Below are 65,002 nucleotides of genomic sequence, written 5' to 3'. Positions count from 1 at the left end.
GCGGTCGCTGTGGGTAGGCGATGAGGGGAAAGTGTTTGGCGAGGTCTAAGATCAAAGCCCCATTTGATTTGGTCTTGATAAATCTCAAGTGCCGGCGGAAAGGGAAAAAGGCAAAGGTATCTTTTGATCCCCCCACTTCTGGATACTAAACGCCTATTATGTGTGCATGCATTTCTATTGATTTTCAGGGAACATTCATTAGGACTACATGTTATGTCGCGTTCTTCATTAGGACTACATGTTATTCCAGATCTTCCAATGCCATCTTCTGCGTTCCAGGAGCATTCTAAGCTGCATCGAAACAGGACAGAAGCAGCGAGTGCCCAAGCCTAGGCATGTCGCCTCAGGATTAAGTCCCATTATATTCAATGGGGCTTACTCCCAGGTACGTGTGGATAGGCTTGCAGCTTTAGAGCCCAATCCTATGCATGTCTACTCAGAAGTAGGTTCCATTAGAATCAATGAAGCTTACTCCCAGGAAAGTGTAGATAGAAGTGTAGAGCTGTTACTCCGCACTGGAATATGTGGGAGTGGAATTTGTCTGGATGAATCCTTACTCACTTATTTCGGATGAAATGAATTTACTCATAATGAGTTTGGGGCACTTCAGATTAATTACTCCTGGTTCGATTCAGATTCCAGTCTTCCTTCCACTCACAAGAGAGCACTGAAATAACTCAAAGAAGCCTCGCGTTATCCTGCCAGGTTGTAGCAGATACACAAGCGGTAACTAATCCGCGGCTGAGATGTGTAATCCAGAATTCAGGTCGCTTACAGCCGGCTGTTTTGATTTCAATTTTCCCTCAATAAATGGGGTAGAAATCAGTCCAGCATTGGGTGTGCTGTTTGTTAACTGTGAAGACACGTGGCATTTTGGCCTGATCTCGCGAGGCAGTGCAGATGACTCCAGAACCGTCCTTCTCAGGTTCACCGAACCGTCCTCCACAGACTTGGAGGCTGTGTTATAATTATAACAGAAGAATCAAAAGAGATCGTGCCATACGACCACCACCACCCCCAGAACAGTTTCCCCTCCAAGCACCGCCCAGATACCTTTTGTACCGAATCTAGCCATGCTGTGTGGATCGACTAACGCGTGAACACTGAACCCAATCTAACATTTCTCGTTCAGCTGTTAGCGAGTGAGAACCCAAACCCAGGCACTTCTACTCGAAAGTAAGTCCTGCTAGAGTCAATGGGGCTTACTCCCAGGTAAGTGTGGAGAGGATGGCAACCTGACAGCCCAACCCTATCCACACTTTCCTGGGAGTAAGCCCCATTGACTCTAATGGGACTTACTTCCGAGTAGTCATGCCTGGGATTTGGCTCTGAGTCTCCGTTTTGCGTGTCATCCAACCTCCTTCTCGGCATTTACACAGCAGACGGCTGGTGATTTGCAAATTCCTGGGGTCGTCTTTTGCTGACTGAAAGCCCTGAGAAGAGGTAGACTCAAGAGAGAGGTCGTCTAGACTCTAGATCAGGTGTTTTCAAAGTTTTTGGCAGGAGGGCCACGTCATCTCTCTGACACTGTGTCGGGGGCGGGGGGGGGGAGAATTAATATACATTTAAAATTTGAATAAATTTACACATGTTTACATAAATGTATATATTAAAGATGAACTTATATGAATGAATGAAGGTTTTGCAATAGCTCAAGGCCTATAAAAGGCCTTGCACAAAGCAAGGCTGGCCTTTCCTTTGCTGTCGCTACTGCATCACAGATGTGAAACAGCAAGCAGTGGAGGGAGTCCTCATCCCACAGTTCATGCAAGAGGTCAAACAGTCGCCCTCATGTTAAGAGCAGTTATATCAGGCCATTGTGGGCTCCAGCAAATCGCTGGAGGGCCAGAGGCTCATCGGAGACTGGGGCCTCTCTGAGGGCTGCATTGGCAGTCCTCGAGGGCTGCAAGTGGCCCCAGGGCCGGGGTTTGGGCACCCCTGCTCTAGACTCAAGAGCTAGACTTGCAGATGAGGACATAGGACTTCAAGCACAATTAGGTTGGGACGACTGCAAGGACCCTCCACGATGATGAAGTCTGGTCTGCGCTGAAGCATAGGATTCAGAATCCCAAAGCCAAAGTGGAACCTATTAAAATGTCCCAAAGTACTCAGTGAGTTTTAGAACCCTCCAGAAGGACCAGTTACTCCGTGTTCCTGTCATTTAATCCGTTAACACGAAATAGAACCGTCACTGCCGCCCCCCCTCCGTGTGGGGGGAACCAGGGCCGCAACCTGATTCCCCCCACCCAACCCCACCCCACTCAATGCTTTGACTATTCTAAACTGCGGCCACCAATTGCCCTTCAGACCTCTGGAAGTCTTTAGGAAGAAGCATTATTTCACAGAATCGAGGTTACACTAGAGATTGTCTTAAGCAGCCCCTGCAAAGCCGCCCGTCAATGGGGGTCTTTCTCCGCAATGAAGGCTGTAATCCTGGAAGCAAGTCCCATCGACATCACTGAGCCTTACGTCTGAACAGACATGCATCGGATTGTGCTCTAAGCTGTTTATATTGCGACCCTGAGCTCTGATTGGTGAACACTTGGAATCAATGGGATTTACTTCCAAGCAAACGCAACTAGGAGCCCAATCCTAGGCATGTCTACTCAGAAGTAATTCCAATTATAGTCAGTGGGGCTTATTTAGGGTGACCAGAGGTCCTCTTTTTCCAGGACATGTCCTCTTTTGAGCATCGTGTCCTGGAAAAGAACTTAAATGTCCTCCTTTTCCATGTGAGCAGGCAGTACGTAGTCTTCTTGCAATTAATAAATTGCAATGAATTAATTAATGAATTAATTAATGAATTAATGGTTCCTTCAGATGCGCATCAATGGAGTTGGAGAGGAAGCTGCGACCCATCCAAGGTCCTCTGAGCTCACGATTTCCCTAATCGTTCAGGGGGGGGGGGAGCTAATATCTATGACTCAACTTTCCAAGAACATCCGTCTTTGCCCAGGTCCTGAGATCCAAAGAAGGGGCCGATGGGGGGGGGGGGAGTGCCAGAGACAGGGAATCATTGATCTTTCCCCAGGAGGAGACAGGAGTTTCTCACGACGTCGGTGGGAAGCTGGAAGCCCAGGCCGAGAGCAGTCACGACTGGTGCCCTCCCCTCTCGCTCGTGCTTGAAGTTACATCCAAGAAACACCAGCGCCACTTCCTTTAGGCAGAGCCTGCAGGAAACCGGAAAGACAGAAGCAGGCTGCCTGGGGGCGCTAGATAGGAGACCACGCAGGCCCCGGTGGGTGGAAGCTGAAGCTGATCTCAGAAGGGACAGTTTGGCCCGGGGGTTGTGCACTGCTCCCCACTGTATGGGACCTGGGAAGAAGCAAGCACCTTGGACCACGTGCAGAGTGCTTTGCTTTTGCCTCTGCCAGGTCCCACTTAGCTGCCATAAGGAGCAACAGGCTGTAGGGTCCAGGCTGACTTTAGACAGATCTGCGTTTGTTAGAGAAAAACCAAGCTCAGAGCAAGCAGCTCTTCCAAATTGCCTGGCACATAAGAGCATAAGAAGAGCCCCACTGGATCAGGCCAAAGGCCCATCTTGTCCAGCTTCTTGATTCCCAGTGGCCCACCAAATGCCTCAGGGAGCTCATAAGACAACAAGAGACCTTCATCCGAGTGCCACTCCCTTGCGGCTGGCATTCATGTATCCAACATGGCTTGTAACCTCTGGTGGGCTTTTCTTCCAGAAATCTGTCCAATCCCACTTTAGAGGCATCTAAGGCCTGATCCCGTCAGCACATCCTGTGGCAAGAAGTTCCACAGATATTCAGGTATAGTACCTGAAATTTTTGCCAAGTAATCAAGCTCCAATTCTCACTTCGCCTTATATCTGGGTCAATCAGAGGGCAGAGTCTTTCAACTTTGAACAGTTTCGACCTTGCTAAAGCAGGTCCATTTGTTTCTATAGCAGCGGTTTTCACAGGCTGTGCCTGGCTTGGGGCCAGAGGAGGCAGGCAGCAGGCAGCAGTCCCTGCCTCAAGGGAGGAGAGAAGGGAGAAGCTGCTGCTTTGGCTCTCAGGAGGTATTGGGGGGGGGGGAGGAGCAGCCGCTTTGCATCTCCTGCTGTGAGCAAGAGGAAGGCTGCAACCTGATCCTCCTTTACCTGGGAGTAAGCCCTGTTGACTATTATGGCTGCAACCTGATCTTCCTGATCCACACAGCATCAGGTACGAAGCCAGCTCGTCTGCTGAGGCTACCAGCCTAAGAATGGGCTGGCTGAAGTTCCTTTTTCTTGCCACAGTTGCCTGCAGCTCCCCAAATCGATCCTCCCTGTCTCGCATTTACTTTTCAGAGGAGGGGCGTTGGGCCACAATCCTATCCACACTTTCCTGGGAGTAAGTCCCATTGACTATAATGGAACTTACTTCTGAGTAGACAGGCCTACGATTGGGCGTTTTTCTGAACTACAGGAGCAGGCAATGGGGGAGAGAATGTGCATCTCCTGCTGTGAGCAAGAGGAAGGCTGCAACCCGATCCTCCTTTACCTGGGAGTAAGCCCTCTTGACTATTATAATAATAATAATATAATATACAGTATTTATATACCGCCTTTCTTGGTCTTTATTCAAGACTTTATTCAAGGCAGGCTTATTAAATCCACGCAGGGATTTTTACAAATTGAAAGAAGGTTCTTTCTTCCAAGAACCACTACATACAAGATGTTACACTCCGATCTGGTTTAACATACTGGCCTCCATCCTCCCACACTCCGAGCAGATGGAACAGCTCAGCTGCAGCTTGTCAGCTGCTTCAAGGTCGCACGGTGCCGGTGGCCTCGAACTGGCGACCTTGTGGATGTTAATCTTCAGGCAAATGGAGGCTCTACCCTCTAGACCAGACCTCCTGCCCTAATAGTAAGCTATTATGGGGCTTACTTCTGAGTAGACATACCTGGCTGTTGGCAACCTTCAGTCTCGAAAGACTATGGTATCGCACTCTGAAAGGTGGTTCTGGAACAGCGTCTAGTGTGGCTGAAAAGGCCGATTCGGGAGTGACAATCCCTTCCACACTGGGAGCAAGTGTAGTCTGTCCCTGGTCTGTCTCCCTGGCTATGGGCCTTCCTTCTTTGCCTCTTTGCCTCAGACTGTTGGCCAAGTGTCTCTTCAAACTGGGAAAGGCCATGCTGCACAGCCTGCCTCCAAGCGGGCCGCTCAGAGGCCAGGGTTTCCCACTTGTTGAGGTCCACTCCTAAGGCCTTCAGATCCCTCTTGCAGATGTCCTTGTATCGCAGCTGTGGTCTACCTGTAGGGTGCTTTCCTTGCATGAGTTCTCCATAGAGGAGATCCTTTGGGATCTGGCCATCATCCATTCTCACAACATGACCTAGCCAACGCAGGCGTCTCTGTTTCAGCAGTGCATACATGCTAGGGATTCCAGTATGTTCCAGGACTGTGTATTGGGATGGGTATACCCAATCCAATGTATTGTGGATTGGGTATACCCAATTGACTATAATGGAACTTACTTCTGAGTAGACATGCCTGAGCTGGGCTTTAGACATGCCTAGGATTGGGCTTTTTTTCTGAACTACAGGAGCAGGCAATGGGGGACAGAATGTGAGGCAAATGATTCTGGACCTTTGGAAGGAGTGGATCAGTGAGGGGAGGGACAGTAGGAGAGGTGCTAACTGCAATTATGAGATGGGGGGAATGTGCCTGAGGGAGGGAGGGGGTGGGGTGGGGGAGAGGAGGAGAGAGAAGTGCCAATTGCCTGCTCCTGTATTTGAGAAAAAAGAGTGCAACCAAAAGCCCAATCCTAGGCATGTCTACTCAGAAGTAAGTCCCACAGGCACATTCCCCCCCAGACTTTGGCTGCAATCCTAACCACACTTTCCTGAGAGTAAGCCCCATTGAACAAAATAGGACTTACTTCTGAGTACACCTGGTTAGGATTGTGCCCTTTGTCATGTAATGATTTAATTGTATTAATTATATTCATTAAAAAATAATTGTAATAGTAGTAATTAAATGTAAGTAAAAAACTGGGAGTGTGCCTTGACAATTTTAGTGACTTGACAGTGTGCTGTGAGCTGAAAAAGATTGAAAATGTCTGTTCTATAGTAACTTTCCTGGGAAATTCCAGTCAAGGTTAACCTTTTATTCTCCTCCATTCCCTTTCGCTACTGCAACCTGGTTCCTTTTTGCAAATGCATTTGGCAGAAGTCTTGTTTTTCAGCACCAGGATGGGATCTTCCTTTCAATCAGAAATTCAATTCAATGCATCCTTACTTAAGAATAACACCCATGAAAAGCAGAGGGTCTACTTCTGAGTAAAAAGGTTTGCAAATATATGCAGCTGCATCTCTCTGCTGTGAATTGAATTGCACACTCCCAGTTATGTGTTATGGGTTGTATGTTGTATGTAGAGCTTCTGGCTTAATACACCTGACATCGTAAAGGTGGATTTGATTCATGGTTTTCCTGCAGTGGTTCCCAACCTTTTCCACTTGCATATCCCTTGGCAGCCCTTTTCCATAAATTGTACCCTTCATATTAGCAAAATGTTTGTAATAATACAAGCCCTCCTCTATATGAAAGCCCAGACTTTATGTATTTCACAGTGTTTTCTCTTTTTATCTGTTTGAAGTACAGAAGACTCTGCCTTTGCACTGCTTTGCACCAGAAGTGTGCTGAGAAATTCTGGGTGATTGATCACTTTCCATACTGTTTCAGTTTTTTTACTGTGCTGGTTTTCAATCACTGGTTCATAGATGAATTGATGACCAAAAACTAGCTATTGGTGGGGCTTTCACAACCAACTAGCTACCTCCCTTCCTGCCTTGCTGGTCCTTGCAAGGCATTCTGGAGCATGACCTGCCATTTTCTGCCATTATGCCATTCTTTTTCAAGTACCCCTAAAGGTCCTGTTGAGTGTCCCTGGAGTACATGACTACCAGGTTGGGAACCACTGTTCTACTGGTATGTAGTTTACAGTGCACTTACTCTGATAGTGTTTACAAAAAGGTGGTGAAGACCAGAATTTAAAAAGAATAAAAATGTATCTTATAATCTTTTACTATGTTTTTAATAAATTAGAGACTACAGTTCTTAGGTAACAATTAGTGGTAGGCTGTTTTTCAGGATCTGCCCTCCAGTAAAATCAGACAAAACTACAGTCAGACACCCCCCTAAGTTTAACCATCGACTTAGCCAAGGGTCATAGAAAATTCCATGATTTTTGTCTCAAAACCTGCCCTCGACTTATCTGTGGGGTCGACTTATGGGCAGGTGTCTGCGGTGATTACGTGCTGGGTGAAGAAATATTTTGTCTGTCCTAACTCTCCCAACACTCAGTTTTAGTGGATGTCCCCTGGTTGTGTTGTATGAGAGAGAAAAAACATCTCTCTATCCTTTTCCTGCATAATTTTGTCCATCTCAATGATGTCCCCCCCCCCTCCCCAGCACCTTTTTTGTAGACTGGAGTTCCAAATGCTGTAGACTTCCCTCATAAGGGAGGTTCCCTAGCACAGTAATCATTTTGATCGCTTTCTTCTGCACCTTTTCTAAGTCCACTATATCCTTTTTGAGATCAGAACTGTACTCAATACTTCAGATGTGACCTTACCATTGGTTTGTACAATGGCTTTATGATATTGGCTGTTTTATTCTCAATCTCTTTTTTAATGATCCCAAGCACAGAATTGGTCTTTTTCACTGCCCCACATTGGGCTGACCCTTTCATCAACATGCAATGTTTTGTCCTTTAAAAAATCAAGTCAAACCATGGCATGGAGCCTTTTCACCCAACACACAGGATGACCTGCAAACACTTTCAAATTCTAGGCTAAATTTCTTAAAAACTGGTTAAAGACCAAAGGTCTAAATTAGACTTTGATTTAAAGCATTCAGGGGCATTTGGTTCTGACAGCACTTCTGCAAACAATCTCCATATTCTGACTTAATATATTTGGGATATATTAGCTATATGAGTAGCAGTCCAGGGAAATAACAAAAGCTGCACCCCAGCTGCTTTGGGCCTAGGTCCCTTCTCAAAACATTATGCTTACAAGCAGGGGCATCCTTTTCACATTCTCTCCCTCCTTGCACAGCAACAGCATCCTGAGAGCTAACTGGGTAACACTGGTGGCAACTTGGGAGAAGGGGAAGTAAGGCAAGTAAGCCCTTGGGTTGCCATAGAATCAAGAGTTTCTGTGTTAGGTGGAGGATCTGACATGGAGGCTCAGGCTCTGGTGGAGTGGAACTCCACCAGTCCCACCTCTCTTCTACCCTGCTTCCTCCCCCAGCATTCCACAACTGCTAATTTTTTGGTGCGTCTCCAGCATATTTGCATAATGGAGTAGGTCACTGTTTCTCAAACTGTGGGTTGGGACACACTAGGTGGGTCCCCATTTATTTCAATATCTTATTTTTAGTATATTAGACTTAATACCACTATGGTATGTGACTGCATTTGAAGAGATCTGTACTTTTAGCAGGCCTCAATGTATATGTTTTTAACAATGATAGTCAAGGAGGCTTACTCCTGGGTCAGTGTGGATAGGATTGCAGCCTAGGATGGTTAAAAAATTTTCCTGTTTGATTATAACTTCTGGCTATGACATCACTTACAGGTGAATGACATCACTTTGGGTCCCAACAGATTGTCATTCTAAAAAGTGGGTCCTGGGTTGAAGTTTGAGAACTACAGGAGTAGGTAAACCTCTGCTGTGGATCAGGTATGACTGGTACAGTGAGATGGCACTTCTTTCCGTGCCTTAAACACAAATTCTTCAGATAAAGTATTTGCCTATGAGGACCAGCTACTTCATTTTCCCCCAGAATGAAATACCCTACCACGTTTCTCCCATTCTCATACACCACTCCCTACCCTATACATATTTGGTGGTCCTTCACGCTACCCATGCATGACTCAATCTCTTCAGATCTGTGAGGAACACAGAATTAACCTTGAGGAGGAAGATAAGGTTGGTGTGGAGAACCACCTTGTCCTCCTGAAACAGACACAGGTTCTAGTTATAGAAAAATCTGCCAATTCAGACACCCATCTAGCTGATATTATTCCCACTAGAAAGGCAGTTTTCTGTGAAAAGAATCTGTAAAGGACAGGTAGCCATGGGCTTGAAAGAAGGTCATGTTAATGCCTTGAAAGCTTCCACCAAGAAGTAGGCAGCTTTAGGCACCAGGGAGTTAGTGGCAGCTGCCCCGCGAGCATAAGTAGTTCCAAAGCTCTCCCCACCTCTATCCCTTTGAACACAAGCATCCCTCAGTCCCCCTTCACTTGGTGACCTTCAGCCTGCTCCTAACTCCTGCTGGATGCAGTACAGGCCACTACAGCCTTGCTGTACCAGCACAGGTTAGGCTTGTGCCCATATAAGGAGCAAGAGACACAGCTAAGTTTATTACAATCACATAGGACTGCTGAATTTTCTTTTCAATATTTACAAGTTTTATAGTATGTTCTTTTCAGCTAAGAAAAGTAGAGCTAGGAAACAACTCTCCCTGATTAGTTTGTAGATAAAAATGAAGTAAAGCAAAAGGTAAGGTTTAATTTTTCTTAAAACCCTGAGTTTTACAATTTTGCATAGTACAAAAACAGACAAGCACATTTTATTTAGACACTCAAAGTGCTAGAGTTAAAATAAAAACAGTTTAACATAAATAAATATTGCATTGCTGACGATAGGTGAAATTTTCTGACCTTATTTTGTGTTTCATGATCACATTTGTTGACAAGTAATTTCATTTCATTTTTGCATAAAAATCTGGGTTGAAAAATGAAGTGCATTACACTAATGCTTGGACAGACTCAAGAAAGCTGCTTTAATTTTAAAAAAAATCTTGTCTTAATTGACAAAGTATTCCTATTTAATTCAGGAATCCAATTTCTGCCCAAAGCACACAGGTATATGTACAATTATGCCTAGATAGCAGTCACTGACCTTCTGAAATATAAACATGCCTGGAGGGAGATAAAGGTGCCAACAATTATTTAATTCAACAGCCAAACCATAATATTAAGCAACTGGATTGGCCCCTTCCCATTTGGGTTATTTCCAAAGCATGTTTTTTTGAGAACCTAAGCACTGGCTTCTCTCAATTTTATTGAGGGAAGCTCAAGCCCTACAAAGGGGTTACAGTTTTTTTTAAAAAACCACATAGGTAGGTTAGAATAATTTTGGTAATTGTCTGAGTTGATGTACATCAAGAAAAGTACCTACAGAATTTATGTTATCTGTTTGGTTTAAATGATCAAAAATTGGAGCTTCAGGTACAATGCGAACATCTAGATTCTCTTTGTCAGCATGCTGTGTGAACTCAGATTTGCCAGGAAGAAGTTTTATTTTTGCTTGCGAGTCTTTAAGAAATGGATGCGAACTTTCATTTGACGGCTGCAGGATTTTGAGGGGAAGGATTGCATTTGTAACATTTCTTAATAAAGCGTCCTCCGAATTTAATATATGATCTCTAGATAGTTTGGTTTCACACTGCACTAGATTACCAGAAAGTTGTCCCTCGCTAGTTCTTTCAGAAGGCCCTTTCCTGCAGGTAAAACCATCTAGAGTAGGGTTTAGATTCAGTTGTAGAACAGGTTCCAAGCCCTCTCCTTTCCTATGACTATCAGTCTGCTGCTCCTCTTCATCATCACCACTGCCATCACTGTTTTGTAAGAGTCCATATCGCTTCATGTACTTCTTGGTTGCAAAAGACATATTGCTTGGAGAAATTAAACCAAAGCCCACCAAACTCTTGTCTGTATTGGAGTGCAGGAGAGTCTGTATAGATGAATCCATGGAACTCTTTTGGCTTGAGCGACTCAGAGACAGCTGTGAGAGTTGGCTTTCACTGAGGTACTTGAGGGCAATAGCATTTGCCTCCATACTTAGGTCTGCAACATTTGGAGTTATGCCACTCATGCCAACATTAGCAAAAGAGATGTAGTTTAGCCCTGGAACTACTGCTTCAGGATTAATACAGGCTAGTATACTAGGAGAAAGCAAAAGAAAGCACAAGTTAAAACTTTATGTAAATATCAAGATAGTGTACAACTTATTCAACACACTTGGAGCCATCAGGTCACAAAATTGCCAAGTCTACACATACAGGGTGCTGTTTGGTGTCTGTGCTATGCCTCGGTGTTTCCTGGATCTAGAATTGCATGGAGAAATGAAATTATGAGCCACTTCCATCACATGTCCAGACTAGCTGTGAATTCAGTAATCAGCACATTGTAGCAAAGTAGTTTGTTCCCAGTGCACAAATGTCTATGTGATCCCAATGGAACAGGCTGTGCAGAGGACTGGTCTGTCTGTATGAACCAGCCCCATGTTCATGTTCTGCTCGAGACAACTAGAGGCTAGCAACACCCAAGGAGTTTGGTCGCTTCTGGAACAAAACAAAGGACTCACTAGAAGTTTTTTGTTGCTTAAAAAGGGTTTCCACAAAGTGAAAAATGTAATACAATACAAATGTATCATAACACCTTCATGGAGCTCCATTCATGAACTGGCAGAACTATGAGTCACATAAAAGGAAATACAAGAGTTTAGCCAGAATCACATGGCATGAAGTATTATATGACAGGTATAGTATTAGGCAACATTCTAACATACCATTCCGAACAATTGTTTACACCAGTGGTTCTCAAATTCTCCCAGAGGGTTTGAGAGCCAAGTCTTTGTGAGGGAGTGGGGAAGGTAGCAACGCAATCCCCAGGATCATGTTGCTCAGGGGGCTGTATGGACTTTCTGGAGGCTCCCCAGCCTCCAGAAAGTGAAAGCACAGTAATCATGCTCCACTTCTGGTTTTGCGGAGGTGAAGCCTGATTGCTGTGCTTTCACTTTTAGAAGGCTGGGGAGCCCTGCAGATGCTCACACAGGGCTCCCCGCACCCCCAGGACTCTGCTGCTGGGACCGGTAAGTATATGCAAGTCCCTGCAGCCCCTTGAGTGACACAATCCTGGGGATCGTGTCACTGCTTCTCCCTTCCCCCTACTTAACTGGTCAGAGTCCAGGGCCCTCAGGCTGGGGCATCGTGACACCTTAGTTTGAGAAGCCCAGTTTTACACAATCCTTTTAACAGGATTTATAGAAACTCCTCCTTGTTGGACAGCAAGGTACAAGTCTTACTAAGCATCTGCCTGCTATTAGTTGAATATTGTACATTAGAAAAGTTTGACATCCAATGTCAAGTGATAGGAAAAAAATTGCTTTGCTATGAGAATACAGCTGCAAAACGTGATCAGGCTTGAGCTAATGGATTTGCAAAGGGAATTTAAAAATGTTTTTCATTTATACACATCATCCTTCTGTATGGCATTTTACATAGAGCAAGAAGTCTGACATAACTTTCTGCTGTAATTTCCTGAGTGGCACGCTTTGCTGATGCCATTTGTTAGATGGGAGACAATTATGTACAGTCATAATCAAGACTAAGGAAATACCTGCAATTTGTAGCTAAAAGGAAATATTGCATGATATTATTACAGTTTATAATATCTGTACCCTATCTTACTATTCAAGTTCAGGGCAGCATATTTTTTAAAGACCTGTGTTGACAGATATGCTTTTGGAAGCCTCAAAATTCCACCCTACATATACAACAGCTACAACCAGATATGCCTTGCCATTCAGACAGTCCTCATCCATCCCTTTTGAGAGCTCTGGGCTATCTGAGGAACACAGGGGCTGCCTTGTGTGAAGTCAGGTCCATCAAGTTCAGTACTGTCTATGATTGGCATGGCTCTCCGTTTCAATCAGGTGTCTTTAACTGAAGGTAAGGAGTACTGAATCTGTGATTTTCTGCATGCAAAACATGTAGACCATTTTGAACTGGTCTGCACTTCACATTGAACGATCAACCATCTTATTTAGTACATGTGTTGGGGAAGACAGCAGACTTTCCCCTGAATTAACAACTCATTGGGTAAGAAAACTAGTAAAACAGCTCCAGAAGAACGTAATTGTCTTGGTGAAAACTTCAAAAATTATCTCTATTCACTTTCTTCATTATAAAATATAATAAAGCTCCCATTTACCTAACCCAACTACCATTCGTCTTTTCTCCTCCAGAATAAAGATTGCAAACCCTTCCTTCACAGGGAAGTTGCCCAATTCAGTCATTCCTCTTTGTTGCCCTTTTTGGAACCTTGGGGAGACCTGTACTCAGATCAAGCAAGTAACAACCTATGGGCTGTTCCTGATACTTTGGAAGTCTCTTTTCAAGACAGGTTCTTGCTCCTTAATTCAGACTCTAGGTTGCCTAAAGCCATTGCTTCAGTTACCTGGCATTCTCTACTTTGTGCGCATTATTCATTTTGCCAGAAGAGTCAAAATTCACTCCAAGGTTTCTTAACTGGTTCAAGGTTGCACTTAGAACACTATCTTCATCCCTCAGGCCCAAACTGGGTACAGAGTTCCTTTGCTTTGTCTTGATCACTTTTGAGGATGAGGCACATTCATTGCTGATCAGGTCCTCTTTCGTACAGTAACTGCTTTCTTCTGAAGATTCCTTCAAGAAGTGGTTTACTTGACCCTATAAAAACCCAGACATAAAACATAAAGATAATGTATGAAAGCTAGTCAAAGTCTAAGGTATTACACCACAGTAGCCCACTGTATGCTAATAATCCAAGGATACCACAGGTAGACTAAACCCTCCAGGTCAGATTGGTAATCGCAGAAGGGGGGGACAGGGCAAAAAAACAAAACAAAACTAGCTGGGGAGCATTTGCTTCAAGTTAGTTTATGAGAGACTCAGCAAGCATGATAAAGTCCCAAAAAAACCAAGATGAGTTAAGCACTTATGTGAGGATATTAAATTCCCATCCACTCCCCATCATACTAGCTCCAGAGTATAAACCAACTCCTAAATAAAAACCTAGCTTTTCAGATGAACAGCTAATGGACAAAACCAGCTATGGAAAAATTTAGGGATATGGAAGCTCTCCAGTGTACTACTCATACATATGCTTATATGGTTGTGTGGCAGAAACTGTGGGTGTGCACTCAGTATAGTGAGCTCCCAGCTCTCAAAAATATGTTAATTTTCTGTAGCTAATCTGAAGATACTGACAGAGGCAAAAAGATTGCAGACATCTTGAAGGACAATATAGAGGATCCCACTGCCAGGTTGATGGTCCTTCAGCAGTTATATACTGAGGACAATCCTTTGAGAACAATCCTTTAGGATTCAGTAAATGCTGAGGAATGGATAAGCTCCCATGTTAAGGATACAGTTTTTGGATTCTTAGTAATTTGTAGTCAGTAATCAGACACAAAGAGATTAGTCTAATAAGCATCTAGACTGCAAGGTGAATAAAGCTATATGATGTGAAGATGACGCTATCATGTGTTGTCTAGACATACTTGTAGATCTGCACACAAAAGGGAAGGAAGCAGCTGCACTGCACATAGGCACCAATTACATTAGGAAATAGAGTTGTGTGGTCTTAAAGGCAAAAGTTACTCTTGCCAGCCAGAAAGGAAGTTGAAATCCAGGTCATTTCAAAACAGTAGCATTTTCAGGGCACAACCCTATACACATTTTCTTAGAAGTAAATCCTATTATGTTCAGTGGGGCTTACTGCTATCTATACAAGTACAGAACTGCAGTCTTAGAAATGCTGCCCGTGCCACGCACAAAATCAGGTTTGCAGATTACACCTCAGCTCTGCCTATGAGACAGAGGTGTCACACTGAGTTTAGATGTGTTACATGCCACATAGTAAGTTACAGAATATTAAGAACAAGTAGAACATACCTCAAGATTCAATTATTTTGAGGAAAACAGGAACACACAGTATTGTTAAGCAAATCATTTTTTTGGCAGAGTAACAATATACATTAGTCCCCTAAATGCATACTGGCTCTGTTCAGAATAAGGAAGCTGGAATGTATGTAGGTCAAAACAGTCGACTCTTGCCAGACCAGTGCTATTGCACCTGCACAAAAACACTACAGGCATGCCCCGATATCTGCAGGGGTTCCATCCTCATGGATACCACCAATGCCTGTGCCCACCCCTGCAGCTCACTCATTTGCCCATTACATCATTTTAAACACTTACGGGGCAAAATTAAGCCAACCTTGGCCCCAATAAGTATTTAACCCATGTCTGCCAAGCCCATAGGTGTACACATTTGATCCCTGTTGTATATATGCAAAGTTGGGTAGAAATGGCTTAAAACAATGTAATGGGCATGTGAAGAGGCAACGCCCCCACTCCCTGTGCACCCCTTCACATACCCATTAAATGTTTTTAAACACTTACTAGGGGTGCCTTCTTTTTTAAACAGGTTGCCCTTTGCAGCCAAGAGAAGGAACAGTGAGGTCTTCCTGTTGACCTCACTGGTGTACGCTAACCATTTCGGCTGCTTAAAGAGGAGGAGGTGGTGTTCTCTTTAAGCAGCCGGAATGGTTAAAGAGTACACCAGTGAGGTCAACAGGAAGACCTCACAGTTGTTCCTTTCCTGGTTGCAAAGGCAGCCTTTTAAACAAGGCACCCCAGTAAGTGTTTAAAGTAATTTAATGCCCCCCATAAATCATTTAAAAAGTTACTGGAACAAAAATTGGCTTGTTCAACCAAGCCAATTTTTGCCCTGGTAACTTTAAAAACTGATTTAATGGGCATGCGGGGAGGGAGACTACCACATCTGTGGATACCTGAAACTGCGGATACAGGATCCACAGATATGGGGTCCATGGTACAAGAGACATTATGTCAACATGAAAATATTGACACAACCATCCACAACCCAGACAACTGTAACTCAGGGGAGGAAGTATAGTTCTCCATGAAAATGGCACTAGAAGAGTCAGGTTAAATAAGATTATTAACTGAGAAGCCACCCATGAAAACTTACTAAAATATCTTGGTAAAACTTCCGATCATCTGGTGGAGCACTTAGCACCGAATCAACATGTTGTTCGTTACTTGCTACCAGATGGCCGACAGGTCCCTCTGATGGCCTAGTCTGTAAGCACATGCTAACGCTTTCACCCAGTACTGAAGTTGGGGCCAACTCTGTGGTAATTTGTCTGCTGCTACAAAGAGAGTAACAAGAATAGGGTGTTAGTTAACCCAAGATTAACACATCATCCATTCTTTTATATCAATAACTTGTCTTTCAGGAAGGGAGAGGAAAGATGCATTTTAAGCTAAGCCCCTAGTTCTTTAGCATGTACAGGCAAGCTGCATCATATGAGCCAGCGCGTTGAGCCCAGGACTCGACACCAATTCTTGAATGTGTCATGAAAGCTGATAAGATTTGATACATAAATATCAACTGTATGCAGATTTACATTTTATGATTATGCACTTAATATGAAATGCTTCATAATCTAAACAAAAGCCTGACACTAAGTTTATGAAATGGCATCAGCAACTGCAAAGACAATATCTAAAAGGCATTAATGATGTTTGTTCAACAATATTCTATATAGAAAATGACAGTGATGCCACTAGCTGGCGAAACAATAAATTGCTATAAAGTACTGGGAGAATATATCACCATAGCCTAAATGGGTGAAGAAACCTGGACCAATGCAACAAACTGTGCATTATTGTACACTGACTAAACAGAATGTAAAGATCATCCCTTAATTAAATGAGGTTTAAAGTATATTTGCAGATAATAACAAATCCCCATGCTGATGTTTTTAATAGCAGAGGTTAAAAATACAGGTAATGCATATCAAAAAGCCAGCTAGGTCATAAGGTGACCCCTAAAACAATGTAGATTATAAGGAAAATACTGGTGCTCAAAGCAATCAATTGTGTATGCCGAAAGAGATAAGATTTAAATCATGTACTGTGCCAGGTAGTCAATAGAGGTTATCAATTGCTGCTAGGGAGGTGATTTTTCATCATTCTCAGCACAAAAAAAATAAAGTGAAACTTCTGAAGAGTCACTTTGGCAAGAGGGACTGAAATATTATCAAGGGGTTGTTTAAATAGTAACAAGTTATTACTCTGTCCATGAAAACTCTACTGTAGCTTACTATCCAAAAGACGAACTCAAGTCGCATATTAGATTGGTGCCATAAAGCATGCACATTTTTACAGTTCACCAGCTCCACAGGATAAGCAATCCAATTACACCAGCATGAAATGAACGTGGGTACATAAAATGAATGCATTTAGGGTCAATTCATATGGCAGTTTGTGCTGCCTCCACTTAAATTTACTGCAGTGAGATTCCAGCCACGTCAAGGGTCAGTTGTCTGCAACATTTAGCCACATGGAGAATTCTCTGTGGGCTCCCATTTGGGATTGTTTAAGGCATGGCAAGGCAGCCTCTGTATGTAAACTGTGCTACAGACAACTAGATTTCTAGACCATTTTAGTTGCTTTATCATCACCACCTGCACTCTCCCCGTTGGCTTCTCTTAAACCAAGCTCCATCTAAAATATCAGTTCTAATATGATATGCAACAAAAATGGCTTATTCTGAGACTGAACACACAAATTCAAGTGTAGATTTAATGCAACTAATTAAAATCCCTCACACACTTTCCTGGGCATATGTTCCAGTGAACTCAAAGGAACACTTCTCAACAGACATGTATGGGATAGTGCTGTAAATTATGCACAAACAAGACCTATTCTGCACTAATGGTATTTCTAGACCAATTCAGCTCAGTCAAGCCACACCACCAACTGCGGTCTATTTCCCTGGCACAAATATAGCAGGAAAGAGGCAGTAGATAAGGCAAGCAGGCATGGAACTATATACCACCAAGTCAAAAACTAGTTGAAATATTGCAAAATCAATTGCTTCCACATAGTGATGTGGGTTTTCTAGAATATTCTGAACTGGAAAAATTTTTCCATGTCCTAAAAAGACTGAGTTCAGATTTAGAATATTTGACTTTTATTTAATGAACAAAATTTAAAAATATGTCATGTTATATTGCAAGTAAATATCTCAGACGTTTTCCCTACAGTTAGGAGTAGGTGTTAGGAGTTCTTGAACTGAAATAAGCAATTAGAAAAAGTTAGTGTTTAAATGTTATGTTCAAATCAATACCTGGGAAATTTTTATCAGAATACCCAACACCTCAGTGGCAGCTTCCACATATTAATAATGAAGAAAATGTTATGAAAATTAAGATTAGTGCACACAAATTATGCAGTTTTATACACATGCATATTAGTGTATATATGCAAACACATATGCATGCTTCCTAGAGAGTTACCCCCAAAAAGATTACATCTGTGGAACTGTCCAGTTTGACTGGTGTTGTAATTAACTATGCTAAGACATTAAAAAGAATTAGTATACAAAGATCATGGAAAGACAACAGGAAGTAGTTTCAATTCAAAAATTTTACCAGTTTCCAGCACAGAGTTGACCAGGTTCTACTTCTATAACATGGATACTGTCAACAAAGCTGGGTATATCAACAGCTTTTAATGAAGAGGCAATGCTTGTCTGACTCCTGTTCTTTTCTGTGTTCATAGAAATATTAATATCTTCATTAGAAATCTCAACATCATCTTGTTTTGCAGATTCTTTGCTATTTTCCAAGGGGGCATTCCAGAACAAACTAGCACCTGAACAAGAAAGTCAAACAGGAAGAAAGCATTAGTTGGCCTTATACAAGTCATCCCTTGTCATCCAATGGGGTTCCGTTCCAAAACTTAGTGGATAAAAAAAAATCTGTGGAAAAAAGGGCAGGAGGTCTGGTCTAGAGGGTAGAGCCTCCATTTGCCTGAAGATAACATCCACAAGGTCGCCAGTTTGAGGCCACCGGCACCGTGGGACCTTGAAGCAGCTGACAAGCTGAGCCAAGCTATTTCCATCTGCTCTGAGCATGGGAGGATGGAGGCCAGATCAGAACGAAACATCTGAATTTGTTGTGGCTCTTGAAAGATAGAGCCTTCTTTCAATTGTAAAAATCTCTCCAGGGATTTAAATTAGCCTGCCTATGTAAACCACCTTGAATAAAGTCTTGAATAAAGACCAAGAAAGGCAGTATATAAATACTGTAAAAAAAAAAACCAGTGGAAAAATAGATTTAAAGACCCACTTCCAGGTTTCTTGCCCCTCCACTGCTCCTAATTGAATCAAGTATTGCCTTGACATCTGCAAGGTTTTGATTCTGGGACTTGCTGCTGATAAAATAAAAGCAGTTTAAAAAAAAATAAGTGTCCCTTTACAATTGTGGTTTAAAAACAGCTTTTCTTACTGTTGCAGAGAGGCAGTCAGCATTTAGAAATGCAAAGGACCCCCTGCCCTTGCCTGGCTCAGTTGAAGAATGGAGATCGCTTGCATAATTGTCTCTACAACAGAGAAAGCAGTTTTTTAAACTGCAATTTCAACAGGGATCCATTTTTCCCCTTCTCCAGGGATCAGCACATTCCTTCTCATCTGCAGTGGCCATTTGTGTTGACTCAAGTTCGTGTATAAAAATCCATGTATAAGAAGGTTGGACCTGTATAGCATGCAGTGCCAGTAGCCTTACTAAATTTTTTTGGGGGGGCTCTTCTAGGAGCTGTCGACCATCTACACCAGAAAGTGTCAAACCCCAGCCCATGGGCCAGATCCAGTGCCTGTTAAAATTCCTCCACGTGAACGGAGCTTACAATTCTGCAGGGGATCCTGCAGGGAATTCAGCACCAATCTCCCCCAAAACTTGCGCCACCCAGTTGCTTCTGCCTAGAAATCCGGGTGCAAAGCCTGCTGGGATGGTAGAATGCAGAAGTGGCTGAGCAGCACGAACTTTGGGGGAGACTGGTGCTAAAGATAGAGTAGACTTCCTGGCGGAATGGCAAGCTCTGATCATGCCAGGAAGGCTTTTTGCACTGCGTAGCTGTCCTGACTTTGGAGACCACTCTTTTACACCAGCAGGCTGGTGTACCCTCCTGCAGCCTTCATAGATGGAGGTCTTAATCAGGAAAGGAACTTCTGGTTCCTTTATAAAGTTGACATTGCTATGAGATCATCAGTTGTGAGTTGTCATTGTGTTTACCTTGCATACTTTTAAACTGGTTACAAGATCAGCTTTGCTTGATTTCTTCTTGCTGTTTAAACCCCATCCCCCATATCCCTCACACCCTACCTACTGGGAATTTCATTTCATGCTTCTGGTGTAGTGGACTGTAGCCCCTGAAAGTTTATGCAGAAATAAACTGGGTAGGTTTTTAAGGTGCCACAAGAACCTCTGCTTTTGTTGCTAGATTTTTCAATATGCTATGCAATATTGATTTGTTAAACAGCTGACAGTACATTATTAAAATAGCCCTCCTGGACAATTTCAAAGCTTGATCTGTGATCACATATTGCAAATAAACTTTGGAAGATCTAGTTTGGGACCTAGCAGGAACCCTCAAGACAAACTGTTGATATCACCTCAGGCTGAACTGTTTTAAGGTTACTGTGACCTTTTTTAGAGATGCTGCTTTGGCATGAGATAAGTCACAAAGCCAAAGGTGGGAAGCTTGCATTTTGTGTTTTACAGCATTTTAAAATTAGAGATTATACTGGACTTGCTAATAGACAACACAGACATGTTAGTTGCTTTAGAGCCCAGTCCTGAGGTCCGTGCTGAGGACCACAGTCGCAAACGTGCCATAAGGTACTTTTGCAGAGCTCGCCTTCGGGTTCCCACTGGTGCTGGGCTAGCGTGCGGCAGTCACCTGGATTCTGCAGCTTGGCAGTCTCCTGGACTGCCAGGCCTCGGAATGGGTGGTGGGGGCGTGGAGGAGGCGTGTCCGGGGAGATGAGCTCCACAGGATCCAAGGCACTTGTGGAGGGCTGCACGTCCTCCACAAGTGCCTTTACTTTAGCGCCGACCTTTTGGTCGCCGCTAAAGTGAGTAGCCCCATTGCAGGGCTGCTGTCCTTACTTCTCCAGTGGTGCCTCCTGCAGTAGCGTGGGAGGCGCAGGATCCAGCGAGAGCCCTCTGTGGAGCCGCTGAGCCTGGGAGCTCCGGGCAGCTCAGGATTAGGCTACCCAGCCGCAATCCTATACCCACTTTCCTGGAAGTAAGCCCCATTGAACACAATGGGACTTACTTCTGAATAGACATGCCTAGGATTGGGCTATGAGACAATTATAGCATTTAAAATAATAAACAATGCAGCCCTTAGTTATGTGGTATGATTATACAATGTGTACATTTACACTAAAAAGAGGAAAATGCCAAAGAGTGCAGATGTGCGACTAAATAGAATATCACAGGATCCAAGTTTGGTAGCAGAGTGTTCTGCAGGACCAAACAGGAGATAGTGTAGCAGCCTACAAACAGATCCAAAATGGCTCCTGCACCTGACATTTTCTCACTGCTGAGTTATAGCAATGTCACTTCAAGAAGGTGTACAATGAACAATTACCTGTGCTCACTGCAATGCTGACACTTTTTTTCATGTGTAACCCTGGAGAGGACTGGGTTTCCATGGCAACAAATTCTAGTTGCTTCTCAGACTGTATGCCACTGTTTGTTATAGACTTGGTAGAACAGGACTGAAGAGATTGCGCTTCTAAAAGACGTTGAATCTGTAACCATGCAAGATCAGTGTTAAATACTGCCAAGTTAATAAAAAACAGGACAAATAATTAGTGCAGTAAGTATCAGTCAACAATTTGCCTCTTATGCATACAGAACTATGCCTTCTTTTAAGCTACCATTCAATAAGAATGGAATGCAAGAAACTGAGCAGAGAACAGCAAATAAAAATGCTATGAACACTGTATGCCTCACCAAGTAAAAATCTAGTGGGCTTTCCCTCTGTAGTGATCTTCATTCCAAACAAGCTTATGGTTCATGACTAGTAAACTTGCCAGATCTAGCAAATCTGAAAATAGTGCTTTTTCATATGGCAGAATCCAGGAGGACAGCACACATTTTTATTCTTTCTACTTGCTACAGGGAGACCAAACTTTGAGAAGTATACACATAAGAATCAAGCTTTAATCTGTCAACATTGTATAATATATAGAATGCGAAAAGGTTATGTTCAGGTAATGAAGCTAAATAAAATTATGGATTAATATGAGATTACAGAAGTACCCCAACAAACCTGAGCCTGTAACATCTTGAGCTGTCTATCTTGCTGAGTAAGGATTCTGTAAATATCTGGAGATAATCCCATCATTCCATTCTCCAGTCCCATTTTTGGCGGAGGAGTGTGCACACAAGCTGAACACACTGCATGGGACTGTGCGTTACCAGGATCCGTTGAAGAGGAAACTCTTATTGTAGGTGACACATTATCACCAAGGGGAGAACAGTTTCCCATTATTCCATAATGGCCTAGATTAATAGGGCTACTTGTGGTATATACTTGATTACAACCAGAATTTGTACATTCTATGTTTTGATGGAACATCAATTGTGTACTCTCCTGGGAAAGGTTTGACTGGATTTCAGGTGTCTGACTTGAACTCATTTTACACATCCCTTGCCAAATGTTTGGACTGTATTGTATATGGCTATGTAGCGGACAGCTGCAGACACAGGGAAGACAACAAGGTGGACCCTGAACAGGTATCTGAAGCTCCACTGGTTTTCTCAAGTTTGGAGATGAAAAACCACTGTTGGGCCAGGGAGGCTGGGGAGTTAAAGGACGTTGCTTAAAATCAGGTTCATTCAAGGGAAGCTCTCCTTTTCTTTGTACAGCATCATTGACTGTTAAGTGCTTTTCAGAATGAGCTCCAAGTTGATGTGCAGATGTGTTCGGGGAGGATTCACTACAAGGGGTTGAAGGAGAAGAGGATCCAAAGCTCTTTCTTGATTGAGATCCTGCTGAAATGCAGTTGGGTTGCGGTTGTGCTGGAGACCGCATTCCTTTGCAAGGTTTTAAAGCTGGATTTCTCTGCTTTAACTGGTTTGAAAATTGCCTTGGAGAAGGCTCGGTAGAATGTGAGTCGAAGGTTTGCCTCCCAACATCAGAGCTCTGGATTTGGTGGGGTGGTTGCCCTATGGGGCCCATCGTATGAAATATAGGTGAAGGGAAAAAATTTTTATCCACAGTCATCACATGTTTAGATGTTGGTACAGATTCTTTAAACTTGCTATCAAATACGATGGACAATTCAGGAACTGAAGGCTGGATCTCAGTAACCTGAAACAGAGAAAATTCATATTAAGTGTACAGTACTGAGGTTATTGCACCTGATCATACATTTCCTATGCAGCCATTTGGAATGTTTCATCCTGTCCACCTCAACCATTAACCTGCAGCAGTTTTCCTTGCACTTAAGATACAAAGAAATTATATACCAGTGTCCATGCCACGGCACATTATTACTGTAACATACCTTCACCAGAAGTCCCAGAATACAATATTCTCACAAATCTTATAGTGAGAGCTCCTCCAATTGTGACAGTGTAACCTCAAAACACTGAGATTATACACATGGTCAGATACCCCAGTGCATAAATTTAGGGAGGGACACTGATCTTGGTGTTACAATACAGAATGAGGAAGAAACTACTACAGAAATTGCCAGGTTGCCCTGGTTTTCTCCTTTAAAAGACATCATAGCTACAATCTACAGAAATAGTAAATGGTTTTACCTTTGGCTTAAGTTAACGATAACTGGAAAAACTGAAGTTAAAAAACAGAACATCAATCAATATCACTTTTTAAAAAGGAATTTTTCCAAAAGACATCTCCATGTTGGTCAATCAATATCACTGCTCCCATGTTAAAGCATGTTACTATTAAATCAAACCAAACAGGGTTACGATTCAGCTGGTTTGAGTCTTTCATTTGTGTTCCCATGGAAAAATATTAAATGCTTCTTTTTAAAGTCAGTCTAAAGTGTTGTGTGGATGTATTTATTTGCAGCAATAAAGGGTTAATAGGTCTGTAGTGCAACCTAGTGGTAAGACTATGGAACAACACTAACCTAACCTTACAACACTGAACTAGCATGCTTAAGATGCCTACCTTTCACACAGAAACACACTCAGAGCAGATATTTCCTCTTAGAATAAAGTTACTGAAATGAGTAAAATATACAATTACCTTTTGACTCACTGGATGGGGATGTGGAAATGGTCTTGGAGAGGCATCATCTTCCACACCAGAGTCATGATCACTGACAGACAGCTTACCAGGTGAGGAAACTTGAGATTGGCTAACACACAAAAACACATGAAGTTTGTACTCCTTGTGAAATACATAATTTGTCAACATATTTTGTCTCTCTAATACAAGTAAAACCCTTGATCTCTGGAATACAAGAAGTGTCCAAGCTTGCCAGTTTAGCTCATGACCATTGTGTTACACTTAGAACTTTGTCTTACACTTTCTTGCTTCTCGTTCTCATTTTTATAGACAAGGAATGGTTGCCATTGTTCTCTTTAGTCAGCCCTTACTATTAACATACAATGCCTTCTAGATCCATTACATTTCAAATATCAGTTTGAAATTGTCACATTCAGAATATTACATGCAACAAATAATTATCCGAGAAACACATCAGAGTATAAGTTCCCAAATACAGTATTCTGTTCTATAATGCATGCACTTTTTTTACAAAGCCTTGAAACAAAATGTTCAGTTGAAGTTGTATGATCAAACATATTTTGATAGCCACCTGTTTTAAATTACCTTGAAATAGCTATACAATAGGCTGTACATTGTAAAAATAAAGGAAGCAAGTTTCTGAACTAAAAAAATTTGTGAACGAGTTAGATAAAGCACAGAAAGGTCAACTAGCAAGGCTGAATAAGAACTAGCTTTGATATGGCAATCTAGTGATCAGAAAATGAAAGTATTTCCCCTTTGTCCCATCTAGGTCAAGCTTTATGTAAGAAGAGCTCTGATTTTGTGAGTGCATGGTTAAATTCTCTAGGGCAGTGATTCTCAAACAGTGGGTTGGGACCCAATAGGTGGGTTGCAAGTCGATTTCAGGTGGGTCCCCATTCATTTCAATATTTTATTTTTCATATATTAGACTTGATGCTACCCTGGTCTGTGACCGCATTTGGGGAAATCTTGCAGACCTGTACTTTTAACAAGCTACTATGTACATTCTTTTAACAATGGTAGTAAATGGGACTTACTCCTGGGTAACTGTGGGTAGGATTGCAGTCCTGGATTGTTAAAAAAATTTCCTGCTTGATGATGTCACTTCTGGTCATGACATCGCTTCCGGTGGGTCCTGACAAGATTCTCATTCTGAAAAGTGGGTCCCGCTGCGAAATGTGTGAGAATCACTGCTCTAGGGAGTAAGATCTAAGAGGATGTTGTCAATCCACATGTTTTGTGACATCACCTGGGCTGATCAAGACGACTTATGATGAGAACCTGAGAAGCCTATTTGTCTGTGTCATAAGAACATAAGAACAGCCCCACTGGATCAGGCCATAAGCCCATCTAGTCCAGCTTCCTGTATCTCACAGCGGCCCACCAAATGCCCCAGGGAGCACACCAGATAACAAGAGACCTCATCCTGGTGCCCTCCCTTGCATCTGGCATTCTGACATAACCCATTTCTAAAATCAGGAGGTTGCGCATACACATCATGGCTTGTACCCCATAATGGATTTTTCCTCCAGAAACTTGTCCAATCCCCTTTTAAAGGCGTCTAGGCTAGACGCCAGCACCACATCCTGTGGCAAGGAGTTCCAGACCGACCACACGCTGAGTAAAGAAATATTTTCTTTTGTCTGTCCTAACCCGCCCAACACTCAATTTTAGTGGATGTCCCCTGGTTCTGGTATTATGTGAGAGTGTAAAGAGCATCTCCCTATCCACTCTGTCCATCCCCTGCATAATTTTGTATGTCTCAATCATGTCCCCCCTCAGGCGTCTCTTTTCTAGGCTGAAGAGGCCCAAACACCGTAGCCTATCCTCATAAGGAAGGTGCCTCAGCCCCGTAATCATCTTAGTCGCTCTCTTTTGCACCTTTTCCATTTCCACTATGTCTTTTTTGAGATGCGGCGACCAGAACTGGACACAATACTCCAGGTGTGGCCTTACCATCAATTTGTACAACGGCATTATAATACTAGCCGTTTTGTTCTCAATACCCTTCCTAATGATCCCAAGCATAGAATTGGCCTTCTTCACTGCCGCCGCACATTGGGTCGACACTTTCATCGACCTGTCCACCACCACCCCAAGATCTCTCTCCTGATCTGTCACAGACAGCTCAGAACCCATCAGCCTATATCTAAAGTTTTGATTTTTTGCCCCAATGTGCATGACTTTACACTTACTGACATTGAAGCGCATCTGCCATTTTGCTGCCCATTCTGCCAGTCTGGAGAGATCCTTCTGGAGCTCCTCACAATCACTTCTGGTCTTCACCACTCGGAAAAGTTTGGTGTCGTCTGCAAACTTAGCCACCTCACTGCTCAACCCTGTCTCCAGGTCATTTATGAAGAGGTTGAAAAGCACCGGTCCCAGGACAGATCCTTGGGGCACACCACTTTTCACCTCTCCATTGTGAAAATTGCCCATTGACACCCACTCTGCGCTTCCTGGCCTCCAACCAGTTCTCAATCCATGAGAGGACCTGTCCTCTAATCCCCTGACTGTGGAGTTTTTTCAGTAGCCTTTGGTGAGGGACCGTGTCAAACGCCTTCTGAAAGTCCAGATATATAATGTCCACGAGTTCTCCCACATCCACATGCCTGTTGACCTTTTCAAAGAATTCTAGAAGGTTCGTGAGGCAAGACTTACCCTTACAGAAGCCATGCTGACTCTCCCTCAGCAAAGCCTGTTCATCTATGTGTTTTGAGATCCTATCTTTGATGAGGCATTCCACCATCTTACCCGGTATGGATGTTAGGCTGACTGGCCTATAGTTTCCCGGGTCCCCCCTCTTTCCCTTTTTAAAAATAGGCGTGACATTTGCTATCCTCCAATCTTCTGGCACCATGGCCGTTTTGAGGGACAAGTTGCATACCTTAGTCAAGAGATCTGCAACTTCATTCTTCAATTCCTTAATAACTCTTGGGTGGATGCCATCAGGGCCCGCTGACTTATTGATCTTTAATTTATCAATGAAATCTGAAACATCTTCTCTTTTAACCTCTGACTTAACTCCTCGGTCAGGAGGGGCCGTTCGGGCAGTGGTATCTGCCCGAGGTCTTCTGCCGTGAAGACAGATGCAAAGAACTCATTTAATTTCTCTGCCATCTCTAAGTCTCCTTTTATCTCCCCTTTCCCTCCCTCACCATCCAGAGGGCCAACCGCTTCTCTGGTGGGTTTCCTGCTTCTAACATATTTGAAGAAGCTTTTATTATTCCCCTGAATGTTGCTGGCCATGCGTTCCTCATAGTCTCGCTTGGCCTCCCGTATCACCTTCTTACATTTCTTTTGCCACAGTTTATGTTCCCTTTTATTCTCCTCATTAGGGCAAGACTTCCATTTACGGAAGGAAGCTTCCTTGCCCTTCACAGCCTCTCTAACCTGGCTGGTTAGCCATGCGGGCACTCTCCTGGATTTAGTGGAACCCTTCTTTCTTTGCTGTATACACCTCTGCTGGGCCTCTATTACTGTTTTAAGCAGCCTCCATGCACTCTGGAGAGATTGGACTCTTTTTACCCTCCCTTTCAACCTCCTTCTAACCAGCCTCCTCATTTGAGGGAAGTCCGCCCGTCGGAAGTCAAGGGTTTTTGTTAGAGATTTGCCTGGTATTCTAACGTGCATGTCAAAACGGATCGCAGCATGATCACTGTTCCCCAATGGCTCAGTAACGTTTACATCTCTAACCAGGTCCTGCGTACCGCACAATATTAAATCCAGAGTCACCTGTCCTCTGGTGGGCTCCGTGACTAGCTGCTCTAAGCCACAGTCATTTAGCACGTCAAGAAATCCGGTTTCCTTATCGTGACCAGAACACAAATTGACCCAGTCAATATGAGGATAATTGAAGTCCCCCATGATTACAACCCTGTCCCTCCTTGTCACCTCCCTGATCTGTTTCCTCATTTCAAGGTCCCCATCAGATTTCTGGTCTGGAGGACGATAGCACACCCCCAGTATTACATCGCTGCACAAGGCTGGTAATTTAACCCACAGAGATTCTACGGTGGAGTCCCATGATGTTCCCCATGATGTTCCCCATGATGTTCCACACCTTCATGCAACACACTGAGCATGTCACTAGAAACACTACTACATGGGATAGTAATTAGAAGGTACTTCCTATCATGAATACTTGTATCAAGACAAGTATCAAGTGCAGTATCAAGTGTATCAAGTGCAGAACTGTAAATGAACAGACCACATTGACAGATTGTATACGTTTAAATATGTTTTAAAAAGCCTCACCTTTGAAGAGAAATATTTTTAGAAATTTTGCTGAAGAACTCCATTTCTGCATTTTTATTTTCAGAACTCAGTTCAAACTGAATAGGGTATTTATCTGAAGGGTCAACATCCTAAAATGAAACAGATGCACTTGATGAACTGCAGGTTCAACTGTAGCTACATAAAACTATTTTGCCCCTCACTAACCTTATATGAACGTCAAATAAATCATGCTCTCTTTATTTTCTAGGAGACCTCATGAATGCTGCAAGACAGCTATCAAATGAGCAGATCCTGGGCAAAAGTGAGAACGGGATCATCACTTTGCACTACAAGTTACCAATCACATATGGAAATTAGGTAATTGCATCATTCTGTCCCTGTCTATCTACAACAGGGCTCACTACATTAACAGTGCTCAGGGACAGACTTTATGTAGCACTGAGGTTGTAACTTGGGTGAAAAGCTGGACTTTCCTGGTCCAAATCTTGCCTCTGCCATGAATTCTCACTACATGATATAGTAAATGGAACGTGGCAAAAAATGTCTGCCTGAATGTTTACTGGGCTGTTCTGAGTAGCTAAATGATCAAAGGTTCAATGAAATAATAATTCTTTACATTTGGAAAGCACTTCATATGCATTATCTTGATGAAGTCCTTACAACAAGCTTGTAAGGCAAGTATTATTCATCATATTGTAGCTTCAGGGGAATGGCCTGCCTAAAGCCATGTACCTCTGCCGTACACTTCACATGGACCACCTATTTGAAGTACTACCAGAAGTAACTGGCAATGACATCGCTACTTACTTCAGGGTTGGGAGGCCATATGCAACACAACAAACACTAGTAAGAGGCTCATGGGAGGGCTTTTCAAGCATAAAAAGCATGCACTGGAGCTCTGCCTGCTGAACCAAGCCTCCTACTGCTGTTTGTAGTGTCATGTTCCTGGTCTTACGGCTGGATGGCAGGAGCCCAGGGGTTCCCGATTATCACCAGATATCACCTCAAGTAGCACTGGTGGTACCTGTACTACTGGTTGAAAGACACTGGCCTAAAGCCAATTCATGACAGATGTGAGATTTGAAATGGAAAGTTCCAATTCCCAATTTATTCTAGTATTTATATACCGCCTCTCATAGACAAGAGGGTTTACATAGGCTGAATGACCATATACCCCTCTTTTCAAATTTAAAGCTGCAAGCCAGTAGTTCTAGAAAGTTGAGTAAGCCCCATTGAACACACTGGGACTTTCTTCTGAATAACCTTGTACAGGAGTGCACCATTAGTCATTATGCTACACTGCTCATAATGCTCTTTTTTTATCAATATCATCCTACAAAATGGCTATGAATTTATCACTCTTCAAGAAAGCACTTTTTAAAAGCTTCCTGACATATGTTTTATCACAATAAGCATTCCACATACTCAGTGTTCTGTTTGGCTTTGCATGCACACTAAAGAAATCCAGCTATTTATAATACTTGTATGCTGTCCTAAAAATCATAGGACACATAAGCTGTTGGGTAATCAAAAATAAATACAATGGTTCCCTGCCCCCAAAAGGTTCACAATGCTGTATGTTTTTGTATGGTAGCTATTTTATCATTTACATCCCCACCTATGTAGCTCACATAGTGTGAAATAAATAAAACTAATAATCTACATCAGCAGCGCTCAAACTTGCGCCTGCCATGCACCTGGAATGCAGTCTCCATCCAGACTGCATTAGAGTTTTCCACTCAGGTATTGCACAAAGACCTCCTTTTTCAGAGGACAGGATACTCCTGGTAGTTGTGTTGTCTGTCCCGTGTCCCAGAAGGCTGCGCAACAGGATATTTGAGCAGACACTACTGCCCAGAGCATTCCTGTCCTCCAAAACAGATCATACAGCACCCAAGCAGAACCGAAAGGTCTACTCACTGAGCAAACAGACCTGCGTGAACGCCAGATTCAGCCCCCAGTCTGGGCTCACACGGCCCTGATCTACACCAACAAGCAGTCTATATATACACATATAAGAAGTTGATCAGATCAGTGAAACACTTCTCTATTTTTGGATTACAATCTGAAGGAGAGGTGAAAATAAAAGATCTTCAACTGCTTCTTAAAGACAGCAAAAGGGGAAGTCCCATGCATCTCCCCAAGGAGAGTATACTTGTGGTTGCTGTTCAGGAGGTAGGTTCATGGTAGTAGGTATTCACCAAGTGTAACCCAGTTAGGCAGGTGAGAAAGCATGACCTTGGAGATCAATCTAAGAGGCTAAGGCAAATTCATATGAAAAAGGAACTCCGTAAGTTTACAATAATGCCTTCTGCTAGACAACAGTAGACAGTGCCATATAACAATATATCCACCCTGCCAAATTAGGAAATCAAACAACTTACTTGGAATAGATGCAACGTTTCTTTGCTTGTAAGCAGCTGGAAACCTAGTTCAGTACGTCCACTACAAAGCAGGCATTCATAAAATTCTGGATCTTTATGGATCAGTGAATAAAGAACTATTAGAAAACTGCCCGATTCCGAAAATACCCTAGACAGAAAAAGAGTAGTTCAGCCAACACAATTGTATGATAATGCAGTGCACTGATGAAGAATGGACAGGTAGTCAGTGTGATAAAAGCCATACCACTAATTTCCATAGGAACAAATGCAAAAACCTACATGATGAGTTCATTCTTGCCAATACTCAGTAAACAGTTTTTTATTTAACAGAAATATTAATTTAAAGCACAGCAAATTATTACCCTATCAAAATTAGTTTGCATCAGTTTTAGAAGGCATACAGTGACATGTAAAACAATCAAGTATTCTGAGAACTGAACAAAAAAGTTTTTCCTTCAACACACTCGGTGTTTATGATTCAAGCAAGTCCCCTCTGCTCTCATACCTCTCTTGAATTGAAGAGTTGAATAAATAGTGCAGACAACAGGCCCAGACTTGTGGACTGGAGATATGAGAGATTCCACTCAGCCAACTAAAGACAGAAAAATGAGTTTGAGCACTCACACTAGGCACTGATGCAACAGTAGATTTGTTTTCAATTATTCTAACCTGAAAGACTCTATTCTTTTAGACTATTTGAAATGGTAAACTCAACCAAGAAAGAGGCCTGAAAGAAGAGTACACATACTTACATGCCTATCAGTGGCAGATTAGAAACTTTGGGGTCTGATTCCAGAACTAGAAGTAGTTTTCTAGTTTGGTCCATTGTCAGATATCTGCAAACAAGATAAAGCACTTTTTCTGAAAACATTGTTAATCTGCTTCAGTGTTTAAGCTAGCGTAAAAAAGATATCACAATCAGACCAGAATTTTCCACTGATTATAGTTAAGTAACATATTTCACAAGTCTACTGTATAAACTGTTTTACATCTACAGTGGAGTACATCTACATGAATCTACATACGGAAAATCTCTTATAAATGCTATGCAATGATTTTGGACAGCTCTCTTATCCCAAGTGAGTACCATGGAAAAGCAGTTCTCAGTAAGAGACTAGGTTGCTGTGTAAATCAAAAGCTCACAGCGATTTAACTGACTGGCACAAAAGTTGGATTCATTCCCAAAGTCAAAAGAACTAGACTTAAATGTAGCGGATCCTTATGTCATTGAAAATGCTTTCGTGTGTTCTTGCCCCTAATGTGTAAAACTTATCAAGTGGATCACCTCCTTTATGAAGCAGTGTCCATACCAGCTAGCTCCAACATGACACAGCAATGGCATGGAACACTCTTCAGGATGGGGAAACCCACATGATGAGCACCTTTTGCGCTTTACAGCCTCTGCTTGAAGTTAGCACTATAAAGAAGCATTTCCATAAGCCTTCATGTGGCAAAAAGAAAAAGCCAGTCATGCAAGGATATTTGTTTTAAACATTCAGTTGATGGCTGCCATAGTAAAAACAATCCAAGAACTCAGGCATTATGTTGCATAAAAAGAGCTAAGATTCTACCTTCATCACCTTAAACACAGCAGTTTCTCTTAAAATATTACCAAATTGTTCTGTTAGGAGTTAGGAACTGCTGTTCATTGATCAACTATGCAGAAATTCAGGAAGGATTAACCTCAAACTGATTTTAAGAGTCATGTAGCTACTCAGTACAGCCAGAAGTTTTTCCATATTCTGGCAGTCTCCTCAAAAGAAAAAAGGTGAGATGTATTTTATTTCCAGATAACATGAGCCAATGCTGTGCACAACCAAAATTCCCAAGCAAGAATTGCTTTGAATCTTAACTTACCCACATTTATAAGTCCCCTGAACTTGTGCAATACTCATGTTACTACTTAGGTTCCTGGCAAGTGCTGTAGGAATTATTGGAACAGACTTCACAGGAGTATATTTTAAAGGATTAGCCACTGTAACAGCTGCCCAATGAAAATCAAAGTTTAGGTTGTCCATATTCTCTGTGGAAGAGATATAAACTCTTAAAGTGAGCAACTTGGAAGGATCCAAAGAATCTTGACTGTTCAAGTTCTCTTGCAGTATCTATAGGGAAAAAAAAAGATGTTTCAAGATGTTTAGTTAGTCTGGTACAGGCTAAGGTAATGTGTGATAGGCATCTATATATCAAGTAAAGAAGTTTCAGTTACAAAGAAAATAGGTGATGTTCTTACTATTTCAAGGAGTGCTACAGAGGCTAGAAAAAAAATGAATAAAATCTATGGATGTTGAAAGAGGAATAATTTTAAGAATGACCTTTACAGAGTCTATACTGGATAGAAATACAAGCTGCAAATATTGATTGTGTGGGTCTAAGTGTACAGCCATTATTGCTATGGAATCAACTTATAGTAGCTAGGCATTAGAATAAGCAAGACAAAAAGTCTTCAGTAGAGAAAGCAGAAAGAGGAAAAGATACCCTGAAGCACCTTACCTTAAAAGTCAAGCTGAAGTCCTCAGAATTGTGTACTATGACATCATCCGAAGAGGATCCCCAAGCATTAATTGTGCAGGGAATCAGAAAGTCTCCAGGAAGAGGTGCTGAAGGTACTTTGCCCAAGCCACCAATTACTTCACGACCCGGATCAAATCGGTCTATTGTTAGTGATATGCCTTTACCATCTGTGCAAGAACAATTAGAATCAACATAGAATGCACACTATGCGCATTAAATCCAAGAAAAGCTCATTTCTAGCTGCTCATTTTCACAAGCCTCAAAAGACTCATGAAATAAAAGCAATACTATAACACTAAAAATAAAAAGAAACCAGTGGAATTAAAGCATTGTTATGCTTAGTAATAGGTGCTATGTTAGTTCCTCCCGCAATTTTGTGAACTACTTCAATCAAATTAAAATGCTTTAATATCTTCTTGGTCTGTCAGATTCCAGACTGCCCTTCCTCTCCTTCCTCTCAGTAGCATGCAGTGTGTCAGCTTGCCATCAGAAGTACAACTACAGCATGCCCACCAAATAATGGGAACGTGTATGGAAACATAGCTTAGGACTGCTTACTCCTTGCGGAAACACTGGGCAAGGATTCCCCACCATGCCAGAAGTAATGGGAAAAGTGGTCCTGATCTATCACTTTGTTGTGAGCCCAAACTGTAGCTGTAACGGTGTTCGATTTGGCCCATATTCATTCTTGATCACTCACATGTTTTGTGATCACCGACCTCTGACTAATGTCCTGTGAAGTATGGATGGATATTTCTCCATGTCTTTCTTCTTGACTTCTAGGCAAGTTGGCTAGTTGTCTTTGTCTACTATTAAAATTTGGTTTGGAGCAAGTCAATTTAAATAATTTGGTTGCAGACTGCTAGCTACTTTTTGTGCCAGGCCTTGGAAAAACAGCTCCCTGTCTGAACCATTCAAAAGCTGAGGGAAAGAATAAAACTGCATTCAGGGCAGAATTAGGAAGGTAAACAAAACTGCACTAATTTTCAAACACCACATTGGAATGATGCACCCCAAGGTAAAAAAAAAACCACTTGACAGGCACTAGGTTTCTATGAGAAATACTAGATCGGTGGCATAGCTGGAGGGGGGAGCACCCAGTCTGGCAGGTAGCCTCAGCGCAGTGGGCAAGCAGCCCCTCCCTTCGGAGCCGTTCCTGGCAGGGGGACAAAACGGAGCTGTATGGCTCCGTTTTGACCCCTCGGTGGGAATGGCTCCGAACGGAGGGACTGCTTGCCCACCACGCTGAGGCTCCCCGCCAGACTGGGTGCTCCCCCCTTCCAGCTACGCCATCGTACTAGAGTCACATTGGCTACTGTGAGGAAACAGAGTTCAGCAATGCAGTACATGAACAACATGCAAATTCAACTGCTGCCATCTCTAGTTGAAATGATCTCAGGTTCCAGGACTAGAAAAGATCCTTTGCTGAGACTTCAAGGAACTGCTGTGTATCAGGTGAGACAATACTGAGCTAGAAGGACCAATAATCTAACAGGAAGGCAGTTTATGACCACTATGCCTTGGTATCAGTCATTGCATAAATGTATTGTATAAAGATGACTATTTGGCTTGTTCATGCAAATTCAAAGTATAATATGCCAAGATAGTTACCTTCATCTACTACAAGAGTTCCAATTAAAAAACAGGTGAAAGGCTTTCTTCGACTTTGTTTAGCATGACGATGAGCAAGTCGTAGTGTCTTCTCAGACATGAGTAATTTAGGATTTCTGAAGGAAAAGAAATAACTTTTTCAATACCTGAATGTGATGTGTATAAAACAGGAACAGATCAAGATTTAACAGATTTGTTATTTCAAGGTATAATCCGTTATTGCAACAAGATTACATTAAAAATATAAACTTGAAAGTTATTTGTTTGAAATTGTTCCTTTTTATGTATCCATTACCATTTTTGCCCGACCCACAGGTGTACGTATTTGGCCACTGTTGCATATATGCAATGTTGGGCAGAAATGGCTTAAAAAGAAGTAGAGTAAAATTATTGCACTGCATCTGTTCTCAGTCATTCCTACCAACTTCTATCCCAATCCCAACTGAAAGCCATCTTACAGCCCAACCCTATACATGTGTTCTCAGTGGCCTTACATGTTGAGTCAAATCCGTGTATAACAAGGTTGGACCTGTACTTACTCACACAATGCAATTAATCTAAAGAATTCATTACGTAAATGTAGTGATGGCAACTAGAACAAAGGTTTCTAGAAGGGGATTACATATGTTCATGAAAGAACAGTCTACCACTGATGGCTATAAGCTATCTCCAGAAACAGAGGCAGTGTGCTTCTGAGTACCAGCTGCAAGGGAATGACAGAGGTATGCCTTTACCTCTTGCATATGGGTTTTCCAGAGGCAACTGGTGGACCACTGTGGAAGACAGGTGGCTAGACTAGATGGGTCTTTGGTTTGATTCAGCAGGACTCTTTTTTTAAGTTCTTGAGCCTAGTGTTAAACTAGCCATTAGTAAGTGGACAGAACATGGCGAAGACAGGGATGGAGACACAGGAAAGCTTAGTGCAGTTTTGTTTAAACTTTAAAGACAAGACATACCTATAACAATTTAGGTGGGAGAGAATGCTTTCTCCAACAGAAGCTGGATTCCAAAGTGCAAATTTTGTTGGAGGAAAACTGAAGGGCAGCATCCTTCCTGAAATACCTCTGAAAGGATAATTAGTTGCATGTTTACTGTTTTTGATTTCTACAGAGCTAGAACCTTGCAGAAAAACTTTTATAATGTACCATAGTCTTAACAGGACAAAAATTTTATCCTTTGAGATGGATAATGCATAACCTGCAATTTTGCTCATTTCACCAGAAACTGGCACCTGAACAGTTCTTTGCACGTAAGAATGCCAACACATGAATTACTTCCTATTTTGTCAGTTAAGCTACTTCAAGAACAGACAAAGAAGTAATCTTAACCTTCATTTTAAGACTTATCACTTGAAAGGAAGGCTGCATTCTATATATTAAAAAACTCTTAATTCTACATGCAACATCCATTGCGTCATCTAAATAAATTGTGCACATGAATGCACTTACTTCTTTTTCATTACTGTAATATTCAAGGGGACTTGATTCAGCTAGCAAGCATACAATGCATTTTGCATTCTTCCTTAATGGGTATAAGGGTCAAGTTAGTTTCATTCCAGTTTTAAGCTTCAAGGAGACAGTATATTAAAATGTAGGGGTGGGGGTCTACAAGCTCTGATTTACTGGCCAAACATAGTTTGCAGTCACCACTACACTCAGAAGTCAGAGTTATGAACACTGTCTTCGCCCCTCTTGAGAACTGAGGGAGTTCCTTCATATGCTGGACCAGAGACTTCAGCAGAGGGACAAGGCCATTTGCCACTGACAAATGGACTTGTGGAGATATACAAGTAGATATATTAGATACAAAATATATTATACAAATGTACTGCATATTGTATAATATGCAAAATATATTTTGTATCCTTCCACCTTCCCTTGAAAACAAGGGCAGAAACAGAGGGATTAAGTTGGCTCCTAAACTTCAGAAAGTTACACTGTAAACAAGTATTCCAAGTTTAGTTGTGACCTCTCAATAAACAAAAGAGATACTGCTTTACTGTGCATATCTTAACTAACCCCTCTTAAAATGGTTATGTGACTCAACTAGTATTTGAAGTGACAAATGTATACCTGTGTCCTGTATTCAACCATCAACTCAATCATTTGAAGTTGTTCCCATGTGTACTCTCTCTTCAACAATAGAAACTATAACTTATTGAAAGAGAGGTACCTTAGATACTCTTCCTCCCTCTAAGAGGATGACATGCCAAAACACCTTTCAATTATGGCAAATCTTTGGACTTGGACGGCAAGATCTTAAGACACTTAGGAAATGAAAAGAGATACTTAGGAGATGAGAGGACCCAGAAACATACTGTAAGCATGAAACACTTACATATGTGTTATTCACTACAGAGATTAAAATCCAAACAAATTAAACTGCATGTATCAGTACAAATTCATTTCACCCAGTACAGAGACAGTTGATATTGTTAGCTGCCACAAAAAAAAACATGTATGGGATACATACTACTTTTAGGCCATAGTTACACACTTTCACAGGAGTTCAGGAGAAATATTATGGTGGTATATTTAGAACGGAAACGTTATATTATTAAATTTTGCAACAACAGTTACACATATGGTTGGGAACCTTAAGGCCCACTTTTGATTACACAGCTTCAAATCATCAAGTTTTTGCTCCGAAAATCTTAATTCTGTGGACCTAATGCAGTCCCAGTCATAAATACAGTCAGTCTAATACAGTCTCAGTCATAAATCATAAACCTGTGAAATGAACAGATGCAAATGCACCATAACAAAAAGAAACTGATGCCAGAGTACATCTTGCAACCCAAACCTAAAAAGAGTTAGGTGCACTTAAGTCTGACTGTACTGGTGATAAATACTCCCAACTGTACTTTTTATCTGACTATAAATCATTTCCATATCAAAATTGCACAACATTTCTACAATGATACCTTTGATTTTGAGATACCAGGGAAATTAGTTCCATGAGGCTGAAGGTGTCAAATGGGAACACTTCACCCTAAGAAAAAAATTAGAACATAAAAGAAATTTAGTTAAATATACCATACAGTTAAACAATTCATACTTATCTGATATAAATACGTATATGAGAGCAGGTCACTTCTAATATACTTTAAAAGTTCATTCTTTGATCTCAAGCTTACATTCAGGCATGTATTTAGTAGCGGAATCACCTTCAGTATCGAAACTATTGCTTTTTCTGTGTTGTATTTTTTGCCAAATGCATGTACCGCAGTCAAATTCATACCAGCCCAGGTCTACCTGCTTGGAAGGGGCAGAAAGGGAGCTCATCGCAGACAGAGCCTGGTTCCAAGTCCAGGTGGGACACCAGGTCTACCTCTGCAGCGGTGGCATAGCTGGAAGGGGGCGAGGCAGCCAGTCTGGGCGGGAGACTCAGGGCAGTGGGCAAGCGGCCCCTCCCTTCGGAGCCATTCCCAGCGGGGGGTGGGGCAAAGAGGAGCTGTACAGCCCGCCCCTCCTCCAGCTACGCCGCTGCAGCCACTTCAACTTACCCGGGAGCTCCGAAGGAAGGGTCCGCTTGCCCACCGCGCTGAGACTCCCCGCCAGACTGGGCGCTGCAGCCCCCCTCCAGCTACGCCACCGCAGCCACTTCAACTGGCAGCCCAGGTCTACCCCCCTGGAAGAGGCGGCTCCAGTGGGCAGACTCAGAGAGGGAGCCCAGGTCTACCTGGCAGGCTCCAAGCCCGGGCGGCACAAAGCTCAGACAAGCGGGGGGTCGTCGCCGGCCTCCGACTCACCTCCCCGGCCGCGCTTCCATGTATCGTACAAGCGCTCCTCGCACTCGGGCGCCGACAAGACGCTACCTGCCTACCTCTCCCTGCTGTGGCGCCTCCAACGGCGGCACGACGAGCCAATGAGCGCTCCCCTCAGCAGCCAGCACCACCCAGCCAATCACGGCTCGTTACGAGCCGTTCCCTCTACCCGCCGCCTGCCTTTAATCCTTCACGTTGCGCCAATCAGCGACGCCGAACCTACGCGTCAGATCTTCCGTCAACCAATCGGCGGGCCCCTGACAGCATAGCAGCTTCTGCGCGCGCGCCGACCTCTGATGGGAGGGATATTTAAAAAATCCGACTCGCTTCCAACGGTCGCAGCGAGGGAGCGGCTGCGCATGCGCAGAAAGACTAACCACCTGCCAGGGACCAGGTCTGTTGCCATAGTGACATACAGGTAAACGTTTGGCAACGCACTGAAGTCCTAATCCTGAACATGCTTTACTTAATTACAGTATGTGTCACATAAGGCTATTACAGCACAATCCTATGCATGTTTACTCAAAAGTTCCCATTGTGATTAATGGGTTTTACTCCCAGGAAACTGTGTATAGGCTGCAATCCTATCCGCACTTACCCAGGAGAAAGCCCCATGGACTATAATGGGACTTACTTCTGAGTAGACATGCGTAGGATTGGGCTCTAAGGCTCCCTCCAATCCTATCCACACTTACCCAGGAATAAGCCCCATGGACTACAATGGAATTTACTTCTGAGTAGACATGCATATATTGTATATTGGCAACCTTCGATCTCGAAAGACTATGGTATCGCGCTCTGAATAGTGGTTCTGGAACAGCGTCTAGTGGCTGAAAAGGCCAATCCAAGAGTGACAATCCCTTCCACACCAGGAGCAAGTGCAGTCTGTCCCTGGTCTGTATCCCTGGCTATGGGCCTTCATTCTTTGCCTCAGACTGTTGGCCAAGTGTCTCTTCAAACTGGGAAAGGCCATGCTGCACAGCCTGCCTTCAAGCGGGCCGCTCAGAGGCCAGGGTTTCCCACTTGTTGAGGTCCACTCCTAAGGCCTTCAGATCCCTCTTGCAGATGTCCTTGTATCGCAGCTGTGGTCTACCTGTAGGGTGCTTTCCTTGCACGAGTTCTCCATAGAGGAGATCCTTTGGGATCTGGCCATCATCCATTCTCACGACATGACCGAGCCAACGCAGGCGTCTCTGTTTCAGCAGTGCATACATGCTAGGGATTCCAGCACGTTCCAGGACTGTGTTAGGACTGTGTCCTAACAACACAGTCCTAGACATGCATAAGCTTGGGCTTTTAGACACATTTAAATATATGCCCAATCTTATGCGGAGTACATCCACTAACTTCAGTGGGACATTCCAGATGTACAGTACTGCACAGCCCAGAGATGCAGATTTAGAGCCCAATCCTATCCCTGACCACTCAGAAGTAAATCGCATTATAATCAATTTGGCTTATGCCCAGGTAAGTGAGAATATCCACACTTTCACACTATCCACACTTCCCTGGGAGTAAGCTCCACTGTCGCTAATGGAACTTACTTCTGAGTAGAGAGACATAGGATTGGGCTCTCATGCTCCTCCAGTACTAAACACTTACCATCAAGTATGCGCCATTGAACACTGTGGGATTTACTTCTCAGTAAATGTACATAAGATTGTGTTGCAAACCTATTTCAATGGGGCTGAATCTCCCTTAAAAGCCATTTCTGGCCAATGTTGCACATATACAACAGGAACCAAATGTGTACACTTGTGGGCCTGACAAAAATGTGTTAACTTTAGGATTATTCTGAATTTTCCAGTCATAAGTTGCAGCCTTGGAGGGGTCACCCTGGTATTTATTGGGACCAAGGTGAAAGGAACGCGCAGCATCAGAAAATGTTCAGTTGATTGCTGTTCAAAATGTAGAAACCGAATGTAACTGAGAACAGTGCTCAGAAAGAACATAAGAAGAGCCCTGCTGGATCAGGCCAAAAGCCCACCTTGTCCAGTTTCCTGTGTCCCACAGTGGCCCACCAGATGCCTCAGGGAGCACACAAGACAACAAGAGACCTGCACCCTGGTGCCATCCCTTGTATCTGGCATTCTGAGGGGTAGTCTAAAATCAGGAGGTTGCACATACCCATCATGGCTTGTAACCTGTGATGGGCCTTTGCTCCAGAAATCTGTCCAATTCCCTTTTAAAGGCATCCAGGCCAGATGCCATCAGGACATCCTGTGGCAAGGAGTTCCATGGATTAATTACACACACTGTGTTCAGGTTATATCTGCAAGAGGGATCTGAAAGCCTTAGGAATGAACCTCAACAGATGGGAAACCTTGGCCTCTGAGCATTCTGCTTGGAGGCAGGCTGTGCAGCACAGCCTTTCCCAGTTTGAAGAGACACTTCAACAGACTGAGGCAAAGAAGGAAGGCCCATAGCCAGGGAGACAGACCAGGGACACACTATACTTGCTCCCAGCATGGAAAGGATTGTCACTCCTGAATCAGCCTTTTCAGCCACACTAGATGCTGTGCCAGAGCCACCATTCAGAGCTCGATACCCTAGTCCAGGGGTGCTCAATAGGTGGATCGTGATCTACCAGTAGATCGCGAAGCAAAATGAGTAGATCGCGGAGTGCCGACCCCCCCCTTCAGGTGCCTCTGGGAGGAAACGCTGGGAGTAAGGCCCATTGTACTCAATGGGGCTTACTCCCAGGTAAGTGCAGCTAGGATTGCAGCCTCACAGCCTAATCCTAGGCATGTCTACTCAGGAGTAAGTCCTGTTATACTCAGTGGGGCTCAAGGTACACCAACATACATTGTACACATAAATGTTATATGTTATGATGGCGCGAACATTGTAAAAAAAACTCTGGTAGATCTCTGGGCCTTGCTGGGTTTCAAAGTAGCTCTCGAGCCAAAAAAGTGTGAGCACCCCTGCCCTAGTCTTTCGAGACTGAAGGTTGCCAACAATGAATGTTCTGGTTATAATATTGGGTGGCGTAGCTGGAGAGGGGCGGTGTGGGAGGGAGCCTCAGTGCAGTGAACAAGTGACCCCTCCCTTGGGGGGGAGCCGTACGGCTCCGTTTTGTCCCCTCCGCTGGGAATGGCTCCCAAGGGAGGGGTCGCTTGCCCACTGCGCTGAGGGTCCCCCCAGACTGGGTGCTTCGTCCCCCCTCCAGCTACGCCACTGATAATATCAGAACATAAGAAAAGCCCAGCTGAATCAGGCCATAGGCTCGCACCCTGCCTTTCGCGGTAAGCTTTGATTTTCCTCCCCAGTGCAGGTGACTCGGTCCCAGCGCCAGCTCCAAGGCACCACGTGCTCAGGACTCCAGGGGCAGGAGGAACGTTCCTGGTAAGCAAACGCCATGTGGGTGGGAGCGCGCAGGAGCCTCTAGGCCCGCCCACCCTCTCTGGCCACGCCCCCTCCCCATCAGTGAGAGTGCCCGGGCAGGAACCCGGAAGCGCTTTCCCTTCCTGGTGACACTTCACCAGCCACCTCAGCGGGAGCAGTGGGGAGCGGCTGTGTCCGCCTGGCGTATGCTCTGTCGCTGCTTCTTCTCGCCTCGCCTTCGCTCCTTGGCTTGGGGGCTCTGCTCTCTGGTGCCCGCTTCCCTCCCTCTTGCTCAGCGCCTGCAGCTCCTCATGAAGCCGGTGGTGGTCTTCGTTCTCGGTGGGCCTGGCGCCGGCAAGGGGACCCAGTGCGCCCACATCGTGGCGGTAAGGACCAGAGCAGCATCTTGTCTACCTTCACCTTCCCGCCCCCCCGCAGTAGGACTACAACTTCTAGCAAGCAGTGCGCTTTGAGTGGGCTGGAAGCTTCTTCAGGCTGCGCGTAAAGCACCATGGGGGTTGTAGTGAATACGAGCTTCAAATGACCTGAACTTTTCAGCCCACTTAAACTGATTTCGTGCTATTAAAGGGGTCAGCAAACCGGGACAAAGCCCCATTGACATCAGTGGGACTTGGAGCCCAAGCCTATGCATGCCTGCTTAGAAGTCCCATTATAGTCAATGGGACTTACTCCCAGGTAAGTGTGGATAGGGTTGTGGCCTTGCTTCCAAGTAAATATGCAAAGGGTTGCACTCTTAGACCAGTTTAAATCTGGAGCCCCCTCCCCAATTACCAGCTACACAATCAAGCTGATTAACATATTTTTTGTGCCTCATGTGAGTGATGAGAGCCCTAATTTGTCATTTTTTAAAAAAGTCTTTGGGGAAGTGAGTCCTAACCAGTCTCACAGAGCTAATACACTCATGTTGGCTGCATCCTGTAGTGAGGGGGCAGTGGCTATTATGGAACGCAATTATGGACTGCATTCTGGCTACATCGGTGTTGGAAAGTTGGTTAGGAGTGGTCTGTTAGAGTCCAATCCTGTGCATGTCTACTTGGAAGTGCGTCCTATTATAATCAACAGGCCCTGCTCCCAGGTCAGTGTGGATAGGATTGCACCTTAGTCTGCAATCCTATGCCCATTTACCAGAGAGGAAGTCCCATTGCACTCAGTGGGACTTGCTTCCAAGTGGATAGACTTATGTCCTGCACTAAAAGCCATAGGGGTTAAAGAAAATAATCCTAGAGAGAAATTTTATTTATTTTTCACACTTTTATATCACCCCATACTTCAAGGAGCTCAGGGTGGTGTACGTGGTTCCTTCCCTCCTTTTGTCCTCACAACTCTGTGAGGTTGGTGAGGCTGAGAAATTGTGACTGACCCAAGGTCGCCCAGGAAGTTTTGTGGCTGAGCTGACTGGCCCAAGGTTGCCAGCTTCGTGACTGAGCAGGGATTTGGACCTGGATCTTCCAGGTCCAAGTCCAACAGAATCACTACATCCTCCTGGCACTTTTTCATGGCTTAGGGCATGTCTCCATTTTGTGATAAACGTTTCAAAGCTATTTGACTGTCTTAGCTCCCAATCAAAGACCCCTTCAAACTGTAGTACAGTACTATGAAAAGACGAGGAATCTTTTGAAAAGTATCCTCAATACCTGCAAAAAATCTCAAGGTTTTAGCAGTGAGCCTGAGACATACAGCCCCAGCTGGCTTGGCTATTTCAACATGTAGCATAAATATGGTCCTCCTGTTTCTAGACTTCCATATAGATCAGGAGTGTCCAAAGTTTTTGGCAGGAGGGCCACATCATCTCTCTGCCACTGTGCCGGGGAGCTGGGGAAAAAATTAATTAATTTACATTTAAAATTTGAATAAATTTACATAAGTTTATAAAAATGAATATATTAAAGATGAATTTATATGAAGGTCTTGCAATAGCTCATGGCCTATAAAAGGCCTTGGACAAAGCAAGACCAGCCTTTCCTCTGCTGCTGCTGCTGCTGCATCACAGATGTGAAACAGCAAGCAGTGGAGGAAGCCCTCATCCCACAGCTCACTTGAGAGGCCAAACAGTTGCCCTCATGCTGAGAGCAGTTGCATCAGGCCAGTGCAGATTCCAACAAATCTCCTGAGGGCCAGAGGCTCATTGGAGACTGGGGGCTCCCTGAGGGCCGCATTAAGAGGCCTTGAGGGCTGTAAGTGACCTCAGGGCCGGGGTTTGGGCACCCCTGATATAGATGTATACTAGGTTAGCATTACCACCTTCATGAATCCAAATGCAACAAATGTGTATTGAGGAGATTTAAAGCAAGCACATGTACCATTTTTGTCATAGAAACCTTGCTGGAAAAGACCAAGGAGTGATTTAGGGCTCAATCCTATCCAACTTTCTAGAGCCAATGCAGCCATGTCACTGGGGTATGTGCTGCATCCTGTGATGGGGCAGTCATAGAGGCCTCAAGGTAAGGGAACAATTGCTGCCTTGTCTCAAGCCTGCATTTGTGCTGTAAAATTATTATTATTATTAATTTGACTTATATCCTGCCTTTCTCCCCAAAGGGCACTCAAGCTGGATAGGATTGGGGCCTTAGTCATGTATTTTCATCCTGAGGTAGATTGGTTTTACTTAGTAGTCATGGTGACTGCAAATATAACATTTAAAATAAAGAGTCCCATGAGACACAAGTTTTCTAGCACCATTTAAGTCCTTAAAAGGACTTCGCGCTGAAGTTGGCAACAAAATGACAGTTTAGTCATTTTAATCCCTCAGCATGTAAATAGCTCCTCTCTACTTCTACATGGTGTCAGTCAACTGTAAAACTATTTATAATATTTAAAAATTAGCTCAGTGTATGAGCTTCTAACCTGCGAACTCCTGTGACCTGGCTCCCTCTGGAGAGCACCTGGGCTTACTGTCATATAATAGAATTGGCATCAAGCACCTCAGTTTATTGTAGGTAACTTTTAATTTTAATGCTATCAGCTGAGTGCAGTTACTCTTCCTTAAATAAATTATTCAAATTTAATGCTCCCTAGGAAAGCAGCTTCTTGTATGTGTAAATGCTTGTTTTGCCTTACTCCATCAAAAGTGTTAGCTACTCGCCCTCTGTGTAATCTCAGTACTCATGAGGGCATGCCCTGGGACTCAATGCTTAATCCTTCTTTTAAATTTTAATTACTCTAATTTTAATCTTCTGGGGAAAAAATGATCTTGGAAACCTTCTGTTTTGGAGATCACAACAACATTTTGACCCTTCTCCCATGCATTCAATACTGCCATGGAGATTGTATGTGGTCTGATTTATTTGCTTACCTCTATCTGAGCGTGGAGACTTTGACATGTCTCCTCGCTATTAGTCAGAAATCATACAACACATAAAGATTGATTCCCTTGTTGAGAATATAGTCAGGGTTTAAAGCCTTAAGAAAAGAGTCCTGAAGCTTAGAAGTATGAAGCATTTTGCTGAAAATTATTACCTATAAACTTATGGTACTATGCAGGCATCATTTTAGTTTTATCAAGATACTTTTTATCAGTGATTCTTTAACTTTTCAGCCTCCAGAGCCCTTTACACTCCCAAATAGAGTCTCGGGGAACCTCACCACTGCGTATATGGAGTCCTGGGGAACCCCAGAGTGCCAGCGCATTGTGGAGTGGTGCAGTGCCTAGCAGATGATGGCTACTTATGGTGCGCTCATGGAGCCCCTGAAGGTGTCTTAGGAACCCCCAGGGCTCCTAGGAGCACTGTTTGAGAAATGCTGCTTTATATGGTGTAGTGTTATAATGCTGACTATGCTCCAAAACTTTATAAGCAAAACATGCTATTTGGGCTAGAAGACATACAGCCATGGGCAGAGACTGTGAAGGTAAAATCTGTGGAATAGAAGTATGAGTCAGATTTTACTCTGTAAACCGTTGATCATGAGCAACTGATAATTATTTTTATTTACATTTTTTTATTTCTTTAAGTACAAAAGAGTTCAAAAAAAGAGTTTGTTTATATGGCTTTATGTTAGAACTTCGTGGGTATTTTGGGAAAAAATTTTTTAAAAATGGTTGTTGAAACATTTTCTTTCTACCTGCATTTCCATTCTAACACATGCTTTGTGATACATTTTTGCATCATAGCAAGTGAGTTTTGCAAAGAGTGTTTTGGAGACTGTATATGTCATGAGTTATTTTTAAAAAAAGAAAAATTAAAACTTAGATGCGGGTCTTGAATTTTAAAAAACACTATAACTTATGTTGCTAGGTTCAGTAGTTGTATTAGTCAAAAGATCATCATTATGATGGCCAGGGTGTGGCTAAGAAAGACGTGCATATTGCAAGGACCAGAAAAGCAAAATAGATGTAGATGTAGCACTCCGAATTTCTCTCTTCCCCAACCAGTGCTATCCATGTGAATGAGGGCTTTCCACCCAGTGTCAAAAATGAGTTATTTTGCCCTTCTCACAATCATTTCCTAAATGCAGCAGTTTATTTTTTCCCTTGTAGGACGAACGTTCATTTACATGGTAAAAAATAAGGAGTAGCATCTCCTTATTTTTTATATCTGCATAGATGTTAAATTTGTAAGTTAGCTGCTGTTGTAAAAGTGTTAGTGGTTTTAATAGGGCTTCTTTGAAGTAAGTGAGGGAAGGGTAATAAGACACTTTCACATATGACAAAGCTGCCTTGTCTGGCCTCAGTATTTACAGTGTATCTGACCTAGGACACTTAGATCTGCCCTAAGCATAATACGGAAGTGTGTCCTACCGAATTAGTTGGATGGATTACCTGAAAACTATATATAGAGTTGCCATTGTACTTGGAAATACTCTTGCTATTTTGTTTTTTAATAAGAGTTGCAGCTCCTTCAAAGTTCAAGCGGTTTTTATAATTGTTTACAGTTTTGTATCATGATTTTTATGTTACTGTGTAGTTTGTTTTCAAATGAAGTACCGTATATGTGTTTGGAAAAGTGGTGCCTGCAAAAAAAAAAAGTTGACAAGCCTTGCATTGTGGTCTCTTTACAACCTTAAAGATCTTAAGGCTGTAATACACAAACCAGTCAAGCTAGTGTGCTATCTGAGCTGCTGGTTAGATTATAAATTTGTATTTCTTCTTGTATGTAAAGGAGAGTGCCAAGTAAAGTTTTCTTTTTTTCTTTTGCTCACTATATTCTGCAGAAAATTTATGTTAAAAATATAATCTTCAATTGCAGACAGAAATATTCCAGGGCAAAGCTTCTTATGAAAAATTTTGATTTTCTATACACTTCTATAGTTATTTAGAATTAACATATAAGTAGTAAGGCTGTGGAACACATAGTTAAGATTTTTTAAAGTAATCTTGGCATGTGAGATTTTGCCTTGTTTCCTTCCCCCCAATGTACATTATATAGGGCTTTATGGAAATGCATGTTCCTCATTTATAAATTTAGCAGAACCTTCATTTTTGGGTGGGACAGGAATACAACCAAATATTCATGCTTTGGCATCTGTTGATGAAACATCGCCTCTATGTGCTAGCCACGTTTCTTAAAACTCCAACCAGCATAGCAAATGGAAATTATACAACCAGCTAGGACAGTGCTTCTCAAACTTTTTAGAGGTACTAGAGGCTGCTGTCTGATTTGTAAATGCCAAGGGATATGGCTATAAGGGTGATTGGGCAGCAGTTCACCCCTCCCAAGTAGCATTTTGTTTAACCCTTGATGCACGTAGTCAAATTTGCCCACTCAGTTTTGCAAACTAACTAATATTGGGTCATGATCGACTGTTGGGTCTCAGACCATAGTCTGAGAACCACTGAACTAGGGCTGAACTGCTGCTCCCTACCCCGCCCCACCCCGGAAATTGGCATGCAGAGGTATCTGGGATGACACGCATTGGAAGCGGCTGCCCACTGTGAGGCTGTAAGATGATTGGGTGTGAAAAAAGATGGCTGCAGCATACAATTGAAAATGCCATGCTTTTTCATAATGCAGTGGGCCACAGTTTGGAGACTGCTGTTTTAAACTAAGGTTTATGGGCTGCCTGCTTTATAGAACTATACTAAAAAAAATTGTAAAATAGAATAATGCTTCATCAGTGCCCCCTTTCACCCATGCCCCACAAGCTTGCAGTCCTGCTTAAAAGCTACTTGTAACAAGATGCCAACTCCATCAGCCTGGTCTGACCTGCAACTTGGACTCTGCTTTGAACATTCAGCCAGTCTTAGTGTGAGGGAAACCATGTATTTTTCTAAAATTGTTCCTAGTACAGTTGGCCCTCAGCATCCGCGGGGGTTCTGGAACAGAACCCCTGTGGATGCCAAAATCCGCATATGTGGGTTTCACAGATGGGCCCATAGAGGGCCTATTGGAAGCCTCTATTGGTTTAAAAAAAAATCTGTTGAATTCAGAGGGTGTAGGTTGGCTCTTCAATGTGGGTCGGGGACTTATTGGTGGGTTGTGACCTTATTTTTCATGGGTTGCCAAAGGGTGATAGAAAGATCAGATAATTAATTGCCTCAAGCCCCAAGGCTATTGAAAAATCAGATATTGTAGCTTCTGATTACCTGCAAAGAGCTCAGTTGCTGCACTTTGTAGGCTAACTTCCCTGTAAAGCTGAGCTTTTGAAGTTTGTAAGCATGTGTAAAGAGATAAAGTTTGAGGGTCTTTTTTCTGGTAATTATTACTTATAAATAAATAAAATATTTCTTTCTAGATCTCCTTTTTTAAAAAGTCTGGTAAACCTAGGTAGGTCCTGATAGAGTGTTTTAAGGAGTGGGTCCTGGTGCTAAAATATTTGGCAACTGCTGAGCTAATAGATTTCTCCAGGACACTATTTCCGTGCAAAGAAAATGGTAATTTTAAAAATCATTCCAAATGTGAGATTCTTTACTATGTATCAGTTGGCAATCTTCAGTCTTGAAAGACTATGGTTATCGCGCTCTGAATGGTGGTTCTGGCATAGTGTCTAGTGTGGATGAAAAGGCCGATTCGGGAGTCACAGTCCCTTCCGCACTGGGAGCAAGTGCAGTATGTCCCTGGTCTGTCTCCCTGGCTATGGGCCTTCCTTCTTTGCCTCAGTCTGTTGGCCAAGTGTCTCTTCAAACTGGGAAAGGCCGTGCTGCGTAGCCTGCCTCCAAGCCTCCAAGCTCAGAGGCCAAGGTTTCCCACCTGTTGAGGTCCACTCCTAAGGCCTTCAGATCCCTCTTGCAGATGTCCTTGTATTGCAGCTGTGGTCTACCTGTAGGGCGCTTTCCCTGCACAAGTTCTCCATAGAGGAGATCGTTTGGGATCCGGCCATCATCCATTCTCATGACATTTTTTTTTACTATGAAAGCGTCTAATATAGACACTAACTTTGACATTGGCATCTAAAAGGAAAATGCTTTTTAAGCGATGTGTATTTTGACTTTTATTAATAGCACACTGTGGTGAACTTTCAGAATGAACACATTAACTTCACTAGAGAATCCTAATAATATAAAATATATTGTTTTTCCTTCTCTCTCAGAAATATGGTTACACCCACCTTTCTGCAGGTGACCTCCTTCGAGATGAAAGAAAGCGTCCAGGCTCTCAGTATGGAGAGCTGATTGAAAATTATATTAAAGATGGTAAAATTGTACCTGTGGAAATAACAATCAGCTTGTTAAAGAGGGTAAGAGTAAAGAGAAGGCTGCCTTGAGAGTTCAGTTTTCCATGTGAAGCTAAAATAAGGCATTACTGCAGTTTAGTGAAATTTGATTTTAAAACTCTTAGCAACTTATACAAACATTTCAGATAGATTGTTGTATGTCTTTATCTTATGAAAAGATCAATATTTTTCTCTTTATAGATAAGGGGTAAACTGGACCTTGCGTCTCTGTAAGGAACAACTTATATTAAAGAATTCTAGGCATAACTGTCTAATAAAAGTGATCTGTATAGACTATAGATTAAGTATTTTATTCGGTCCTTGCAGTGCAGGGCTTTTCAGTCTTTAAGTCCATCTGGCTTATTCCTCTCACAGGTCAGTTCTACTGAGTGTTTTTTTTAAGTGGGCCAATATGTTTATCATTAGTAAGATTCTATCAATTTTCTTTAAGATGGTGAGAAAATTGTATTTTCTGTACATCATGATAGTTCAAGTAGGCAGTTTCTACTCTTTGTGGGATTTATATTGATTTATATTATATTGTTTGTGGTAATGCTCTTTTAAAATCTGAGTTCTGTGTTATTCATCAGGCTATGGATGAAACTATGGCAGTCAATGCACAGAAGAATAAATTCTTAATTGATGGATTTCCCAGAAATGAAGACAATCTTCAGGGTTGGAACAAAACTATGGATGGAAAAGCAGATGTAGCTTTTGTTCTTTTTTTTGATTGTGATAATGAGGTAATTGCAATATCAGTATGCTTGTAATTTTCTCATATTCTGTGTGAAGAGGGATAATGCTTCATTTTTTAGTTTCTCTATAACTTACTGTACATTTACATATATTAATTGATCATCAGATAAATTGGAATAGTGTATCTCCTGAAGCTTGGGTCATATTATAGCAAAATCATCTGGTATTCACAACAGACTCTGGAAGAAACTTGTACCAACTCAAGTAATGAAGTCAGTAAAAATTATCTGCTGAATTATCCCAGAGCATACAAAGGTCCTGGAATTCAGAACAGAAGTAGGGTATAGAATCTGGGAGATTATGCCTTTTATAGGATTGACCAGTGATTTGCAGGTTTGCAGCCCAGTGGTATGCAAATTTTAAGATTCTATGAAATACATCTGCAGGCAAAATGTTCAGAGCACAGATATTTGGACATCCCCCCAGTTCTGTCATCTGAAAAATTATTACATTCTTTGCACTATGAAAAATATGCTATTCAGGGAATAGTACAGAGGAAATGATAAAATCTTGTTACTGTTTTCATTTTTAGTACACAATCTGGAATTGTTTAATGATTATGTTCAATGTACTATGCTCATTTGTTATGCTTAAAATACTGAATTTGAATAAATCACTAGATTTCTACTGGTAGTGAAATTCAAAGGTTTAAATAAGTAAATTTATGGATTATTAAAATATGGATAAGTAAAATCTTGGATTTCAATGAGTTTTCAAAAACATTTTGCAAGATAGATAGCATATGTCCTTCAGTAGCGTGCTGATCCAGCTAACCAGATACACAATTGTAAGCAGAACAATTTCTGAATGCAAAATGTTTCTTCATTTAAAAATATTATCCCTGTTGAGTTAAAAAAGGAAAATAGTTTGTCTGTACTTGTAACCATATTTGATCATGTTTTCGTTTGTTTGAAGATATGTATTAATCGCTGTCTTGAAAGAGGAAAAAGCAGTGGAAGAAGTGATGACAACAGAGAGAGTTTGGAGAAGAGGTACTGTGTGCACACAGTTTCATTATTGTGGACTTCTGAATGCTTTTCAAGTACATGACTTTCTTTTATGTTTCTTTTCCTTAGAATTCATACATATCTAGAATCTACTAAGCCCATAATAGATCTCTATGAGAGAATGGGCAAAGTTAGGAAAGTGGACGCCTCCAAATCTGTTGATGAAGTAAGTGTCAAAGAGAGAAATATCTTTGAATGTTTTTTGTGAACTGTAAGTTACCATACCCACACACAATCTTCAGACTTCTTGCAGTTTTTATGTTACAAGTAGCCCACCTCTTCATTATTTTTCAAACTGCAGTGGATTAACTTCACTATATATGGGGAAAGTCTAGTTAATTTTGTGTTTGAAATTAAAACAGATCTCAATACTTAAGGAATTTATGCTTATTTGCATTTCAAGATTTCAAAATGCTTAACCTTCTCAGAGTCCATTCATAAACTCTGCTTAGAGCAGAAGACTGCAGGCCCAATCCCATCCAATTTTCCAGTGCTGGTACAGCTGTGCCAATGGGGCATGCACTGCATCCTGTGATTGGGAGGCAATCACAGAGGCCTCCTCAAGGTATGGTAACATTTGTTCCCTTACCTTAGGGCTGCATTGCAGCCGCACCGGTGCTGGGAAGTTGGATAGGGTTGGGCCCTGCATCAATAATATATTTACTGTATATCCTGCCTTTTCCTTATGTTGTGGTGCTCACAAATGAGCTGTTTAAGGCACCTAATACCCTTATAGAAGTTGACCCTGCCTGTGACACTGCAATAGCGGTTGTCAACAGTGGTTGTACAGCATAAGAGGCAAAGGCTCAGTTTATATATAATAGCCTATAATCTCCTACCTAGAGGGAAGAGACCATGGCTTCCCACTATGAGAACAATCCCTAAAGAGTGGTGGGTTTTTTCAATCTAAACTTTGGTTTTAAACTGACAGTTTTGTGTGTCACTTGATTTCCAGACACCATGGTTAGTTTTAACTTTAGGGTGCAATCTGAACTGGATCTTTGGCCAGTGCAAGTCCCTTGCAGCAGCCCAGGAATGTTGTGAATGTGCTGTCAAGCAAGTTCGCACCTTCTTTTGAGTTGGCTGTGCTGGAGTAAGAATGTGCACTGGCCCATGGAGGCCATGCAGTGCCAAAAAGTAAGGTTGTGTTGGCTGAGAGTGACTGGCATGGGGGGTTGAAGGGGGTGGGGTGAACGGGGGTGTTTTGAAATGGGGAGGGCAGGCCGGTGGGCAGACCAGGCCGAGGGGGTTGGGACCAGCCTGGGCTATCTAGGTCATATTCTAACCCCCCCTCCCCTGCCAGCCTGGTGTTACACCTGGCTACTTGGATCTGTGTCAATGAAATCAGTCTTTATCTTCTCCTTTGAAGCACAAAGCGGGGACAGAGCATATGAGGATGTGTTTTTCCAGGACTTTTTCATGAAATGGGAAACAATGGCTTCTTGTTTTTGTTTGTTTTTTGACTAGAGTTAAAGTCTTTATGTGGCATGCATGTGCTGTGGAAGAGGGCTTTTCAGGTCAGGAAAGGGGTCATGCCCTTTGGGGTCATGCCCACTTGACAATTCATTGCACCCCATACTAAGGCATGTTTACCCTCTTGTATAACAAAAAATTTCATAACCAGTGGTGACAGAAGCCTCTACTTGCAGTCTAGTACTACAATTCAAAAGAGGATCAAACTATAACATGTTTGTATAATTGAAAATTTTCCTGGATTCTCATAATTATGTTGTTGTACATACAAGAATTAGATAGTTCTGTTCTCATATCAAAGGGTGGCAGGATGCAATGGAGGACACAGTGCCTCTACCTTTAAACATGGTATAGAGGAGGGAATTTTAGCAGGTGCAGCTTTTTAAACCCTTCCATGTTGAGCTGCAACTGCCAAAATTCCCTCTTGCATGCACTGTTCATGCCTATTAAAGGTATAGGCATTCCCAGTTCATGCCTATTAAAGGTGTAGGCATTCTGTCCTCCATTACATCTGGTCACCCTGTCTTATCGGTATAATGAGCAATGTAATACCAAGGGAACAAATGACTGGGTGAAGAAAGGCATAATATAAAAAGAGAACACACTGTGGGTTCCTTGGCTATAGTGTGAGTCCAGGTTCTCCAGAAAATCAAAAATGGATTCCGAATTCTGGTTGTTTTTTAAATGCAGGTGGCCTGTTTGAGGCCTGTAGAAAAGATCATGTGCCACAGTACACTTTTCTTGATATGCATGTCTGACCTCTAATTAACAATAGAAATTTTTTTAAGTGAAACTGCTGTCAAAATCTCACAGGCAGCAGTTAGTCAGTACCTTCCACAGCCACGTTCTACTCACTAGTTGAATGTAGTGAAAGCATCCATGCCATTCCCATTGCTCTAATAATGTTACTTCTTTCTTTATCCATAGTTGACTGAGGGCCCAATCCTATTCACCTTCCTGGTGTTGATGTGACTGTGCCAACAGGGGCTGTGCTGCAGTGCTCACTGCATGTAGGGGCAGTCAAGGAAGCCTGCCTTAGGGCTGCATTGTGACTGAATTGGCATTGGAGAGTTGAATAGGATTGGGCCCTTAGGGTGCTATACCAATCCACCTCTGTGTGTGCCCTGAGTCGTCCTAATGAACATTACACTTGAAAGGGATGAACATTTTCATCCTTGGTATAGCTTTTTGCTGTCTCTGAACATTTCTCAATTTGCAGAGTATGTGACATATTCTTATAGTTATGTATGATTGCTGTGTGTAACATAATTTTTTTTCCTTGCAGGTTTTTAATAAAGTTGTGACCATCTTTGATAAAGAAGGCTAGTTCTTGGTTTCAACGTTATTTTCAAACATGCTTGAATCGTGCTTTAAGAGCTGCTACTATATTGTCCATTTCTGTAAAGGTGATAAAATATGCCTTTTTAAAAACTTCTGTCTTGAAAACTGGTTAATTATTTGAAAATATAGTTTAAAATAAAGAAATAAGTAGCTTGTCATTAAGATAGATTGAACTGTCATTAATGAAAAACACTAATTGCAGAGCACAGATGGTAATCAAATGCTAAATTAGCTAATAGAAGGAAGTACCTGGCTGTCCTCCTTCTGTTGTATAGTTTTTCACAGGCATCAGTACTTTCTTTTTCTATTACCAAAAGCCATGTTATTTTTAGAATCCCAAAAGCTGAAATTGTAAATACTGTACTGTACAAGTAAAAGGGCCCATGTTCAATTTCTTCTTGTCTTTTTAGTTTTGGACCAAATATAGATAAGTTATGTATACAAATTTGTGTGTGTGTGTGTGTCTTTTTAAAAGATCAAATGAGATGCGTAATCTATTAGGCAGCTTCTGTAAGTAAAACTTGAAACAAAGCTTGCCATTTTCTTATCCATAGCTAGTAAAGCAACAAATCTATGATAGCCCCTGCCACCCCCCCCCCCCCCCATATTAAGAACACAATTCAGAAGTTAAGTCCAGTTGAATTCACATTTTGAGACCCCTCTGTATGTGCATACACACACTTGAGGCTGCTGAGAAGGGAACCATTCAGCATGAAGGAACTGCAAGGGTCTATGCATGGGTGGAGTGACTGTTTTCTCAGAAAGTGAGGATCTGGGAGTAATAAGGATTATAGTTTATGACCAGCATCTTTCTGATTGAAATGTCAGATTAGGTAGGCTCCAATTGTAGATGTTTGCATATTTACATGTAATGTAGGCCTTGAATATTTGTGCTACCTAAAGGGTTAAGACAATAGACATGAAATCTGATGTGTGTATATTTGGGAGGAACTATTATGTTACAAAGATCTTTAGTTGCATGATAATTATTCTCTAACACTTTTGTCCAATTTAAGTGGAATGTTTGTTTATTCAGTGACTTAAAGTATATTTGTTAAGGATAGGAAAGGGGAATATTTTAATGATAGATTCTTTTCCCTAAAATTGTGTAACTTGGAGCACAGTTTGACTCAGTTGATATTCTAGATATGGTTTGAACAATGTGTAAAAAAATATTTTTGTTAAAATATGCGATCTTATTTAGTGCAGTGATAGTGGCAGAAATAACTTTTAAATAAACTGATAATTGGAAGGAAGAAATATCTTAAGCGCATTTGCACAACTATTCATGGAAAAATTGGGGTTGGCTATTGAGAGGTCTGGGATCATTATTTCTTTTGCTTCAAACACCCATTGGACAGGATTTTGATAATCAAAAAGATATGCTTGTTTAGTGTTCTCTACCAGTATATATTTTTTTCTTTGCTTTATCAACTGTTATGTGACTGAATGTGTTTCCAACAATGAGTGGTTCTTCCTATTTATGAATTATCTCACACTTGATAATAGTATTGTTAGTGATTTTATTTTGTCTTTTAATTTAAATAAGGAATTGCAATTGGTTTTGCACAGGTGAATCTTTTTATACTTCACTGGTGCTTTTCAAAAGTACAAATAACTGTGTGACCACAAGTAACTGCAGGAGTGATATAATTGTGCATGAATATAAAGTGTAATGGAAATTAGTATAAAACAAATCAAGGAAAAACTTCAACAGAACTTGAAAAATGCTGTAATTTAGATTTTTGTTTTTGAAAAAAAGTTATACATTTCTTTTTTGAGTGCATACAAATGATTTTGCAAGCTTATTCTAGAGCAGTAGATTTCAAATTGAGTACTATCAGTTAAACCTTCATCTGTTTGTCCTCAGTAAGCTCTACATCAAGGGTTGCCAAACCATGGCTCACAAACCACATGCGGCTCTTTGACATATAACATGCAGCTCTCAGAAATCTGTTGGCTGAGCTCCATTTCACATCACAATTAATATAAAAGACAAATAAGAAAGTTTTAAGCTTTATAATTATTTGCCAGGAATAAACTGAGAGTCCACTGGATTAAAACACTAGTTTAATGTTCATAGTGAGTAAGTATATTTAAGAATTTAAATGCTTCTTAGATATTACAGCTCTCAAGCATCTTCTCTTGTGATTCTCAAACATCTGTATGTGACTCTTACATTAAGCAAGTTTAGCCACCCCTGCTTTATATGCTGTGCAGAACTCTTAACGGGCATTTTAAGATTTGACCTCCCTGTTGCTCCATGCAGTGAGCATCCCAGAACATACATTGCAAAGAAGATGGGTAATGTCAAGTGAACAGTTTTTCAAGGGAAGCTTATACACCATGACCAGTTTTCTTCCTGAGAAACTCCTAGTAAGTTTCCATTGAACCCCAGCTTTCCTAGAAACACTTTGAAAGCCACTGTAATAGTGGATGAATGAACTAGTCACTCTAGTTCTGTAATAGTAATCACCAATATTGATTAGAATCATCAGTCTATTTACATTCTTAATGGGCATTTGAATCCATACTTCTCTTCCTGTTGTGAGTCTCTGCAATTCGGTTTTGCTTTAACATGCTTTATAATGTCCTGAAGAAGTGTATTTGGGAACAGAGCTCATTCTCATTGAGGTGAACATAGTGCTCATTTCCTGAAAGGGATTTAAATGTATGTTGGAATCCTCCAAAGTCACAGGTTGGTTTGGGGAGGAAAAGCTTAAGAATGCCTTCCTTCATCTCCACTATGAATTGTTCCCTCCTTTAAAAGGGACCGTTTCTCCTTTAAAAAGGTTTCAATACACATACATTTGTGTAACTTTTGGATCTTGCCTGTTTCTGCAGCAGAATGTAGTAGTATTTATGGTACATAAATGAATAGCACCACTTCAGGCTGCAGCAGGGGATCACTTGATTCAAACAGAAAACTATTACAGCAGGCAAAGTACTGGACTAGAACCTGCCCTCCTATAGAACTAGATTTCTGTTTCACAGGTGTTTTCTATATGGGAGATGATTCAGAAGTGGCATCCATCAACTAGTCCAAAGTACTCGTAGTATACAGTAGTAGTTCATTCAGCACACTACACTATATTCTGCTGCTTGTATATGGTTTTTAACCATAGTTTGTTTCAATCAGGCACACATCAAATTGTGCTTGCCTGTCCCAAGCAAGACACATGATCCAGTTGTAGTGACTCACTACCAGAGCAGGAAAAAATGTGATTCAGTAGAACAAAATTAAAATCTGATATGAGCACAAAGTGCTTGTTCACATGCATGAGGAAGAGGCCTGTGTGCACGTAGAATGAAGGATATGCAAGGCAGCTTTCTTGTCTATACAAAAACATTTGATTAGAATGTGCTGTTGTTCAATGGAGCCATGGACATCAATCCTATCTGTACTTTTAAATGTACCAGTGTAGTATCAAATGGACTACAGTGTTGTTGACACAACCTTTTAGAAGAGTCTCTCATAAAGATGGCCATCTGACAAATAGCATCTGATATGGACAAATGGTAGTGATATTTAGTACAGCAGTGTTTGGGTTTTAAGGATATTTGTAGCAATAAGTATATGCTGCCTTCTTTTTATATGCTCTATTTTAAACTGAAACCAGGTGAATGATTATAATATGTGCTGTGAATTTTGAATTAATTGTATTATCTGAACAAGATTCACCAAAATAATGTCTGATGCTCTGAATGCAGTGCTTTCCCCCAAACTGACATCTTTGTTTTTCTTTACTTTCAGCAATTCACAGACCAATGTATGATTCTATATAGTAGCAAATTGTAAAAAGCTTCTCAAATATTCACAAATAAAATTTGTTCCAGAACAACTTGCTGTTGAATCATTGCCACTCAAATTCCGCCATATAAAATTAAGCTGTGAGGAAATCATGAGTAATTCTAAGAATTAAGTAATTCTAACTTGAAAATGGTAGTACTGTACTGTGGTGTAGTACATTTAATGTAGTAGAATGAGAATGTACCAACTTCTGACTTTCTTGGTATGAGACAGTGAGGACATCATTTGGCAGCCACTGTCATAGCTTTGTTTTAAAGCACTGCATTGTACTAACGTACAACATGCTCCATGCATTGCAGAGAGCAGCCTTTCATGCTCTTTTTTTCTGTGCCTATTTTCCTTATTTTTTCATTTCCCTTCAGTAAAACATAGAATGCAACTTTTTTTGCATAACAAAACTTTAATATAGTTTTCACTTTCTTGAAGAGGAACATCCATAAGCTGAGGCTGCTCTTGTCAAATGCTTGGAGTAGATTTGACTATGACATTAAGCCAGGATTTTGTGGTTTAATGTCTTCATTCTTGATGTGCAATCAATCCTGAACACTGAAATATCTGGGTTTCATATGGAAGTTTTGAATAAACAAGATAATGTACTTCTATGTCTTATCTATAATATACATCATTTCTAGTTTTAAACTATTCTGCCTTTTTAAAAAAAGATTTGTATGGGGAAAAGGAAGATGAGGAAGAATAGTTACTATCTCAAGCTCGTAGAAGAGATCTTTGTACTTGGCAACAAATGTTGAAACAGTACTTGACTCTAAAAGATGGTTTTGTTTTTTTAAGCAAGTCCTGTGAAATGACAAGCTCTGAAGACTGATTTTTCTCATTTGCTCCAGGTTACCACTAGGTGGAGTGTTTGATTTGCATAGAATAGTTAGACTCCCAAGCAAGAAGCAGGTATGGTACCTTACTGTTAAGAAACATTTTCTTTCAGTACATGTTATAATAATGAAATGATGTGATTTAAAACCAGTTGCCCCCTGTATTTATCAGGAAATCAGTTTTTGGATTGACAAGACAGAAGACAAACCAGGAGTCTAAGGATGAATATGCATCTAAAGATGGGTCTGTAAAGGGAAGTTGAGATGAGGGATTCCAATCAAAACAATTATTTAAAGGGCCACAAAATGACCACTAATGAACTTTATTTTTTAAAAAGGAGGATTCAACTAGAGTGCTGATTACTGCTGTCGACCTTGTTCAGCTGCTTGATAGTAGGACACCATGGAACTGAATTTGTTTCTCTCACTCTTTGTTTCTGCATTTATTAATACTGTAAATACATGAAAAGCATCCCAGGGACAATGAAAGACCAACAGCAACAAAACAAAGCAAATGACAAGAACTGCAATGGAAGACTTCAGGTGCTTAGATACTCTTACAGTCCAGTCCACCATATCTTCCTTCATGGTGATGGAGTGGTGCCCGTGTGCTGCCCACTGTATCCTGCAGGGGAGTTTTGGTGAAGGGGAATATTTGTTTCTTTGGTGTTTTGGTGAAGGGTGTTTGGTGTTTCTTTGGGAGTTTTGGTGAAGGGGATATTTGTTTCTTTTCCCCACGGTAAGTCCCCACTGACACTGTGGGTCAACTTGGACCTGTGCTAATGGTATCACTGGCATAATAATAATAATAAATAACTTTATTTTTACCCCGCCTTTCTCCCCGAAGGGACTCAAGGCAGCTTACAACAGGTTAAAATAGATTAAAAACATAATTTAAAACAAAAACATATTAACACATCATAAAAACAGCAGTCAGATAAAAAATAGTCAGCATGAGCCTACATTACCTATGAAAGCAGATTAGGCCCAGGAAGAGGGTTAGGATTCAGTGGGTGCCACTGCCACCAAACTGCCCCCTTCTCAGGCCTGATCTGCGCACTCTACTACCACCATCTCTTTCTTTAGCTCGGCCCCTGCCCTGTTCCACTCCCTCCCTTGCACAGGCTTACCTGCATTGGCAGGCATCCTCAGTACATCTTTGTGCTTGCAACAGTGGCTGGCACAGACTGTTGTGTTTGCAACAGCCACAAAGTGTGCTATGCCAGTGGAATGTGTGTTCCACTGGCATAACACACCAATAGGATTGGGATGTTATGTACAGAGATTAGATACGTTTAATCACGATTCAATTGGACTTAAGTGTGACTAGCTTTTGTTGGATTTTGGCCACAAATGCTTAGACTAGTGTTCTTTGTGTTCCCTTGACCTGGGACGTGTTCTTCATATGCAGGCTCACCACCATGCAACATGCATGCGTGCCTAATCTGCAAAATTATGGACATGTAACAATCGTGTATGGTAGAATGTGAGTGTTCCAATTTTGTGAATTGGCAACTGACTCTGACATGGAATGGTAACTCAAGGAGTTCCTTATTGCAAAGGAAATAAAGCTTGGGTTTCACATGCAAACATGCTGCCAGCTGTTCTGAAGTTCAAGTTCTTAAAATTGTCCTAGAAGGTTAACCAACCCTTTGATTGTGTTAGCCAAGAAACAAAAGAAGGCTTGCTGCATGGTACAATTCCCCGCACAATATCTGTAAGGGAAAGACAGGGCAATAAGAAACACAGCATGTAGAGCAGCATTTTCAATCTTTTTCATCTCATGGCACACTGAGAAGGAGATAAAATTGTCAAGGTACACTTAGTTTTTTGATAATTGAGAAGGTGCGCAGCTGGCTGAGGACTCAAATCCTCCAATGGCCCTTCTAATAGATGATCCTTCTCCAACCCCCTGCAACACACTTGCAGACCATTTGTAGTACAGTGTGTCACAGTGGTTGAAAACTGCTGGTCTCGCCACTGGCACCACACTTTCAGCTTTCTGTTTCATCCCTTTTACTGGTTAACCTCAGGAAGGTGGTCTTTGCTGCCACCACACAAAGTGAGAAAGTCCAGGCAGAAGGATGCCAGCTTGAAAAATCCACCCTTTCAGGTTAACAGAAGGCACGAAGATCTGGGGAGTATACGTAAAACCAACAAGTAGAGGAACTTGGGTGGCCTGGTTGATGGGGCAACCACACACTTTATTTGACAAGACTAGAATAGATTACCTTTGTATGAGCCCCCTTAGGCGTGGGGCTCAATTGGGAGCAATTGGTCCAATTGATTTAAAGCCAACCCAAATGACTTGTGATGTTCCTAGGCTCTGATCCTAGGACCCACATTTGCACCAAGGTGAGTGGGCCCCCATGAAGCACCAGGCACTTTAAATGTCAAGCCCAAGTGAATGTGCAAAGGAGCATGTGTGATACTATTTTATATAGTCTGTGGGCATAAACTTGGCTTTACCTATGGAACTGGTTGAGGGCATTACCTGCATTCCTGAATTTCTCACTCTTGGGAATCAGGTGGGCTTTGTAGTTTAATGAACTGGCTCAAAGTCATGTTCTCTGTATACTGGTCAGTTGGGGGACAAGAAAATATGCAACAATAGACAACAAAGATAATGGCTATGCATTTGGATGGCTCAGCAGACTTAATGATGCTGTGGTATCGCATAAACCAGAGGTTTATTTACCAGAGGTTTATGCGATACCACATAAAGGTCCAAAAAGAAAGGTCCTGCTAGAAAGGTCCAAAATAAGTGAGAAAATAGTCAAAAAGATTGGGAAAAATCAAGAAAAATTTCCACAGTATCCCTCTGGGGGTCTCTCATAGAAGAGCTTTGTTTCCTCAGGTGAAAGGAACACTCTATAGTTTCTTTGAAGCTAAGGAGGCCTTAGTCTGGCAAGTACTTGAATAGAGGATTGCTGGGAGGCCTGTGAATAGTTTCATCATGGAAGAAAAGTGGAATATTGCTGAGGAAAAGAATATGGGAAATGGGAGTGGTGAATGGTAAACATACCCCACTTCCTATTCCCCACTTTCCCTTTACTGGATCAGCAATGGAATGGGGAGAACGTAGGTAGTTTTAATCTAGTGCCACCATCCCAGGCTGCAGAGATCAGGCAGAGGGGGGCCCATCCCAGGAGAGCACTGAACCCCAGTGAGAAAATAAAAAGATAGAGAAAAATCAAGAAAAATACCTTGAAAATTTGTATTATACAAAGTACATAAGAAAAATGTATTAAAAAACCAAACCGATAGTAGCATCTGCCAGGCAAGGAGGCATGACACGAACACTGGGTAGGCAGGCAAAGAGTCAAAATGCTACTAGGTTGTTAAAAGTCCAAAAGAAAAGGAGCAAAACCAAAGGAGGGGAGGTGGGTGGGAGAAAATACAGGCAGCCAGATGGAAAATGCCTGAACTCGGCTGGAAAATAGAAGCTACAGCAATGGATAAAATAACCAGTTATACACAACAGATGGCACTGGGACATTATTCAAGAACATAGTCCATAAGCCCCCTTCAAGGTGCTGGGTCCTAAACTGGGAAGATCTGCATGTGGCTTGAAGTGGGACAAAAAAAAAATCAATACAAGAACATTCCTTATTGCATCTGGCCTATTTTACAGTTTCTAGTTTTAGCTAGTTACATTGTCCAAAGAGCCCTTGCACTTATTGTAGAGTAAGTGGGTGTTTGTGTCCCAATGCTAGGGTTGTCACAGCCTGCAGAAAAGCATACCTGAGCTTCCTGTTGCTTGGGCTTAAAAAAACTAGGTTTGATGATATCAAGTTGCTTTATCAGAGGAGTGGAATCCACCCTGTTTCTTCACCCCACCCCTTTTATCTGGATAGACAGATTAGCCACAGGTTAGTCAGTGTCCAAGGCAGGCTTATTACTAGACTGAATAGCTATCCCAGACAGGAAGACAGACCCTGAATCTGCATCTACATGTGGCTGGTGAATAAAGGAACTTCAAACAAAGGACAAGGGTTGCTTGCCAGCCGCTGTTTAGGTGCTGAACCTGCACAGGAGTTAGAAATTTTTTTTTTTTAAATGCATAAAAATAGCCATTTCTGCCGAACATTGCATATACGCAACAGGGATCAAATGTGTACACCTGTGGCTGGGCAGAAATGGGTTAATGGGGGGGGGGTTTAAACAGGTTTTAATCACAGGTATGCATATAACAAATAATGTTTTGGCCCTCATATGTTAATCCTTCATTTTCACATTTTAGCAGAGCACTTAAAACAAAAATTAAATTATGGATACAAGTGCTATAAAAGTTCAGAATTGCTCACCATAAGCTCTAATACAGCTCTAATACAGCTAAAGCAAAAGTGCAAGGCACTCATTTCCATAACTCTGGGGAATCCCGTTATATTTGCTTCTAAATGCTTACAGACTTAGGGGCAGGTAAATTTGAAGTTTCACTGCATGAACTGTAAAGTCCATGTGTTTTCCTTTTTACACTGAGAAAAGACTTTGGGCCCAGGCTGACTGAGGGGTTGGGAAGAAAAGACCTTTCCTTCTATAGTATTTTACTGAGCTTTGCATGAAAATGAATGACTTGATTATTATAGTTTGGATGTCATGCTTGTTAAAAGTTAATTAAAGGGCATCCTTCATTAAAGTGATAAGGCACAGGTGACCTTCATAAAAAGGTGCCTTCAATATGAAAGAAAAATGACTCATTCTAGGGATGTAGCTGACCTTCTGCTGGAGATTCTCCAAGGTAATATTGAATGATTGTGAGTTGCAGGCATTTCTTCTTCTTTTTTCACCCAAGAACTTAATTTCTGCTCTGTGTATGTTGGGCTCTATGTGTGTTGGCTACCATAATTTCTAAACAACAGTAGTCTAGGGCAGGGGTGTCCAAAGTTTTTGGTAGGAGGGCTGCATCGTCTCTCTGACACTGTGTCGGGGGCCGGGGGAAAAAAGAATTAATTTACATTTAAAATTTGAATAAATTTACATAAGTTTACGTAAACGAATATATTAAAGATAAACTTATATGAATGAATGAATGTCTTGCTATAGCTCAAGGCCTATAAAAGGCCTTGCACAAAGCAAGGCTGGCCTTTCCTTTGCTGCCGCTACAGAATCACAGACATGAAACAACAAGCAGTGAAGGGAGCCCTCATCCCACAGCTCACACGAGAGGTCAAACAGTTGCCCTCATGCTGAGAGCAGTTGTGTCGGGCCAGTGTGGGCTCCAACAAATATCCGGAGGGCCAGAGGCTCGTTGGAGACTGGGGGCTCCCTGAGGGCCACATTGAGAGGCCTTGAGGGCCACAAGTCGCCCCAGGGCCGGGGTTTGGGCACCCCTGGTCTAGGGAATGTTAATATCATTTATTATAAATATTTGTCTACTACTTTTTAATAAAAAAATTTAAAAACAGAAAAAGAAATGAAAGAACTATTCCCTTTCCCTAAAGGAGCTCACAGTCTAAAAGAAAGATATGAAAGACACTGGCAAACAGCCCCAGGAAAAGACACTATCCTGGAATGAATATAGACAGTTGCTAAATGTAAGAAAACCACCACTGAAACTGCACCTCTTGGCCAAATTAGCAGGGCTAGCAGCATACCAAGGTCATTTGGCATCTGGGGCCCATAAATTTTTGGCATCCCTCCATGACAAACTTATTTTCAGTAATAGTCATGACATGAAATTAATAATAATAACAGCCAAAGAAGAAGCACAGATAACAAACATATTTGAACTCTCTCTGTGTGTAACTTTGAATATATAATCATTAGCGGTTTTGAAAACTGTTATTTACTTTACTCAAAAGTAAGCCTACTGTGTTCAGTAAGATTTGGTTGTAATTATTATTATTATCCTGTCTTACTCACCTGAAACAAACACTACAAATCACATCAATAAACATGCGTCTCTTGCGGATGGCTGCAGCCAGCCAGAGTCAGCCCTGCCAACTTGGATCTGCCTCTTGGACACCCCTCTGCAACCTGGCACCTAGGGCCGAAGGGCCTCTTGGCCACACTTTTTGTACACCACTGCAGGGGACAATATACTGCAGTGGTTTTCAAACTGGTGAGTCACAACCCACCAGTTCGTGTAAAGCTTCCCCTGCCCCTTTAAGGGGCTGGGGAAAAGGAGAGGCAGGGAAGTCATCCCCAGGCTCGCATCCCGAAGGGGAGTGCAATGGAGACCATTGCAAAGCACTTCCTGGAAACCAGAAGTGCTTTGCGATTGCTCTGTTTGAACATTCCAAATCTTGGGGAACATTCCAAATCTTTGAACATTCCAAATCTTGGGGAGCTCCCTGCACCTCCTGCAGCCTCCTGTAGTCCTGGCTACTTAAATGTAGGTGCAAGCACCACCCCCCTTCGCCCACTTGAGCGACATGATCCTGGGGATCACGTCGC

The 65,002-nt window shown here is 42.0% G+C and overlaps 2 protein-coding genes across 3 annotated transcripts; one reads left to right on the top strand and one right to left on the bottom strand.

Moving 5' to 3' along the window:
* Nucleotides 1-9,639: 9,639 nt before the first annotated feature.
* Nucleotides 9,640-37,648, bottom strand: STIL (STIL centriolar assembly protein). The gene is made up of 16 exons (XM_066625070.1): nt 37,614-37,648; nt 35,647-35,754; nt 34,691-34,806; nt 33,059-33,246; nt 32,423-32,670; nt 31,318-31,401; nt 31,071-31,157; nt 30,566-30,713; nt 28,200-28,309; nt 23,937-24,048; nt 21,984-23,027; nt 21,297-21,459; nt 18,293-18,515; nt 15,823-16,000; nt 13,243-13,493; nt 9,640-10,946 (listed from the first exon to the last, which is right to left on the bottom strand). Exons 1-16 carry the CDS (start codon nt 37,646-37,648, stop codon nt 10,127-10,129), a joined length of 3,915 nt encoding a protein of 1,304 aa, XP_066481167.1. The 3' UTR covers nt 9,640-10,126.
* A 4,258-nt stretch (nt 37,649-41,906) lies between these two features.
* On the top strand, nt 41,907-57,807 carry CMPK1 (cytidine/uridine monophosphate kinase 1). Of its 2 annotated transcripts, XR_010794402.1 has the most exons (7): nt 41,907-42,166; nt 49,266-49,412; nt 49,979-50,131; nt 51,060-51,136; nt 51,221-51,317; nt 53,910-54,030; nt 57,720-57,807. XR_010794402.1 is itself a non-coding variant. In XM_066626137.1 (6 exons), the coding sequence occupies exons 1-6, from the start codon at nt 41,987-41,989 to the stop codon at nt 53,949-53,951; spliced, it is 696 nt and encodes a 231-aa protein (XP_066482234.1). In that variant the 5' UTR covers nt 41,907-41,986; the 3' UTR covers nt 53,952-54,410. The 2 variants fall into 2 exon arrangements, 1 of the variants encoding a protein (XP_066482234.1); XM_066626137.1 differs by lacking the exon at nt 57,720-57,807 and having other exon boundaries at nt 53,910-54,410.
* The last annotated feature ends 7,195 nt before the right edge of the window (nt 57,808-65,002 follow it).

This window comes from Tiliqua scincoides, chromosome 4, assembly GCF_035046505.1.
Source record: "Tiliqua scincoides isolate rTilSci1 chromosome 4, rTilSci1.hap2, whole genome shotgun sequence".
NCBI lineage: Eukaryota > Metazoa > Chordata > Lepidosauria > Squamata > Scincidae > Tiliqua > Tiliqua scincoides.
This window is presented reverse-complemented; position numbering and strand designations above follow the sequence as displayed.

Excerpts from the sequence above, each read along its gene's own strand:
- STIL (XM_066625070.1), bottom strand. The coding sequence starts at position 37,648 with ATGGAACTAATTTCCCTGGTATCTCAAAATCAAAG. Across the intron at positions 31,158-31,317 it reads AATCTGCCACTGATAGGCAT|TTGGCTGAGTGGAATCTCTC; the intron begins GTAAGTATGTGT and ends TTCTGTCTTTAG. Across the intron at positions 30,714-31,070 it reads AACTCTTCAATTCAAGAGAG|GGTATTTTCGGAATCGGGCA; the intron begins GTATGAGAGCAG and ends TTTTCTGTCTAG.
- CMPK1 (XM_066626137.1), top strand. The coding sequence starts at position 41,987 with ATGCTCTGTCGCTGCTTCTTCTCGCCTCGCCTTCGCTCCTTGGCTTGG. Across the intron at positions 42,167-49,265 it reads AGTGCGCCCACATCGTGGCG|AAATATGGTTACACCCACCT; the intron begins GTAAGGACCAGA and ends CTTCTCTCTCAG. Across the intron at positions 49,413-49,978 it reads CAATCAGCTTGTTAAAGAGG|GCTATGGATGAAACTATGGC; the intron begins GTAAGAGTAAAG and ends GTTATTCATCAG.